The sequence below is a fragment of the Anabrus simplex genome, chromosome 4, assembly GCF_040414725.1.
Source record: "Anabrus simplex isolate iqAnaSimp1 chromosome 4, ASM4041472v1, whole genome shotgun sequence".
Classification (NCBI taxonomy): Eukaryota; Metazoa; Arthropoda; class Insecta; order Orthoptera; family Tettigoniidae; genus Anabrus; species Anabrus simplex.
The window spans coordinates 370,493,034-370,565,122 of NC_090268.1; the positions used below are offsets into that span (position 1 = coordinate 370,493,034).

General features: G+C 42.7%; 3 non-coding genes across 3 annotated transcripts; all 3 read left to right on the forward strand.

The window, feature by feature from the left end:
* The first annotated feature begins 27,613 nt into the window (after positions 1–27,613).
* Positions 27,614–27,686, forward strand: TRNAA-AGC (transfer RNA alanine (anticodon AGC)). Its single transcript has one exon. It is a non-coding gene; the product is annotated as a tRNA-Ala (tRNA).
* A 6,065-nt stretch (positions 27,687–33,751) lies between these two features.
* On the forward strand, positions 33,752–33,824 carry TRNAA-AGC (transfer RNA alanine (anticodon AGC)). The gene has a single exon. It is a non-coding gene; the product is annotated as a tRNA-Ala (tRNA).
* An 18,420-nt stretch (positions 33,825–52,244) lies between these two features.
* Positions 52,245–52,317, forward strand: TRNAA-AGC (transfer RNA alanine (anticodon AGC)). The gene has a single exon. It is a non-coding gene; the product is annotated as a tRNA-Ala (tRNA).
* The last annotated feature ends 19,772 nt before the right edge of the window (positions 52,318–72,089 follow it).

Here is a 72,089-nt window from a genome sequence, read left to right on the forward strand (position 1 = left end):
GCTGCAGCAGTTAACATCTTCCAATAACCCTAACGATATATATCGTATCTTGTTAGCTTTGGACATACCCAACAGGAACAACAAGTTTGCCCTAGTATGGCTAGCAATGGGCTTTCTTCATTATGCGCAGACCAACGAGAAATGCTCTGTACAGGATTTTAGGCAGTTTCTTAAGACAGCGAGACAAAAACTGAAAGTGTATAGTGCTTCTGGAAGTCAGGAGAAATTCAATGAACTTTCTGTTCTTAACTTGTGATGATACAGATTGTGTAAATAATACTTTGTTTCTGTTTGCATTTATTTGTTTCTCTATTTAATAATCTAAATTAACGATGTAATTGTATAGTATCGGTCACCGACGAAAGTGGATCGCCTTCCCGTTCCTCATTAAAGTGATGGATCACGTGTGTTAATTTTTTTTTAACGAGATATCTTAATGGTCGTGATATCTCTCAAGATTTGTTTGGTGTTTTTTTGGTGATTTTGTATTTGATGTTTATCTGTAACAGTATGTCTAATTTACGCAGCACTGTAATTAATTATGTATCCTTTACTTTGCTCTAGAAAATAAAATAATTATTTTTTAAAAAACCTAGCATTTGCCTGGAGGTGAAGCGTGAAACCTTCGAAACCCACTTCGACGATGACTGAGGTGAGAATCGAACGCCCCACTATACAGTGGAACCCCTCAGGCTGAGTGGACCCCGTTCCAGTCCTCGTGCCACTTTTTTTATTTTCGTGGCAGAGCCGGGAATCCAACCTGTGCCTCCGGGGGTGGCAGCCAATCATGCTAAGCACTAAACCACAGAGACGGACATTTATTTATTTATTTATTTATTTATTTATTTATTTATTTATTTATTTATTTATTTATTTATTTATTTATTTATTTATTAAATCTGTTCAATTTCAAGCATACATAGAATTGCATGCGAACAATGCTTACTATCTTTAAAATGTTTTCTTTTAAGCTTGACCTAAGGCAAGTATGGGAAACACCAATTCAGAAATTTCCTAGCAAATCAACCAGTTACCAATGAGATTTCCGAAGGAATTCTGCGTACTAACAACGTGAATTTTCAAATATCAGCTGTTCCAAGATAATTTTTAGATTACCACTGAGTGCTAAACCAATATGGAGTACCTCGCCTTCCTGCATGCCATAAAACATGCTAATCACTGCGTCAAGAGCAATGCGAATTACAATAGGGCTGTATTATGAATTTATAAATGAATGCAGTGGCTGGGTTTGGGACTACAACAACAGCAATCAACACAGATGTACTCTGCCCCATTTTAAATACACTGACTGACAGAGCAAATGCAACACCAAGGTGGAGTGGTTCGAAAGGGATGAAAGTTGGGGAAAAAACAGAGACGGCACGGACGAATAATTGATGTTTATTTCAAACCGATATGCAGGTTGCACTATGTGCACGGCATCGACTCAGTAGGATGTAGGACCACCGCGAGCGGCGATGCACGCAGAACATGTCGAGGTACAGAGTCAATAAGAGTGCGGATGGTGTCCTGAGGGATGGTTCTCCATTCTCTGTCAACCATTTGCCACAGTTGGTCGTCCGTACGAGGCTGGGGCAGAGTTTGCAAACGGCGTCCAATGAGATCCCACACGTGTTCGATTGGTGAGAGATCCAGAGAGTACGCTGGCCACGGAAGCATCTGTACACCTCATAGAGCCTGTTGGGAGATGTGAGCAGTGTGTGGGCGGGCATTATCCTGCTGAAACAGAGCATTGGGCAGCCCCAGAAGGTACGGGAGTGCCACCGGCCGCAGCACATGCTGCACGTAGCGGTGGGCATTTAGCGTGCCTTGAATACGCACTAGAGGTGACGTGGAATCATACGCAATAGCGCCCCAAACCATGATGCCGCGTTGTCTAGCGGTAGGGCGCTCCACAGTTACTGCCGGATTTGACCTTTCTCCACGCTGACGCCACACTCGTCTGCGGTGACTATCACTGACAGAACAGAAGCGTGACTTATCGGAGAACACGACGTTCCGCCATTCCCTCATCCAAGTCGCTCTAGCCCGGCATCATGCCAGGCGTGCAAGTCTATGCTGTGGAGTCAATGGTAGTCTTCTGAGCGGACGCCGGGAGTGCAGGCCTCCTTCAACCAATCGACGGGAAATTGTTCTGGTCGATATTGGAACAGCCAGGGTGTCTTGCACATCCTGAAGAATGGCGGTTGACGTGGCGTGCGGGGCTGCCACCGCTTGGCGGCGGATGCGCCGATCCTCGCGTGCTGACGTCACTCGGGCTGCGCCTGGACCCCTCGCACGTGCCACATGTCCCTGCGCCAACCATCTTCGCCACAGGCGCTGCACCGTGGACACATCCCTATGGGTATCGGCTGCGATTTGACGAAGCGACCAACCTGCCCTTCTCAGCCCGATCACCATACCCCTCGTAAAGTCGTCTGTCTGCTGCAAATGCCTCCGTTGACGGCGGCCTGGCATTCTTAGCTATACACGTGTCCTGTGGCACACGACAACACGTTCTACAATGACTGTCGGCTGAGAAATCACGGTACGAAGTGGGCCATTCGCCAACGCCGTGTCCCATTTATCGTTCGCTACGTGCGCAGCACAGCGGCGCATTTCACATCATGAGCATACCTCAGTGACGTCAGTCTACCCTGTAATTGGCATAAAGTACTGACCACTCCTTCTTGGTGTTGCATTTGCTCTGTCAGTCAGTGTATCAATTGTACCGTCTGTCCCAGAAGTAAGTGGATACCCATAGATGTAACTCACTGGTGGTTGCCAAACAAATCGAGAAATTGTGGGGAATGGTTTTGGAAATACAATACTTACAGTATTTTTCTCAATGTTTTCGATATTTAGTTATACTTGTGGCACTCAATCTGATAGACCATACAACCTGATCTGTCAAATGTTTGTAAGAAGGATGAGGCATTAATACCTTCCGACCATGCAGCATACTTATACTAATAATAATAATAATAATAATAATAATCATAATAATAATAATAATAATAATAATAATAATATCCGCATCTGAGGTGTAGGCTCGGCTTCAATTGCCGGCTCTGCCACGAAATTTGAAAAGTGGTACGAGGGCTGGAAAGGGGTTTACTCAGCCTCGGGAGGTCAACTGAGTAGAGGGGTGTTTGATTCCCACCTCAGCTATTCTCGAAGTGGTTTTCCGTGGTTTCCCACTTCTCTTCCAGGCAGATACCGGGATGATGTCTAACTTAAGGCCACGGCCACTTCCTTCCTTCTTCCTTGTCCATCCCTTTCTATCTTCCCATCCCCCCATAAGGCCCCTGTTCTGCATAGCAGGAGAGGCCGCCTAGGCGAGGTACTGGTCCTCCTCGCCAGTTGTATTATCCAGACCCAAAATATGACGCACCAGGACATCGCCGTTGAGGGGGTAGAGTTGGGATCACTCGCTGAGTCCTAGGAAAAAACCAACCCTGGAGGGTAAGCGAATTAAGAAATAATAATAATAAATTTTATAATAATTACATATCAAATTAACCTCTAGACATATGGACATATTTGTATTATAATAATTGATAATTTGTATATTATTATTATTATTATTATTATTATTATTATTATTATTATTATTATTATTATTATTATTATTATTGCTAGTTGTTTTACGTCGCACCGACACAGATACGTCTTACGGCGACGATGGGACAGGAAAGGGCTAGGAGAGGGAAGGAAGCGGCCGTGGCCTTAATTAAGGTACAGCCCCAGCATTTGCCTGGTATGAAAATGGGAAACCACGGAAAACCATTTTCAGGGCTGCCGACAGTGGGGTTCGAACCTACTATCTCCCGAATACTGGATACTGGCCGCACTTAAGCGACTGCAGCGACTCTGCCACCTTTGAAATAAGACCTAAGAAATAAGAGGCATCTTCAATTCTTGACTCTTTGGACACCTCCAAATCATGTGGTCCGGATGACGTACCCGCAATTGATTTGAAGGAATGTGCACATGTGATAGGTGGACCACTTTGCATCATAATGAATATGTCATTTTCGTCAGGATACTTTCCGCGTGATTGGAAAAAACATTACGACATACCAGAGTTCAAGAAAGGAGACAAAATGATGTTTGATAACTATATGCCTGTTGTGTTATTGTCCCTTATTTTAACAGGTGGTAGAAAAGATCGTGTATACGAGATTGTACAGTTCAGTTTCACAGTACGTATATTAATATGGCTCAGCACGGTTTCGTACAGAAACGCTCTACCTTATCCAATATGGCGGTGTATATCCATTTCCTTTCAGAATCTCTGGATAGGAGGCAACAAGTGGATGTTGTTTACACGGACTTTTCCAAAGCCTTTGGTTCAATTCAATATCATGCTCTGCTCATCAAATTGTCAGCATATGGGATAGGAGGAAGTGCTTTGGAATGGATTAGAAGCTATTAGAAGCCATACCACCCTAATTCCGGTGTCCCCCAGGGATCTTTACTGGGCCCTCTTTTCTTTATCATACTCATAGATGATATAACAACATTTAGACAGCACAGTAATTCCCCTCTCTATGCTGACGATCTAAAGATCTTTAAGGTGATAAATAGTATCCAGGTATCCCTTATGACGACTCACGATGGGATAGAAAAGGGCTAGGAGTGGGAAGAAAGCGGCCAGGACCCTAATTAAGGCGGAGACCCAGCATTTGCTTGGTGTAAAAATAGGGAACTATGGAACACCATCTTCAGGACTGGCGACATTGGGGTTTGAAACCACTATCTCCCGAATACAAGTTGATATCTACGTGACGCAAACCACACAGCCACTTGCTCGGTATATATATTGGTCTATCAGGTACATACACTGTATGTCAAACCGATGTTAAGCACAGAGTAAACATCGTTCCTTGTGATACCCAGCTCTGCCATAATCCGTTTTAACTTCGATGAACAATATGATTTAACTCACATAGGGTTGGTGTCAGAAAGGGATTTCACAGTAAAACAGAAACAAGTCCACAGATGCGACATAGTTCACTTCCATGATATAACAGCGGTGTGTGAAAAGCAATGGAAAAATGAGAAACTGCTCACTTCATTTACCAGTTACTTAATAGGAATGATGATTACCTCTCATGTGAATGTAATATCTACTCAGATGCGAATATTTGAAAATATTCAGAAAGAAGCGGCCTTTGTCTACTACATGTGGGATTCCAAGCGAATAAGTTGGTAATTTTACGTAACTGTTGACACGTACATAAAGGACGGTATCCAGTTTTACGTCGAATCGAACTACGGCCGTTATTCTTGACTTCCTAGACTAGGGCAGCTATTTTACTGACAGATAGCTCTTCAATAGTTAGCTCACGTAGGAATTGACCTCAAATCACCTCTCAGCTCCAGGTAAAAGTCCCTACCTGGTCAAGAATCGTACCCGAGGCCTACTGATAGAGTCAGGTTTACCGCCGCTAACCCTCGGAGCCGGACACGAGAAGTTACTAGATTTACCACAATCAGAAGACTGAACTGGCTCTTAATTCTCTGACACAGAATTACAGACCGAACGTTTGAGCGGCTGACAATCCTGCACGTTCACCATCCGAAGTAATAATCACTGAAGACTAGAAATCTGGCTGCCGCGTATGTGATAAAGAGAGCTGTGATCCCGATCTGGTGGCAATGTGTGCCAGCAAAAGTGTAGTTGCTGCGTCAAATTCTTAGGTTTCTTTCTCCCAGATGGCGCATATGTCCTGTCACTTTCTCATACTCTCGGTTAGAGGTCGTTCCGGCTGTGTTGACCTCAAGAAAGTGTTCGCTTACGTCAGCTACCTCCCGCTCGCTGTATCAGTGCGTGCGCGGGTCAGTGTAGAGCCGCTCTAGTAAGGAGATAAGCCTGGTGGCAGAAATTACCACTGCGGTAAACACAACAATTCTTAAGTTGCAGTTTTTGACACGTGGATGTTTCGTCGAGTTTAATTTAGTGGCGTATGGCCTCCGGAGATGCCTCGTGCAGGTCTTTTTCTAGTAGACGGCCTCCATGTCTGTGAAGATGAGAGCCCTCCCTAGGATGATTTCTAATGTTGAATACGCCACACACACCTAGCCCCCGATCCATTGGAATTAACCAATTAAGGTTAAAATCCCCGACTCGGCCGGGAATCGAACCCGGGACCTTCTGAACCCAAGGGCAGTACGCTGACCATTAGTCGAGTTGGTACGTATATGACAAAAGTAAGTGCAAAGCCATCCCCTTGCAGACCATGAAGGCCCTTGAAGACAGAGAAGAGTGGGCTTCTGCTCAACATCGGCTAGTTTTTGTCTTGCAGCTCTGCATTCGGAGGGCGAAGAGGCGTGTGTCCACCGTCGGCAGTCCTGAGAATGGTTCTCCGTTGTTTTCTGTTCTCATGCACTAAGGTAAAAGACGGGACAGGTCATTTTCTAGGCAACGACCGACAACCCCTCACCTTCTCCGCACGTCAAATCACCCCTTCAAACCTTCAAGGTACGTAATGAAAACGTTTCTAAGAGTACAGTCACCGAGCTCCATAGCCGCAATCGCTTAAGCGCGGCCAGTATCCAGTATTCGAGAAATAGTGGGTTCGAACCCCACTAACGGCAGCCCTGAAGATGGTTTTTCGTGGTCTTCCATTTACACACCACGCAAATTAAGGCCAGGGCTGCTTCCTTCCCACTCCTAGCCTTTTCTATCCCGTCGTCGCCATCAAACCTATCTGTGTCGGTGCGACGTAAAACGAATTGTAAAAAAAAAAGTACAGTGGTAGGCCCTTGGAGGAGTGGGAGGTAAAGTCTTCTACTGTCCGTGACCGCGTCACTAGATGGGATGGAGTGTTTAGGCTGTCATCCATGATCTTTCTTCTGTAAACGTGTGTTAAAATATACATTCATGGTATGTTTCATGTGTCGCAAGTAATCATAAGAAGAGGTGACTACCCAAGGGCTCTCAACTTGACAGCGTCGAGTAGCTGAGTCTCATAGTGATTCTACTTACATGCACTAGAAGTCTCGTGGTGTGAATGAGGTCACAGAATACATCCCGGTATATTCTGCCAGTCGGAAAAGGCAACTAAAAGAGGTAACCGTAAGGAGATCTGGAAATGAAAGCGACCGGGCGAGTTGGCCGTGCGGTTAGAGGCGCGCGGCTGTGAGCTTGCATCCGGGAGATAGTGGGTTAGAATCCCACTGTCGGCAGCCCTGAAGATGGTTTTCCGTGGTTTCCCATTTTCACACGAGGCAAATGCTGGGTCTGTACCTTAATTAAGGCCACGGCCATTTCCTTCCAACTCGTAGGCCTTTCCTATCCCAACGTCGCCATAAGACCTATCTGTGTCGGTGTGACGTACAACCACTAGCAAAAAAAAAAAAAAAGAGAGAGTTGGTAATCACGGGGCAACCAGCAAGGTCTGATATTGCTCCCACTTCTTTATGCCAGGCTAATCACTTCCATCTTTCCTATCCGACCTTAAACAACTTTTGTTCCCCTCCATCAACGACGGTTTTACGTGAGCACGTCTCGGGGAGTATTTATTTTCACCACTTTGTGACATTTCCCTTTCATTTTCCGGTTATTCATCCTTTGAACGGACGAATCTCATCAATTTTCTCCTGTGATTAAAGTTGGGAGGACGATTGTCTTTATTATACTCCCTCTTAAAACAACAATCGCCACCACTATTCTTTTCTTTCCCCTACTTGTTAACTTCCATATTCAAGTAATATAAACTCTACATCTTGCTTTTTCAGTCATCGTACAAGCCCGCCTGCTGGCCATTATTCTTAAAGCTTCAAGGTCAGACACAATGGTTAGCTGGTTCGAGTCCCTTAGGTGGAAAAAATTATCACCATCAGAATATTGGCCGGAAGGGTAGGAGAAGTGGCGATATACAATTTATAATTAGTAGGTTGCATTCCAAAAGCATTGGTTATATTTCAAATCTCTCCCCAGTGTTCGTACGGAGTGAGGACAATGATTTGACACTATTGATAGTGATTCATTCGTCGGATGGGGACGTTGACACACCTTAGTGTCATTCCACAGGAGTGGGCTATGTGCCAACAGCGCATTTCTCACTCGCCGTACCTCATTATCATCATCACATACCGAGCTCGATAGCTGTAGTCGCTTAAGTGCGGCCAGTATCCAGTATTCGGGAGATAGTAGGTTCGAACCCCACTGTCGGCAGCCCTGAAAATGGTTTTCCGTGGTTTCCCATTTTCACACCAGGCAAATGCTGGGGCTGTACCTTAATTAAGGCCACGGCCGCTTCCTTCCCACTCCTAGCCCTTCCCTGTCCCATCGTCGCCATAAGACCTATCTGTGTCGGAGCGACGTAAAGCAAAAAAAAAAAAAAATCATCATCACACATCCAGATGTGCAGATAGTGCATAGGGACCGATGACCTAGATGTTAGGCCCCTTTAAACAACAAGCATCATCAACAAGATCGTTCATGGGCATCACATGGATAGACGTGCACCAGGACTCTTCGGAGGCCACATCCAATCAATCAATCAATCAATCAATCAATCAATCAATCAATCAATCAATCAATCAATCAATCAATCAAGCAATCAATCAATCAATAGGTCAATCAATCAATCAATCAATTCATCGCGTGGGTGAACATTTGAATTAATGCTTCCTTAAAACGAATCATCATTAGCTTCTTATTCGAAATCACGCGTGACTACAGTAGCTTATTTCCAATCGTAGCACATCTTATCCAGTCGTCAATTCAATAGTTGAGCAGTTCTCTTTCAAGACACTGCAATCCCGCAGTTTATCTGTTGCATTCTGAATGTTATGAATGATTAGATACTTTATTTAGAGACGTTATCTTATTCCTTCCTTCAAACTTCAAATCCAATCAATGAACAGTGCTGTTAACATCCTGACGGAAATAGTTGAAAGACTGCCGCGTTTCAAGTAGTAAAAAATGAGACCCAAATGTAAAGAATCAAAACCAGAGCCCGCATAGCAGATGGTGTGTTTCTTGTGTACAACCGTTAGTTCCGAACTTTCGTGCAATGCTGTGTGTTATCGTTGCTACTTAGCGAATTGGAAGACTGAACACTAAAGGTTTCACTAATGAGGCCTTTGAAATGTGGATGTATCACACAGTGCTGAAGATCCCAAGGATCAATCGCGTCACCAACGAGAAGGTTTTCTGTCGGGAATTCAGGCCAAAATCTAACACTCGCAAAACACAGGAAATCAGCATATTTCAGTTACATCTTTCACAATGACAAATAAAGTCTGATACAAATGATCATAGGAGGGTGGAGAAAATTATCCCGGACGCAGATCCTCCGACAGTGGTTCGACGTCACAATTCCAGCACCCTGATACGGGAAACACAAAATAAGAATAATTACTCCATGATGGTTGCTGACGTCCACCTCTATGGTGTAGTGGTTAGTGTGGTTAGGTCCTACCCCGGGAGTCCCGGGTTCGATTCCCGCCTCTGCCACGAAATTTGAAAAGTGGTACCGGGGCTTGAACGGGGCTCACTCATTCTCCGGAGCTCAGCTGAGTAGAGGGGGTTTCGATTCCCATCTCAGCCACCCTCGAAGTGCTTTTCTGTGGTTTCCCACTTCTCCTTCACGCAAATTACGGATGATACCTAACCTAAGGCCACCGTCGCTTCCTTCCCTCTTCTTTGCTATCCCTTCCAATCTTCCCATCCCCAACGAGGCCTCTGTTCAGCATACCAGGTGAGGCCTCCTGAGCGAAGTGCTGGTTCCCCTCCTCAGTTGTATCCCTCGACCCAAAGTCTCACTCTCCAGGACACTGCCCTTGAGACGGCCTCTGAGTTCGAGGGACAAACCAACCCTAGAGGGTAAACGGACTTCCAACTTTATCTTCATTTTATGATCTTTCCTACTTTTCAAAACTCCACTGAATCTTATTCGTCGACCACTCTTATTTTAGGCCAACTCTCCACTGACAGCTCGAAAAATTCTGCTCAATCCAACTGTTCGTCTCCTTTCTAGCCCTAAGTTTACAACATTCTCGAAATACTAATCTTTTGTCAGATATCACACAGAATATATCGTGCTGCTTTCCTTTGAATCTCATCCATTTCACTGTCGAACTCTAATTTCTCTAAGTTTTAGGTGCTATTGCAGTGCACTGTCTGTCCTACATCTGAACATGTAACTGAATATAAGAGAACGTTCCCTTGTAAAACGGGAAACCCCCAGTATCTTTCAACATTGGAGCATGGCGTAGGGACCATGGGTTCCATAGCTTAGTCTCACCGATCTCGATAGCTGCAGTCGCTTAAGTGTGGCCTGTATCCAGTATTCGGGAGATAATGGGTTCGAGCCCCACTGTCGGCAGCCCTAAAGATGGTTTTCCGTGGTTTCCCATTTTCACACCAGGCAAATGTCGGGGCTGTACCTTATTTAAGGCCACGGCCACTTCCTTCCCAGTCCTAGCCCTTTCCTGTCCCACCGTCGCCATAAGACCTATCTGTGTCGATGCGACGTAAAGCCAATAGCAAAAGGTACTGCCTCAACTTACCTTTGCCAGGCTCCTCACTTTCATCATCTTTATCCGACCTCTCTTGGTGAACTTTTCTTCTCTCTTGATCTCGACGGTATTAGGTTTGTGAGCCCTAGGGTGTAATTCATTTTCACATAATTCGTGGCTCTTCTCTCTTTCCGGCACGCCGCATTCCTCCACTTTTCATTAGTGTTAAGAGAAGAGGGTTGCTCAGTTGTGCTTCCTCTTAAAGTAGTGATCACTACCACAACAACAACAACAACAACAACAACAACAACAACAACAACAACAACAACAACAACAACAACAATGAGGTTAAAACTGGAAAACTCCTGTATTCGTGTCCCTTGTGGATGGGCGGAGGTTGAAAACATGCTGCGTCAAGCGAATGACGGAGCAAGTATTTTTAATATTGTTTATTCTTGCATTTCCTTACGAGAGAAGCCACCGTGGTAATAATTTCCAGTTTGCCTGAATACTTTCGTAACGCTTCTATTTAGAGAGACTGTATGTCAGAAGGCTTGCGAATTGCGTACTATTTCAACGCTACCCATACGTCTGTCCAATTATTGCGGTCCAGAGAACATCGAGCTATAATCTGGGAACCGTTGGCTTGTGTGTTGTTTTGTAGTTTATCAGCAGTTTTCACGGAGGAATGGCTAGAATCCAGTTAAACATCGTTTTAGAGGTTCTTTGGCGTTATATTGGCCTCACGTACAGACTTCCATGTATTTGTTTGTAACAGGAGAGCAGAGATACCACACTCTATGCACAGTCAAAATAAAGCCATGGCTGATATTTTAGTGTTCTTGCGTATTTGAGAATAGAAGCAAACCAAACCCCATGGCACAACAGCCCCGAAGGGCCATGGCCTACCAAGCGACCGCCGCTCAGCTCGAAGGACTGGAGATTATGAGCACGACGAATCCTCTCGGTCGTTGTTCTTGGCTTTCGCGACCAGGGTCACCATCTCACCGTCAGATAGCTCCTCGAACCAGCCCCTACACCGGCAAGTATTTGAGAATAAGTAAGCAAAATTTTAAACACAAGATAGACAATAATGTATGATATTTAGCAAACTTAAGAGCCTCCGTGGCTCTGGTGGCAGCTGGGCCGCTTCTCACCGCTGGTTTTCGTGGTTCAAATCTCGGTCGCTCCGTGTGAGATTGTGTTGGACAAAGCGGAGGCGGGACAGGTTTTTTCTCCGGATACTCAGGATTTCCCTGTCGTCTTTCATTCCAGCAACACTCTTCAATATCATTTCATCTGTCAGTCAGTAACCATTGCTCCCAGGAAGTGCAACAGGCTTCGGTCGCCGGCATAATTCCTATCCTCGCCACTAGATGGGGGCCTTCATTCATTCCATTCCTGTCCCGGTTGAAACAAGAAATATGCTGTGGATTTTTTCATTTAGCAGGCGTAACTTGAAACATTAACAGTAAACATTTGTCACTGGAAAAGATGTGTGTTCTGGTGACGGCAAGGTAAAGGCCATCCCATAGACTAGAATTAAATTTCAAAAGAATGTCAGAAGCAAGCAATGGAAGAGCATGGAATACAATGTTATGGCTTCTGTAACATTGGAATGTAACTATTGCATTCCTTCACATCTATTTTGTCATTGCCGTTTCATGTACCCATCATGTTCGGCCGTCCTTAAGATTCACAATGAACACAATTCTTCACCTTAAAACTGCTGCCAGTGTCCCAAATATTCATCAGCTCACTGAATCTTGCCCATTGTCTAGGCGGTCGAGATTGACACATCGAATAACAGAATACTTTCCAGGTTAGGAATGAAAAAGGCATCGGCTGGAATTTCGAAAGAAGGTTGTTGTGACCTTAAGTTAGGTACTATTCCAGCATTTACCTGGAACTGAAGTGAATGGTCGAGGATTTATATTTCACAAATCCCTCCCACTACTCAACTGTCCTCACGACTGAGTGCACCTCATTTGAGCTCTCACACCAGATTTAGGTCTCTGGCAGGGCTCCGAAACAAATCCCAGACCTTTAGGACCGAAGTCGCAGTGGTTGTAATTAGTCTATGCACAACATATAATTGTCCGACTCGTTGGCTGAATGGTCAGCGTACTGGCCTTCGGTTCAGAGGGTTCGATTCCCGGCCGGGTCGGGGATTTTAACCTTAATTGGTTAATTCCAATGGCCGGGGGGCTGGGTGTTTGTGCTGTCCCCAACATCCCTGCAACTCACACACCGCACACAACACTACTTTTTTTCGCTAGTTGTTTTACGTCGCGCCAACACAGATAGGTCTTATGGCGACGATGGGACAGGGAAGGGCTAGGAGTGGGAAGGAAGCGGCCGTGGACTTAATTAAGGTACAGCCCCAGCATTTGCCTGGTGTGAAAATGGGAAACCACGGAAAACCATCTTCAGTGCTGCCGACAGTGGGGTTCGAACCTACTATCTCCCGAATACTGGATACTGACCGCACTTAAGCGACTGCAGCTATCGAGCTCGGTCACAACACTATCCTCCACCACAATAACATGCAGTTACCTACACATGGCAGATGCCGCCCACCCTCATCGGAGGGTCTGCCTTACAAGGGCTGCACCCGGCTACAAATAGCCACACGAAATTATTATAATTATAAACATATAATTATATATCTGATAATAAGTTTGATGTTGAGTAGTTGTGTGTTTCTGTAATGCTTCTTATTGTTACAGTACTTGGGTAGACATATCATCTTAGTTACGGTATATTCAGTCCATTGCAAAGCTTAACTGGGTTGCAGGCCATTATCATTAGAACGTGAAGTCTCTATAGTCTAACACCGTGGTTCGAGACCCGTTGAAGGAAAGAAATTTTACCATCACAATGTTAGCCGGCGGGGTAGGAGAGATGGCGGTATACAATGCCTGATAGCTAAATCGAGTGCCAGAAGCCTGGATTCGATTATAATCCTCTCCGCAGTATTCATGTTGAGTGAGTGAGTGAGTGATATGACGCTGTTGATGCTGATTCGTCCGTCGGATGGTGACGTTAAGCATTGATTTGACCCATTGATGTTGTTCGACAGGAGGAGTCTTAGTGTCGACACCTGGTTTTACCCTCTTACTGCCTCATTATCATCATTTTACATCGAGGCGCGTAAGTCACCGAGGAGCGTCAAATAGGTAGATGTTCACCAGGCAAGCGCAGCACATCCTCAGACACTTCTGGCACTAAAAGCCATGCATGTATGTTGGGTATTCAGCCCGAAGGCTGGTTTGATAATCCAAAACTCCGCCAACTGCTGTCATAGATATCCTAGGCGTCACTGAAGAGGCATACTAGGGAAATGAGGAGTGAGGTAGTTTCCCGTTGCGTTCCTCACCGAGCCAGAAAATGCGACAGTATTACATATCAGTCTGCCACGCCCACTGAAATACATGTACCAACAGACCAATGAGCGATATTTTCGCAACATTCATAACAGGGACTGTCTGCATAAGGAATGGTATTACTAACATTGTTCATGCTTTAGTGACTTTCATATTGTCAAAGCCAAGGATAAGACTGAGACAAGTCAATGAAAGTAAGAAATTTATTCTAGCCATACCAGAAGACATGGTGCACTGCAAACGCTACATATCGCCAGCAAAGGCATATTAAAAGCCAAACGATAAATAAATTAAATAATAATTCAAGTGCTTTAACAGATTTGCACGAAATCCACGAAATCGTCCATCCAAACAAATTCTACACAAGGTTTGTTTAGATGATATAATTTATTCTCTCATTAAGTTAGCCACAAAATTAATAATTTGGTCTGGGTCATTAACTGGCTTCCCTAGATGTTAGAAATCACTTTTGTCTCTTGGAACTCCTGAGGTAGATGTAGAGCGGACAGCAGAGAACAAAAAGGCAACTGAATAACCACAAGTATGGGATAAGATTCATAGTGTTTATTCTGATCAATAGTTTGAAGTTACAATGACAATAGTGCAAAAGTTCTTAAAATCAACAATTCATTAACTCAGTTCCTAAACGTACCGTAAATAGTTTTTAACCCTGCAGTGACCATGTGGTGGGTCTCATACATCCCCACACTTACTAATTTTTGTATGTTAACGTTCAAACATTGACAATATGCAGCTTCCTGAAATAACTTGACTTGAATTTGTCTAGTGTTAACGTGTTCATAGGGCACTGACAATAAATTCCCGCTGGGGGTTTGGTGGATCCCCAGGTGGTAACAGACGCAACACTTCTAACTCGGCACATCATATTAATATTTGGTAAGAAATGGCTCTACGTATTGAAGTTATATTACTTATTGGTTCTGCTTTCACAAGATATAATTTGATGAGACATTTCAGTTATACTCTGTTTGTGAACATCTTTATATCAGCTTACACTTAACACTGCATTTTTGGTAAATAGATTTATATCTGATAACCTATTTCTTGTTAGAGCACGGTGGATGACAGAGAGGTGGCAAGAATACGAACTTGCTTGAAGAATCATTTGAAGAGGAAAAAACCGATGATGTTGATGAGTCTTCCCATTCCGAATCAGATCATAACTCTGAATTACTATATGAGGGAAGTGTATCTGTTACATCGCTTCAACAAAAGAAATGGTTTCTCAATCAAGATGCATTGTTTGCCCAAGAATGACGTACGTGAAAACCAAGACGTATTGTTGTGTATGTTAGAGAAAAATGTGTGTGAAGCACACGGGATCTGTATGTGCTGATTGTTTGAAAAACAGCTCGAGATGGAAAATGACAGCGAATGAATGTGCGGTTTTCTGAATTACATTACGGAGTACTGGTACAGTGAGGTGATAATTGCATTTTTTAAAATATTGTAATACTGTGTAAGTAATATTGATAATAGAATATATTTTCACACATCTATGTTCCATTTTAGAAGTATTAAATAGCAGAAAAGGATGGGGGTCTAGCAACACACCATGTGGTAACTCACGTTCCGTTTCTTGAGGTGGGAGCGTTTAGTCTGCGTTGTGTCCGTACAACAGAGTTACAGATTTAAGTCAGCATTTGTTATTATTATCATTAATTGACACGGTTCATGAGATTTTATATTCAGATTTTCATCATTTAGACTGTAATATAATTAGTTATCACGCATATTATACTATTTAATCACAGGATAAGTGAATTTTGTTTGTTATCCTTCTATACATAAATGAGATTTGTTGATTTTAAATGGTCATGCTGTGACGTAAATGTGGGTAGAAGAGCTGGCGTGATATTTTACCACCGAGGCTGTATTAGGCAAGTAAATTTTCCGCTGACACATCTTAGTAGTCATCGTTTGGACGCGCGGGGGATCTATTAAGGAACATGATTACTTTTGTATAGTACGTGGCCACGTGGTTTTGACAGTGTGTCCGTATTCGCCAGCTACCGTGTGTCGATGAAAATTACAGGCTAGTAAGTTTGACGTGCGTTTGCATGTAAGCTTTGGGAAGGCATTCCTTCTGATTATATTAGACATGTTCGAGAAATTAGTAACTGGTTCGATAGAAGACAGTTCGGTTTTAGGAAAGGTTATTTCACTGAAGCTCAACTTGTAGGATTCCAGCAAGATATAGCAGATATCTTAGATTCAGGAAGTCAAATGGACAGTATTGTGTTTGAACTGCCTAAACCATTTGATAGGGTGGATCATGGGAGACTACTGGTAAAAATGAGTGCAATTGGACTAGACAAAAGAGTGACTGAATGGGTTGCTATATTTCTAGAAAATAGATTTCAGAGAATTAGAGTAGTTGAAGCTTTATCTGACCCTGTAATAATTAAGAGGGGAATTCCTCAAGGCAGTATTATTGGACCTTTATGTTTTCTTATATATAAAAATGATATGAGTAAAGAAGTGGAATAAGAGGTAAGGCTTTTTGCAGATGATGTTATTCTCTATAGAGTAATAAATAAGTTACAAGATTGTGAGCAACTGCATCGCAACCTCGATAATGTTGTGAGATGGACAGCAGGCAATGGTATGTTGATAAACGGGGTTAAAAGTTAGGTTGTGAGTTTCACAAATAGGAAAAGTCCTCTCAGTTTTAATTACTGCGTTGATAGGGTGAAAGTAACATTTCAGGATCATTGTAAGTATCTAGGTGTTAATACAAGGAAAGTTCTTCATTGGGGTAATCACATAAATATGATTGTAAATAAAGGGTACAGATCTATGCACATGGTTATGAGGGTCTTTAGGGGTTGTAGTAAGGATGTAAAGGAGAGGGCATATAAGTCTCTGGTAAGACCCCAACTAGAGTATGGTTCCAGTGTATGGGACCCTTACCAGGATTACCTGATTCAAGAACCTGAAAAAAACCAAAGAAAAGCAGCTCGACTTCTTCTGGGTGATTTCCGACAAAAGAGTAGCGTTACAAAAATGTTGCAAATTTTGGGTTGGGATAATTGGGAGAAAGAAGACGAGCTGCTCGACTAAGTGGTATGTTCCGAGCTGTCAGAGGAGAGATGGCGTGGAATGACATTAGTAGACGAATAAGTTTGAGTGGCGTCTTTAAAAGTAGGGAAGATCACAATATGAAGATAAAGTTGGAATTCAAGAGGACAAATTGGTGCAAATATTCATTTATAGGAAGGGGAGTTAGGGATTGGAATAACTTACCAAGGGAGATGTTCAATAAATTTCCAATTTCTTTGAAATCATTTAGGAAAAGGCTAGGAGAACAACAGATAGGGAATCTGCCAACTGGGCAACTGCCCTAAATGCAGATCAGTAGTGATTGATTGATGAAGAGATGACCAGATAGTATGGAGGTGAGTGGTCATCACGAGTTTATATAAGTCGATGTACGTGTGGTGGTCAGGGCTAAGAGGTGGTATAAGAATCGTCGAAGAGGAGTAAGAGTTGTGGTCTGATCTGGGCAGAGACTTGTACTGGGCTGACAGCGAAGCAGCAACATCTAATTGCGAGGTGGAACTTGAAAATTTAAGTTTATTTCAGTATATTTACCAGAGTTAGTGCCGTGGTCTGCAGAGATATAGGAATATTGAACCCATGACATTTGTGCCCTAAGAATATCAAGTATTAAATTGTCAATTTAATAAGAAGTTCGATTCCTGATAGCATGGAATTGACACGTGACGAGGGGGTGATTACCTTCGGTCTCACGCTCTGGGATACGTGACGTCAGTCGCACGTGTCAACGGCGGAAGAATCTTAAGTCATTTTTGTGAACTATTTCAAAGCGCGTGTATATGGCGTGCCCAAGCCAAGTCGAAAATATAGTGTCTATCAAATGAGGTCATTTATGCCACAAATCGAACACGCATAAATTTTAAATGTCCATGAACACTACAGCCGGAAATGTAGCGAGTATGTAGTCATCTTCAAAACTCTTGTAATTACAGTTTAGTTAAGTTCAGAAAATTTATAGAAATATTCTTGGCGGCAAAGGGAGATGCCCGAAGAGAGGGGGTAGCTGCTATATATAAGAACTGACGCCATGATGAACCTCCTGCATTTTGTGTTACGAAGCTGACGACAGAGGGTTGAGCTGCTCTGTGAAATCAAACAACAAAATAGACTAAGTCCAAACCGTAGATTTTAGCCATTGTGGCTGGGGTCTTGACTCCATGTGGAGATAGTTTCTCTTGAGTGGAAATAGTTGTACCAGATAGGACGGTCAAAGTACCGAATAAAATTTGGAGTGGATGAAGAAAGTAAGTCGTGTGCGGAAATAATTACAGTCTACCGTGTGCGCTCAACAAAAACAAGTGAAGGGTATTTTCTTTTTTATGCTCTATTTCCAGGAAACCTGAAGAAATATAATGACCTGTAAAGCCAGAAATGTAAAAATGGCTAAATAAAAATGCCAGGATCGCTGGTGAGCCCAATGATGACCGATGGCGTAACATAAGGTATGTGACTTACCATCTTACTACCTATTATATCTTGTTTCATGATCTCTAAAATGTGTATTTGAATGGGGTATATACGACGCAGTTGGGTCACCCCTATGTGGTTTTTGTAAATGTTAGAATACGACCAAAAAAGTGTCATTCGTTTTATTTTCCGCTTGGATAAATTTTTGAAGTCTTGCCAGTGCCGTATAACGTTGTAAAAATTTATCAAATAGGGTTTCGAAGTGATATCACGTCCAATGTAGATCGTCATTTCCGTATGTTTATTGTCTATATTTTGTGATGTCAAATTAAGATGTTCATTCGCGGTAAAATATTTCTGTCTGAAATTTTGACGTAAATAATATAAGAAATCCATAGTTACTCATTTTCAATCGAGTGGAAGCGTGCTGTCGGGTGAGAGTATAGAGTGATGAATTTGGTCACGGAGTGAAACGTTTTGTAGGCCCATTTAAACTGTGTCTGACGGACAATAGAAAAGATCTAGTAGAATTTTTCAGTCATTTTTTCGTGAAAATCCAGTTATTAAAATACGATATCATTTTATGCGAAGTTATTCATTATTAATGCGTTGTGCGTTATTAGGCGTCGTGGATTCTAGTAAGGATTTTATTCCAGTTCTTTTGTCGGTGATAGTCGTGAGTTGGGAAACAGAGGTTAGTTTTGTCGTGTGAGTCGAGGTGAGATTTGTGAATCAGGTTAGAGACCTGTCAATGAAGCCGTGACTTGTGGAAGCCCGAGGAAGATTTTATAATATTGAGAATGGAAAGCAATATACAAAGAATCCGCGCTGGTATTAATTTGCGACGTGTATAAATATTGTGGTCATCTTGAAGTATAATCTATGTGCATTTTGTTGGTTAGAATATCGTATTTGTTTAATTATGTCGGCGGAGTTTAAAAGGGAGCATTTTGAGAAGCCAGTCAGGCAGAACGAAACAGATGTATCGTATCACTGACAAGCGGGTTGGGGGTGAAATGCCGTCAGATGGCAGGGGAACACAGCGGGGATATAACGGGACACGCGTGGAATTGAGATTGTATTTCTCGGCCGGTGAGAACGTTAAATGTTGGATTTATTTGAAATTTTCTTCCGGTAATAACCTGAGTATTATTAGATACTGTAAAATTTGTTTAATTGGGGACGTAACGTGTATTTGATACGACGGACTTAGAGTATAATGAACAAGTTTAGCGAAATTCAGGGTTGTCTAAAATATAGAGCGATGGTAATGATGATTGTTTGTCTGTGAGGGGTGCGCAAACTTTATAAAAGTTATGACGAGATATGACATCGTAATTATATGACGAGTTGCTTTTGGTTTGTATGTAGATTATTAGGGTTATCCAAGTGTTAATAATGGCTAGGGTTAGATTAGATTTAAAGTGTGAGGTCATGAAACAGGATATAATCTGGACATGAATGATGTAATCGTTCTTTTCGAGCAATAGGAATCAACAGATAAACATCACAGGATTTAAAATTGTGAGAACACAATTGCGTAGGAATTGGTGAAGAAACCAAAGTCCGCGGAGATAAAATTTGTTGTCCTTCAAGATTTCATTAAATCATTTATGCTTATTTAATTATTAAATTCAGTAAACCGCATTTTGAAATAACTTTAAATCAAGCGAATAACTTGGAGATGCATTCTGGAAATCTTAGTTTGTTTTCTGGGGAATGTGTAAATGTTAACGTAACGATTAAGGGGGCATATCCGAAGGTAATAGATTTTACTGCCACAAAGTATTGTGAGCATTGCTATTGTTGTAATTATTTAACTTTGATTGATTGAGCAGTGAATGTGCTGGAGATAGTAAAGTGGAGACTTTGGTCATCAACCGATGTAACTTAATTGTGTTTAGCCTTCAGCTTAGAAACTTAGATGGTCTTGGATTCATCAACCTCAGTGACTTACATTAGGGCCATATGCCACTGTAGCATCATTTTCCTTGCGGTCATCATCCACAATGACTTTAAAGTAACTTAGAAGTTTAGATGTCGGTCCATGACATAGACGCAGGTCACATCGATTCAATTAAGGGTCCATGTCGTATAACCACTGTGTGGCACACACCGATTGGACTGCCTTAATTATACCCAGAGTCCAGAGTTCGTGTTACGAGGGCTGGAACCATAACGAATCACTATGATGGTACATGTAGTCTCACATGGAAGCCGAATTTTAGGATTCCCAGACTTTCCTTTCTTTAATAAAAAATGAGACAATGGTTTCTAGTAAGAATGCCCATCAGGCAGACACGTCAAAGGCTCACACCAGTGTTCTGATCTTCTATGTAATGGAAATGATTGTGGCGTCCAGTGGACACGATTAATTTCAATGATACCGTTGACAAATCAGAATGCTTCAGAATTTTAGGAATAAATAGGAATCTTTTAAACAGACCTTTCATTCAAGTAGATAGATTAGAATTAATGAACCCTACCTCATCTCAACAAGTGACGAAGCACCCGATACGACCCAAGAGACAGATCTCTTGAACTTTGCTGATAGGTAAGAAAGGTAGGTATCCCTCAATATGGACCATAAGCGTTCAGTAAATATATCGAATTCAACCGATATGTGCGGTTAATTGTCGTCATGGTACTTGAATTATTTATTGAATTCTACTAAGCAAGTCGCGAACTTTGTTCGAGAATTGAATCTAACGTGGATACATCAAACATCGCATAAAAGTGTTGTATTTATTTCAACAGTCTCTATATTAGATATGAGGACATGCGAAACAAGATAGTATGCCTGAACATTTCAGGTCCTTCTGTAGCGTTTTCTAATTTCTAACAATAAATATTGAGTGGACGTAACCGCACTGGAGCTTACTACTCTCGGACAGGGAATGTAGGTCAACTCTATGTTACATAAAAAAGATAAGATAACAGCAGGCGACTTCCGACTTCAACCCGATGGTTTTACCAGGAATTTAAAGTTCAACAGTGGTGTGTGTAGACATCAGGTAATTATAGCATCAAACATGTTGTGCATAAATAACATGAAGGAGAATGTAATCAGCGGTGATATCGTAGTTGAATTGAAGTTCATGCCAATAGCTTTCTTTATTTGGATCAAATTTTCTGTATATGTAAAAAAATCTCACAGGGTACTTTGTATAGCATTACAGTAAAGAACAGCAATTCTAGTTCATTGTGACGTAAACTATAGTCAATAATTCAGTTTTCTCTCAAAAGTAATAATAAGTGATTCTATTTCCAAGTACAATCCTCAATTGTGGAAATGCAACCGTAATCTACAATTGTCCTGATCCATATCCCTGTATATTGCCAGATGTGTAAGTTTATCACCTCACGCCTTGAGATAATTGAGATAAGAGGCATGCTCTCTGAATGCTGTTGCTTATTACAGCAACTGCCGCTTAACAAATTTAAAGTAAATTGTGTGAAGGAAAGTAATAGTAAGGGTAGTGGTAGGAATAGTTACAACCATCGGCACCCGCAGGATCTTTTCCAGGGGTGGGGGCATATTAACAATTTTCTTGAATATAAAAACCAATATAACGTCAGCAACATTAAACTGTTTACAGAAATTTCCGGTTATTACAGATGCTAGATGACTGTCATTAAGTTCAGTTTATGAAATAATCTGATATGATATTAAATATCAACCTTTTTAGAATTCCAGGGGGGGCAAGTGCCCCACATTGCACCCCCCCCCCCTTGCGGGCGCCTATGGTTACAACGGGTCCCTGTGAATAAGCAAAGCGTCACCGCAAACCGCTATCAGCAGTAACTCCAGCTTTGTAGCCTCGTTCCTCGTATAATTAAATCATTGTAAACTGACTTAAATCATCATCGCCTTGCTTTGTCTCTGCTCTTTTCATCGTCCTTGGCAGAGTCCATTACTCTGAACTCCTCGTTCCCAATACCCTCTTCCCATTGTTGCCACCTGTGTGTACCAGCAATCATTCTCGCTGCTTCCATGTCTGTTACATCTAACGTATGAATAAGATATTTTGAGTCCACCCAGCTTTCACTTCCGTATAGCAAAGTCGGTCTGAAAACAGACCGGTGTAAAGATAGTTTCGTCCGGGAGCTGAATTCCTTCTTATAGAATACTGTTGATCGCAACTGCGAGCTCACTGCATTAGCTTTACTGCACCTTGATACAATTTCACTTACAACACTACCATCATGGGAGAACACACATCTAAGTACCGGTACCTGAAATTATCTACCTGTTCCAGCTTTGTATCACCTAACTGACATTCAATTCTCTTGGACTTCTTACCTACTGACACCAATTTAGTCTTAGAAAGGCCAATTTACATACCATACTCATTGCACATATTGTCATGTTCCAAGATATTAGACTGCCGGTTTTTGGCATTATGACCAAGTCGTCAGCATAGGCCAGACTGCTTACTACATTTCCACCTAACTGAATCCCTCCCTGCACGTTATACTTTTCAGAAGATGATTCATGTACACTACGAACAACAAAGGTGGAGGATTGTAGCCTTGCCTAACCCCTCTAAGTACTGTGAACCCAGAACTCATTCTATCTTCGATTATCGCTGCAGCCCAATTGTCAACATAAATGCCTTTACTCTAATTGATTTTAATAATCTACCGTTAATCCCATAGCCCCCAGTATGGCGAACATATTTCCCCTCAGTAACATGTCATATGATTTCTCTAGATCTACGAAACATAAACATAAATGTACATACTGAAAATCTGATCCTGACAGCCCCTCCGTGGTCTCAAATCACACTGGTTTCCATCCAACTTCCTCTCAACCACTGATTGCACACTCCTTTCTCAGATGCCAATGAATATTTTGCCTGGTATACTAATCAATGGGATACCTCGATAGTTGTTGCAATCCTCCCTATTCCCTTGATTATAGATAGGTGCAATTACTGCTTTTGTCCAATCTGAAGGTATCCTACCGACACTTCATGCTAACCTTACTACTCTATGAAGCCATTTCATCCCTGCTTTCCCACTATACTTCACAATGTCATGTCTAATTTCATCTATTCCTGCTGCTTTATGACAATAGAGTTTATTTGCCATCCTTTCCACTTTCTCAAGTGTAATTTCACTAAAACCATTTTCCTGCTCCCCATAAGCTCCGTTGTTCGCGATACCATTAGCAAGATTTCTTTTTACGTTGAGAAAATTTCCAAAATATCACTCCACCTGTCCAGTGATTCCATGGGGGTTTATTATGAGTTCACTTGAATTACCCAAGACACTGTTCATTTCCTTTATCCCTCCCTTCCTAAGATTCTTTATTACTGTCCAGAAATATTTCCGTGCTGCTTGATCTAATCTTTCTAGGTTATTACCAAAATCCCCACGACTACTTTTTAGATTCAACAACTATTTGTTTCGCTCTGTTTATTTCAAATAACTAAAACATTCCCTGTTTGCATCAGCCCTTGTTTGGAGCCATTTCTGTTAAGCCTTCTTTTTACGTTTACAAACTCCTCTCACTTCATCATTCCACCAAGATGTTCCCGGGGATAACCTTGATGTTTCTACTACAGGATTCCTGTGTGCCAGCTATTCTCTTTCTACATGCTAAATCTGCTTACTGTCCACTGTTTTGAACAGGAAGAATTGCAACAACTATCGAGGTATCCCATTGATTAGTATACCAGGCAGATTATTCACTGGCATCTTGGAAGGAAGTGAGCGATCAATGATTGAGAGGAAGTTGGATGAAAACTAGTGTGATTCCAGACCACGTAGGGGCTGTCAGGATCCTATTTTCAGTATTTACAGTTATGCTTATGTTTCGTAGATCAAGAGAAAGCATGTGACAGGGTACTGAGAAGAGAGATGTTCGCCATACTGAGGGACTATGGGATTAAAGGTAGAGAACAAGGAGGGCCATGACTCAAAATATGTCCGAGATGCCCACTCCCATTCCGTAGCAATTGGTATTCCAACTCTCAGGACCACTTACTACCAGGCAACTCAGCCGTTGACATATCCATTTACTTCTGTCTAATCTTCTTGTGCTGGAGAATTTTACCCTTATTCATTTGCAGACAGACTTGACTTTATCTATCCTAGACCTAGGGATACTTAGTTCGCTACATATCAGCTAGTGGCCCGTATCATCGAAAAATCCCCGGTAACCCGTATATTCCTAACAGGTTTCCTGAATTCGAAGTCGGTTTAGTCTACTATGGACTTGGTACCTCTATCTTCCAATGTCCATGTGTAGCGGTGAATAGACTAATGCTTGAAGAATGTATTTTAACTGCTAAACCCATACTAACACAGTAGTCCAGAAAACACTTCCCATTCTTATTAGCTCCCATATCTTCCCCGCATTTACCAACCATCCTTTATTATCCTTCAATTCTGTTTCCAACTCTCCCACTGAAATCGCCCATTAGCACTATCCTATCCTTGCTGTTGGCATGACTACGATGCCACTCAATGCTTCATAAAACTTATCAATTACATCCTCATCTGCATCCTCACATGGTGAATACACTGAGATAATTCTAGTTTTAATTACTCCAACTGCCAAATCCACCCACATCATTCGCTCATTTACGTGCCTTACATTGCGTGCAATAGTATTCCTGATGAAAACTGTACCCCAACCTCTGCCCTGCCCTCCTCCTGTCTCTTCTTCTTTATCTCTCCTTACCCGAGTATCAGTCACTCCTATCACACCCAGATGCATCCTCTTTGCTGACTCAGCCAGTTCTACTTTCTTTCTTCTATAAGCTCCATTAATTTTGATAGCTCCATGTCGAATTCCATTTCGTTCGCTAAGTTGTCTCCAAGGAAACACTCGCCTGTCAAATGGGAGTGGGACTCCGTTACTCCCATAGGTCCGAGACTTACTTAAAATGTTCTCAGCTCGGTCGCACTCCCCTGGGACAATGATTAATGACTGACAGATGGAATGACACTGAAGAGTGTTGCTAGAATATAATATAATTTCGTGTGGCTATTTCTAGCCGAGTGCAGCCCTTGTAAGGCAGACCCTCCGATGAGGGTGGGCGGCACCTGCCATGCGTAGGTAACTGCGTGTTATTGAGGTGGAGGATAGTGTTATGTGTGGTGTGTGAGTTGCAGGAATGTTGGGGACAGCACAAACACCCAGCCCTCGGGCCATTGGAATTAACCAATGAAGGTTGAAATCCCCGACCCGACCGGGAATCGAACCCGGGACCCTCTGAACCGAAGGCCAGTACGCTGACCATTCAGCCAATGAGTCGGACGTTGCTAGAATGAAAGAGGATAGGAAAAACAGGAGTACCCGGAGGAAATCCTGTCCCGCATTCACTTTTTCTAGCGCAAATCTCAAATGGAGTGATCGGGATTTGAATCACGGATACCATCGGTGAGAGGCCGGCGTGCTTGCGCATGATCAACGGAGGCATGCAAACATTAATTTACGAAATGAGAAAATTATAAATCTAAAATTTGGATATTTTGGCATTTCAGTAGTTTTCATTTTTAATCTCTTTAGCGCTTCTAGCACTCGGCACTTCAACATTAGACACATCACAATCACCACCAGAATTTTCTGAATGGCTGTCACTTTTCTCGGATCCGCCACTGTTGCTATTAAAAAAAATAGAAACCAAACCCCAGCGCACTTAACTCCCTTGAAAAGGCCTTGGCCTGCCCAGCGACCGCTGCTCAGCCCGAAGGGCTGCAGATTACGAGAGGTCGTGAGGTCAGAACGACGCATCCTCATGGCCGTTATTCTGGGCTTTCGAGACCGGGGCCGCCATCTCACCGTCAGATAGCTCCTCAATTCTAATCACGTAGGCTGAGTGGACCTCGAAACAGCTCTCAGGTCGAGAGAAAAATCCCTGACGTGGTCAGGAATCGAACCCGAGGCCTCCGGCCGAGAGGCGGGCACGCTACCCCAACACCATGTAGCCAGTAGTTGCTATCACCACTGACACTAAAACAATAATTCTTCAAAATCTGAAGTTTCTGACACGCTTTCATTATTACTTACCGAGCGAGTTGGCCGTGCGGTTAGGGGCGCGCAGCTGTGAGGTTGCTTGAGGGAGGTGACGGGTTCGAACCTCACTGTCGGCAGCCCTGAAGATGGTTTCCCGTGGTTTCCCATTTTCACACCAGGCCACGGCTGCTTCCTTCCTACTCCTAGCCCTTTCCTGTCCCATCGTCGTTATAAGACCTAACTGATCATTATCACTTCTTTTCAGAATATCCCATATATCACCGCTAGCCGACAACTGCCATCTACGCGCCATGCTACTGATCCACTCACCTTGTATAGGGACAGACACAACAGCAGTAACATTTGAAGACTGATTATAATGCTAAGTATTCTAGATAATCAAACGCAATTACCATTGCGAGAAAGAGCGACCTCTCCCCTTTCCGACGATAAATGACGTGATACTTTCATCTCTTGATGAACGTCTCAAATACGCGCCTCCACTCGTGCTCGGCTCCACGCCTGCGAGCCGTCAAGCAACTTTACGTCTCGCTAACAGTCGCACGGCTGGGAGTCGTCATTATATGCCAATGAGTTAATCAGTTTACCCTCCAGAGTTGGTTCTTCCCTCGGACTCTGCGGGGGATCCCACCTCTACCGTCGCAAGGGCAGTGTCCTGGAGCGTGAGACATTTGGCCGGGGGATGAAAACTGGGAAGGAGGACCAGTACCTCGTCCAGGCGAATTCACCTGCTATGCTGAACAGGGGCCTTGTGGGAGATGGGAAGACTGGAAGGGATAGACAAGGAAGAGGGAAGGAAGTGTCCGTGGCCTTACGTTAGCTACCATCCCGGCATCCACGATAATCCACTTCTAGGATGGTTGAGGAGTGTATCGAACACCCCACGCCTCCCATCTACTCAGTTGACCTCCGGGTCTGACTGGACCCCGTTCCAGTTCTCGTAATAATTTTCAAATTTCGTAGCAGAATCAAGAATTGCTCCCTGGCCTTCCGCGATGAGAGTTAATCACACTAACCACTACACCATAGAGGCGGACATTGACATTATTATTCACCCTCAAGTGCCCGGGACTGTGGATCCTGAAAGCAGAAAACGCAAACGGCTAGTTCGCTCATGAGAGGTCTTACTGTGAACAACTCCAGTTAAAACGGACCGCACGGAACTTGTCTGGTGAAAGTGTGGTGAATAACAGTAGGGGACACTCCATCTGGATGTAGTCCATTAAACTAAAATATTTTAGAATACGCACACAATTACAGCTCAGGACGTACTGGGAGCGTAGCTCAGATGGTAGAGCGCTCGCTTAGCATGTGAGAGGTACCGGGATCGATACCCGGCGCCTCCAGAACTTTTATTTCGATTTTAAAATCACAATTGGTGCAATATTCCAAGCAATACATGTTACTAGAGAGCTGCTTGGATTGGACCAGAAAAAAATTCAGTGACACGAGGAGCTGTAGTCAATTACATATCGTATGTATAAAGGCGCCCCCCTCTGTGGTGTAGTGGTTAGCGTGATTAGCTGCCACCCCCGGAGGTCCGGGTTCGATTCCCGGCTCTGCCACGAAATTTGAAAAGTGGTACGAGGGCTGGAACGGGGTCCACTCAGCCTCGGGAGGTCAACTGAGTAGAGGTGGGTTCGATTCCCACCTCAGTCATCCTGGAAGTGGTTTTCCGTGGTTTCCCACTTCTCCTCCAGGCAAATGCCGGGATGGTACCTAACTTAAGGCCACGGCCGCTTCCTTCCCTCTTTTTTGTCTATCCCTTCCAATCTTCCCCATCCCCCGCAAGGCACCTGTTCAGCATAGCAGGTGAGGCCGCTTGGGCGAGGTACGGGTCATTCTCCCCAGTTGTATCCCCCGACCAAGAGTCTGAAGCTCCAGGATACTGCCCTTGAGGCAGTAGAGGTGGTATCCCTCGCTGAGTCCGAGGGAAAAACCGAACCTGGAGGGTAAACAGATGATGATGATGCATAAAGGCTATATTAATTTTCCCGTAAAATCGTCTGAATAAGAATGCTTTGCAACTATTTATTTGTCTCCTTTCTCTCTAACCGCAAACAAAAACTGGTTATAAAGAACAAAACTTCTGAATGGAGTAATTCAAGGCTCTTTACTTGTATCATTAGCTTCTTTTTTTTTTCTTAACCGGGCGAGTTGGCCGTGCGCGTAGAGGCGCGCGGCTGTGAGCTTGCATCCGGGAGATAGTAGGTTCGAATCCCACTATCGGCAGCCCTTAAAATGGTTTTCCGTGGTTTCCCATTTTCACACCAGGCAAAGGCTGTTCCCAAATTAAGGCCACGGCCGCTTCCTTTCCACTCCTAGCCCTTTCCTGGCCCATCGTCGCCATAAGACCTATCTGTGTCGGTGCGACGTAAAGCCCCTAGCAAAAAAGGCTTCTGTTTTGTACGCAATTAACACTGTCCTTGAGGCGATAGAGTTGGGATCCCTCTCTGAGTCCGATGAAAAAAACTACTTGCAGGTTAAACGGATTAAAAAGAGAAAAGACATAAATGAAATGCCATGTTAATTGAAATATTTCAATTTCCATTCATATGCTGATGAATTTCAAATATTATATCACGTAGAACTGATAGATATTCGCTTAGCAACTGACAAAATACATCATAATAAGCTTGAGGTCCGCTTCTGTGGTGTAGTGGTTAGTGTGATTAGCTGCTACTCCCGGAGGACTGGGTTCGATTCCCGGCTCTGTCACGATATTTGAAAAGTGGAACAAGGGCTGAAACGGGGTCCACTCAGCCTCGGGAGGTCAACTGAGTAGATGTGTGTTCAATTCCAACCTCAACCATCCTGGAAGTGGTTTTCATTGGTTTCCCACTTCTCGTCCAGGCATATGCCGGGATGGTAGCTAACTTAAGGCCACGGCCGCTTCCTTCCCTCTTCCTTGTCTCTCCCTTCAAATCTTCCCATCCCCCGCAAGGCCCCTGTTCAGCATAGCAGGTGAGGCCGCCTCGGCGAGGTACTTGTCGTTCTCCCCAGTTGTATCCTCCGACCCAATGTCTCACGCAGCAGGACACTGCCCTTGAAGTGGAAGAGGTGGGATCACTCGCTGAGTCCGAGGGAAAAACCAACCCTGAGGGGTAAGCAGATTAGGAAGAAGAAGAAGAAGAAGAAGAAGTAGTAGTAGTAGTAGTTTGAGAAAATCTCTATGCTGCATTAATATATCCCTCCAAGAAATAAGCCATTATATTTGGACAATCGAAGGTAATAAACATGGCTGAACCTTTAGATATCCCTTCAGCCATTATATCTGGTACCAAACATCCGGTCCGCCTCTGTGGTGTAGTGGTTAGTGTGATTAGCTGCCACCCCCAGAGGCCCGGGTTCGATTCCCTGTTCTGCCAAGAAATTCGAAAAGTGGTACGAGGTCCACTCAGCCTCAGGAGGTCAATTAAATAGAGGGGGTTCGATTCCCTCCTCAGCCATCCTAGAAGTGGTTTTCAGTTGTTTCCCACTTCTCCTCCAGGCAAATGCCAGGATGATACCCTTGTACCTAACTTGAGGCCACGGCCGCTTCCTTCCCTCTTCCTTGTCTATTCCTTCCAATCTTCCCATCCCCCCGCAAGGCCCCTGTTCAGCATAGCAGGTGAGGCTGCCTGGGCGAGGTGCTGGTCATCCTCCTCAGTTTTATCCCGACCCAGAGTCTGAATCTCCAGGACACTGCCCTTGAGGCAGTAGAGGTGGGATCCCTCGCTGAGTTCGAGGGAAAATCCGACCCTGGAGGCTAAACAGATTACGAACGAACCAAACATCCGATTATGAATTCGGTAAATAATCTAGGTGTCATTACAAAAGAATCAAAATAGCGATGAACATGTCACTCGCATCTGCACCGGAGCATATGCTTTACTTCGTCCTCTGAAATAACATCGAAACATATAACAATTTAGTACTACAATCAGGCTTATAAAAGCATTCCTTCTTCCAATATCTTATTACTGTGATGCTGTAATAATTGATGCAATATCTTCCTTTCTTCGTTCGTTTACCGTTCAGGGTTGGTTTCTCCCTCGGACTCAGCGAGGGATCTCACTTTTACCGCCCCAAGAGCAGTGTCCTTAAGCGTGAGATATTCAGTCGGGGAGAATGACCAGTGCCTAACCCAGGCGGTCTCACATGCTGTTCTTAACAGGGGCCCTTTGGGGCTGGGGGAGGGGGGGGGCTGAAATATGGAAGGGATAGGCAAGGAAGAGGATAGGAAGCAGCCGTGGCCTAAAGTTAATTAACATCCTGGCATTTGCCTGGAGAAGAAGTGAGAAACCACTTCGAGGATGGCTGAGGTGGGATTGGAAACGCCCTCTACTCCCGAGGCTGAGTGGCCCGATCCCAGCCCTCGTACCACATTTAAAATTTTGTGGCAGACCTGGGAATCGAACCCAGGCCTCCATGGGTGGCAGCTAATCACACTAACCACTTCACCACATAGGCGGCATTGATGCAACTAGCGAACAAATTAAAAAGATTCAACGGATCATGAATTCCTACTTCAGATTGATATTTTCCTTACGTTCTGGCACACCTTATATTTGGACTGTGAGTGTTTATTGACGTAAACATGATTTGCGAGGTGAAGGTAGATTTCACCATTGTTTTCCAAAAACACAATACTAAGAATACGGTCAAATATTTCGTGAAATAATTACGTAAAATCTGTTGTAAATTGTTGATCTGTTCTCCTCTTAATTTTTTTGTGAAATAGTAGATTCTGTATACTCGGTTTTACTCGAAGGCATTAATTATGTCAAATAACGAATTAGGATAGGGGGCAAGAATGCAAATTAATTTAAACAAATGTATGCCTTTGCTGGCAGGACGTAGTGTTTACAGTGCACCATGTCTTCTGGTGTAGGTTAGAGCAATTTTGTTACTGTCATTGATCTGCCTCTGTATTATCCTTGGTTTTGACAGTATGAAATTGACTGAGGTATGAGCGATGTTAGTAGTGACATTAGAGTCCGACTCGTTGGCTGAATGGTCAGCGTACTGGCCTTCGGTTCAGAGGGTCCCGGGTTCGATTCCCGGCCGGGTCGGGGATTTTAACCTTAATTGGTTAATTCCAATGGTCCGGGGGCTGGGTGTTTGTGCTGTCCCCAACATCCCTGCAACTCACACACCACACATAACACTATTCTCCACCACAATAACACACAGTTACCTACAAATGGCAGATGCCGCCCACCCTCACCGGAGGGTCTGCCTTACAAGGGCTGCACTCGGCTAGAAATAGCCACACGAAATTAAATTAGTGACATTAGTTATGCAGACAGTCCCTGCTATGAATGGTGTGAAAATATTTCTCATAGGGTTGGTTAATGCATGCATTTCAGTGGGCTTGACAGACTGATATGTAATAGCAACTTCTGGCTCGGTGAGGAAAGCAACGGGAAGCTACCTCACTCCTCATTTCCCTAGTACGCCTCTTCCGTGGTGCCTTGTCCATCTACAACAGCTGATGGCAGAGCTGTAGAGGATACAGCCGGCATCAGGGCTGAGGATTGAACAGACACACACAGGTAGAAATTACTGAAAACACACATACCTAAAATACACAAGGAGTTAGGCTCCGTTTAGACTTGTGTACATTAATTTATCTCTATTGCTTTATACATGCTTATCAAAGCAAGGATTAAGGGGCTAGGAAACTTGTCAGCCTTGGTTTGTTTTCAGGAGAGGCAAGACTTCAGTTAGGTTTTGTGTGTGTGTGTGTGTGTGAACTAATGACAATCGGTTTATTAGTTTCTCTTGTGTCAAATTGGTAATCCCAGTTATCTCTGTACTGAATTTGGAATTAATGTTATTTGCTTTACGTACCACTAACTACTTTTTAAGGTCTTCGGAGACGCCGAGGTGCCGGAATTTAGTCCCGCAGGAGTTCTTTTACGTGGCAGTAAATCTACCGACACGGGGCTGTCGTATTTGAGCACCTTCAAATACCGCCGGACTGAGCCAGGATCGAACCTGCCAAGTTGGGTTTAGAAGGCCAGCGCCTTAACCGTCTGAGCCATTCAGCCCGGCGAATTTGGAATTGACACCATTCTGAATTATTCATCCAATATCACTGTTGCTTCAGCCGACTATTTTGGAAAATGCCCAACAATTCGTGATATTTTACTATAAATGCAAGGTACTTCATAGGGCGGGTTGGTGGGTCTCCGCATTGGACACTTCTACTTCACCTGAGGTAAGATTTATAACATTCAGTTTCCGAACTAGTGCATTCCTAAATAAGGAGCTGTCCTGAAGATTTACCCCAACTTGCCCGCACGCTGATTTTACTAAAAGGTTTTGTAGATATTTTGCCTGGCTACTTAGATGAGGTGGATGAATCACTGGCCTTCTGATCGCAAATTGGCAGAATCGATCCTGGCTCAGTCCGGTGATATTTGAAGGTTGCTCCAACACCTCAGGCTCGTGTCGGTAGATTTATTGGCATGTAAAAGAACTCTTACGGCAGTACATTCCTACACCTAGGCGTGTCTGAAAACCGTAGAAGTATTTAGTGAGACGTACAAATCCATAAAATTATTTATTCTTCTTAGATATTTTAGGGTACGGCCTGCTATAACCCCATGCATCTATGCAACTCTTCCTTCCCGACCATAGAGTGGGCAGGAGGATGCTTAGAACAGTACTCCCGTACATTCTTTAACCTACTATTGCGAACTTCTTCTTCTTTCTTAATGTGTTTAACCTCCAGGGTTGGTTTTTCCCTCGACTTAGCGCGGGATCACACCTCTACCTCCTCAAGGGCAGTATCCTGGAGAGTGAGACTTTGGGTCGGTGATACTGCTGGGGAGGAGGACCAGTACCTCGCCCAGAAGGTCTCACCTGGTATGCTGAACAGGGGCCTTGTGGGGAATAGGAAGATTGGAATGGATAGACAAGGAAGAGGGAAGGAAGCAGCCGTGGCCGTAAGTTAGGTACCATCCCGGCATTTGACTGGAGGGAAAGTGGGAATCCACGGAAATCCTCTTCGAGGATGGATGAGGAGTCTATCGGATCCCGCTCTATTCAGTTGACCGCCCGAGTCTGACTGGACCCCGTTTCAGTTCTCGTACTACTTTTCAAATTTCGTAGCAGAATCAAGAATTGCACCCTGGCCTTCCGGGATGAGAGTTAATCACACTAACCACTACACCATAGAGGTGGACATTGACATTATTATTCACCCTCAAGTGCCCGGGACTGTGGATCCTGTAAGCAGAAAACAAAAACGGCTAGTTCGCTCATGAGAGGTCTTACTGTGAACAACTCCAGTTAAAACGGACCGCACGGAACTTGTTTGGTGAAAGTGTGGTGAATAACAGTAGGGGACACTCCATCTGGATGTAGTCCATTAAACTAAAATATTTTACAATACGCACACAATTACAACTCAGGACGTACTGGGGGCGTAGCTCAGATGGTAGAGCGCTCGCTTAGCATGTGAGAGGTACCGGGATCGATACCCGGCGCCTCCAGAACTTTTATTTCTGATTTTAAGTCAGAATTTGTGCAATATGCCAAGCAATAAATGTTACTGAGGAGCTGCTTGAATTGAACTAGAAAGAATTCAATGACGCGTGGAGTTATAATTAATTACATATCCTATATTTAAAGGTAATATTAATTTTACAGTGAAATCGGCTGTAGCCTATAAGATTGATTTGCAACTCTCTATTTATCTCTTTCCTCTCCATCATCATCATCATCTGTTTACCCTCCAGGTTCGGTTTTTCCCTCGGACTCAGCGAGGGATCCCACCTCTACCGCCTCAAGGGCAGTGTCCTGGAGCTTCAGACTCTTGGTCGGGGGATACAACTGGGGAGAATGACCAGTACCTCGCCCAGGCGGCCTCACCTGCTATGCTGAACAGGGGCCTTGTGGAGGGATGGAAAGATTGGAAAGGATAGGCAAGGAAGAGGGAAGGAAGTGGCCGTGGCCTTAAGTTAGGTACCATCCCGGCATTCGCCTGGAGGAGAAGTGGGAAACCACGGAAAACCACTTCCAGGATGGCTGAGGTGGGAATCCAACCCACCTCTACTCAGTTGACCTCCCGGGGCTGAGTGGACCCCGTTCCAGCCCTCGTACCACTTTTCAAATTTCGTGGCAGAGCCGGGAATCGAACCCGGGCCTCCGGGGGTGGCAGCTAATCACGCTAACCACTACACCACAGAGGCGGACTCTTTCCTCTCCAAACACAGACAAAAATTAGTTATAAGGAATAAGTCTTCTGAATGGAGTACCACAAGGCTCTTCACTTGGAGAATTAGCTTTTATTTCGTACGCAAATAACACTGTCCTTGAGGCAGGAGAGGAGGGATCCCTCGCCGAGTCCAAGGAAAGAAAAAACCTGGAGGGTAAACGGATTAAGAAGAGAATGAAATGTCATATCAATTGAAATTCCATTTATATGCTGTTGAATTTCGAATATTCTATCGCATAGAACTACCGCTTATCAAGTGACGTAATACATCATAATAAGCTTGGGAAAAACTCTATGCTGCATTAATAAATACCTCCAAGATAAAAGCCATTATATTTGGACCTTTAAATACCCCTTTAGCCATTGTTCTTCTTCTTCTCCTCCTACCTTTTTCCCACTCCTGTGGGGTCGTAGGTGCGAACTGCGTCGCACTTGTGGATTTGGCCCTTCCTGACGCCAACTCTATATGGAGGAATGTAATCACTATTGCGTGTTTCTGTGGCGGTTGGTAGTGTTGTATGTTGTCTGAATATGAAGAGGAAAGTGTTGGGACGGACACAAACACCCAGTCCCCAAGCCAGAAGAATTAATAAGAGGCGATTAAAATCCCCGACCCGGCCGGGAATCAAACTCGGGGCCCTCTGAATAGAAGACCAGTACGCTGACCATTCTGCCAACGAGTCGAACATCCCTTTAGCCATTCTATCTGATACCAAACATCCGTATAAAATTTCGGTAAATAATCTAGGTGTCCTCCACTGTGGTGTATTGGTTAGTGTGATTAGCTGCCACCCCCGAAGGCCCGGGTTCGATTCCAGGCTCTGCCACGAAATTTGAAAAGTTGTACGAGGGCTGGAATTGGGTACACTCAGCCTCGGGAGGTCAAATGAGTATAGGTGGGTTCGACTCCCACCTCATCCATCCTGGAAGTGGTTTTTCGTGGTTTCCCACTTCTCCTCCAGGAAAATGCCGGGATGGTGCCTAACTTCATGCCACGGCCCCTTCCTTCCCTCTTCCTTGTCCATCCCTTCCAATCTTCCCATCCCCCCGCACGGCCCCTGTTCAGCATAGCAGGTGAGGCTACCTGGGCGAAGTACTGGTCATCCTCCTCAATTTTATCCAGACCCAGAGTTTGAACCTCCAGGACACTGCCCTTGAGGCAGTAGAGGTGGGATCCCTCGCTGAGTTCGAGGGAAAAACCGACCCTGCAGAGTAAACAGATAAATAAGAAGAAGAAGAAGGAGATATAAATTGCAATAAACATGTCACTCGTATCTGCATCAGAGCATTTACTTTACTTCAACCTCTGAAATAACATCGAAACATATAACAATTTAACACAAAAATCAGGCATATAAAAGATTATTTCATCCAATATGCTGTAATAATTGACGCAGTTTCTTTCTTTTTTAGTTCGTTTACCGTTCAGGGTTGGTTTCTCCCTCGGACTCGGCGAGGGAAGCAACCTGTACCTCCTGAAGCGCAGTGTCCTGGAGCGTGAGACATTTAGTCGGGCAGAATGACCAGTACCTCACCAAGGCGGTCACACCTGCTATTCTGAACAGGGGCCTTGTGGGGTGGGGGGGTGTGTGTGTGTGTGAAGTATGGAAGGGATAGGCAAGGAAGCAGCCTCGTACAACTTTTCAAATTTTGTGCAGACCTGGGAATCGAACCCAGGCCTCCGTGGGTGGCAGCTAATCACTTTAACCACTTCACCATAGAGGCGACATTGATGCAACTAACGAGCAAATTAGGAAAGTTACAACGTACCATGAATTCAAACTGATATTTTTCTTGCGTTGTGGCACACCTTATTATTGGACTGCGAGCGACTGCAACAACTATTGAAGTAAACACAATGTGCGAGGTGAAAATAGATTTTCACCATTGTTTTCCTTACGCCATAAGGATTTAGGCTCCGTTCAGTCTTGTGTATATTAATTTATCACTATTGCTTTATACATGCATATCGAAGTGAGAATTAAGTGCTTAGGAAACTTGTAAGCTTTGAGCTCATCAAGTCGTTAGGCCGTTTTCAATCCTGAAATTTCCAGCGTTTCGCCCCAGTGTAGCAGTGGGCTCGTCAGATTTTTGCTTTATGATGATGCTTGTTATTTTAAGGGGTCTAACATCGCAGGTCATCGGCCCAATCAGGTTTTTGTCAGCTTTGATTTCTTTTCAGGAGAGGTAAGACTTCATTGAGGTGCGCGTGTGTGAGTGAACTTAATCACAATCGCTTTAGAAGTTTCTATTGTTTCAAATTGGTAATGTCAGTTATCTCTGTACTGACTTTGGAAGGGACATCATACTGAATTGTTCATCCAATAGCACTATTGCTTCAGCCGCCTATTTTGGGAAATGTCCATCAGTTTGTGATATATTACTACAAGTATAAATGCAAGGTACTTCGCAGGGCGGTTTGGTGGGTCTCCACAATGAACACTTCTACTTCTCCTGAGGTAAGATTTATAACATTCAGTTTCCGAACTAGTGCATTTTTTTTCACTAAAGAGTTGTCCTGAAGTTTTACCCCAACTTGCCGCACGCTGATTTTACTACAATATTTTGTAGATATTTTTCCGGGATTCATGGCTCAGACGATTGAATCGGTGGCTTTCTGACCCCAACTTGGCAGGCTTGATTTTGGCTCAGTCCGGTGGTATTTGAAGGTGCTCAAATACGCCAGGCTCCTATCGGTAGATTTACTGGCACGTATAAGAACTCCTACGGGAGTACGTTCCCACACCTCGGAGTCTCCAAAAACCGTAAACGTATTTAGTGAGGAGTAGAAATCCATAACATTATTTACTATACACAGATATTTTAGGGTACGACCTGCTATAACCCCATCCATCTATGCAACTCTTCCTACACGAGCGTAGAGTGGGCAGGAGGATGGTTAGGATAGTATTTCCGTGCATTCTAACCTACACCTGCGAACTTCTGGCCGTAATTATCGCACACTATAAGAAAAAAGTAGCTGTAGACCCTGAATACCACGAAATCCGAGTGACGTGCGAACTTGCGAGGTCTCTCTCTACGAGATTTCCCAGTGATATTTGACCACACGGATCCTGTCAGGTGAAAGTACGGAATGCACGATACAGGCTACTCCATCTGGGTGTGTTCGAACCTAAAAATTTCAATTATATGCCTAATCAACTTTGGTTTGCGTTGCCCTAGGGGCGTAGCTCAGATGGTAGAGCGCTCGCTTAGCATGTGAGAAGTACCGGGATCGATGCCCGGCGCCTTCAGAAGCCTTTATTCCGTTTCTTAGAACACAACTCGTGCAATATGGCAAGCAATATACATTACAAGGGAGATATTTGGATTGGACAAAAAATACTCAATGAAACGTGTTAAAATAATCGATCAACGTATCCTAAATTTAAGTGTAAGATTTTTCCGAAAATAATAAGCACGAGAATGATTTGCAGCCCTTCATCGCTTACCTCCCTAACCGTAGACAACGAGTAGTTATAAAGAACAAGACTTCTGAATGGGCAATGAAACAAATAGGAGTATCACGTCAAGCACCAGTAAGATTACCTTATAGCCAGTCCCAAGTGTCCCCCGAAATGTTTTAAACATGACACTGTTGGGTAGCGGTTATGGGTCAAAGAGCCTAGTCAAACATTCATACTATTTTTATTATACTACTCGCTTGCTTTCAATTTTGTTATTTGACGGCTCATGGTTAACTCTTTTTCTCTTCTGACCTTGACGATTTTCATTTTTTTCATTTTCTCACCCTTCGTGGTAATTCAGAAAACTGAAATTTTTCCTTTTTCTCGTATAATTAGAGTTAATAGGGAATTATTAATTCGTTTTACTTTCCTTTAAGTGAACAACCAGCACCACTATCGCTACCAGTCCCAAGTCTGGACACAATTGGGATGGAAAAGTCGCAGTACAATGTTCACTAATATCATAGGAAATGTTATGGTCTCCAGTATCATGATTACTGATCACCCATTCACTTTCATCAGAAAGAAATTGAGTGCTAGAGTCTTCAGCCGAAAAGCTGGTTGGATCTCGAACAAATCAACCATCAGCTGTTATGGACAGTCTAATCGTCACTGAAGAGACGCTCAAGGGAGGTAAGGAGAGATGTAGTTTCCAGCCGTTATTCTCAGTATTCCGGAAAGTGTCTACTCTATTCTGTAGTAGTTAGTACAATCAGCTGACACCCCTGAGGGCCTGGGTTTGATTCCCGGCTCTGCCACTAAATATAAAAAGTGGCATGAGGGCTGGAACGGTGTTCACTCAGCCTCGGGAAGTCAAGTGAGTAAAGTGGGGATCAATCCCCAACTCAGCAATCCTCAAAGTGGTTTCCCCACTTCTCATCCATGCATAAGAAAACATGGTAACTAATTTTAGGCCACAGCTGCTTCCTTTTCTCTTGCTCATCTCTATCCGTTTCAACCTTCCCACCCTATTTTACACTTCACTTGCGATGGTAGAGGTGAAATCCCTCGCTGAGTCCGAGGGAAAGCCAACCCTGGACGGTAAACAAATTAAAAATGAAAGTTCCGGAAGGTAATGTTGCATAATACTCTGCCAACCTCATTGTCAGGAACCAACTACATTTAATATAGGCGCTCTGAATCATAATATACCGTAACAAACAGCTTAAAAGTGTAGGCACTTCTTTCAAAAGAGTTATAATCCATTATTTATTTATGTATTTATTTATTTATTTTTATTATTGCGCTTTTGTGGCCGCACTGGACCACTGCAGTTAAATTCTGTCCGGTATTCTATGATATTTTATGGTTTTTCTTTCTGTTCTTCCAGTATTTCTTCATTCTATCTGAACTTCGTTGTCGTTCTTCTTCTGAAAATACCCTTTTAGTTGTTCCTCTCTTATCAATTTTTGGTAGGAATCTAATTTTACTATTCTCCCATTTATTTACTTTGTTTGATTTGTTCTTTAAGTCTTCCAGTGTTATATCTAATTCTTTCATATCTTCTTTTATTTCTTTATCCAGACAGGTTGTTTTTCGTTTGTTTCCAAAGCTTCTCCAAAATTCTGCGTATAAACATGTCTTGAGGTGTCCTCAACAGATGACCGAAGAATGATACTCTCTCCTTTCTTATGAAATCCGTTATAGGTTATATTTTCTGATTTATTTATGTACCCGTGCTTCGCTACGGGATTCTCAGAAAGACTGACTTGGTGGTTTTGCTAACTGAATTCAACATAGGTCATTACAAAAACGTCAGTAGGAATGTAGCGATTGAAAGCAACGTTATCATATAAAATACTCGATCAAATGAAAAACCGCACACTTTCTCACTTTCAACGAACAGTACTACGGTGCCGATCTAAGAGTCCAAAGTTCCAGAGCTGGAATAAACAAGTCGCAGACTGCCGTGAACACTCTTCTGTCATTATTTCGTTAAATATGCACACTACTCATTCCAATCAGTGCCTCAGAGTAGGGATTGAATAGCTCGAATACTATGATGAACCAGTGTGTTACGTACCAGATATATCAGAAAATGTATGAACCAGAGGAATGGCATGCTAAAGAAGAAAGTTATCTTACTTCCCAGCTACTTCAGCCAATATATAGGCAGGCTGTTACAGTCGGTACGACCAGGCGAGTTGCCCGTGTGGTTAGGGGCGCGCAGCTGTGAGCTTGCATCAGGGAAATAGTGGATTCGAACCCCACAGCCGGGAACCCTAAATATGGTATTCCGTGGTTTCCCATTTTCACACCAGTCACACCAGGCTGTACCTTAAAGCCAAGGCCGCTTCCTTCACACCACTGTTCATTTCCTATCCCATCGCCGCAATAAGACCTACCTGTGTCGGTGCGACGTCAAGCAAATTAAAAAAACCTTGGTACGCTGCAGTAATCCTATCTATCGGGGATGAGAGGAAACAGAAGACAAAAAGTACATCACAACAAACAATATTCAATGTAATGTTATTGTTGATAACGTTTATGAGCTTTCTATATTGCAGGCCTTCACATTAGTTTTCTTTCGACTCTGTGATATTAGGGTGTCTTACAAAATTATTGATATCATAGACCGTAGTTCCTTATTCTCAGACTTTACATACCGATTTTCACTAAATTCTGTTTACCCATTTTCTCGTGACTCGGCGCTGATATGGACCTAGTAACAAAAATCTAAATTCATGAATATCTCTGATTATATGAGGTACAGTAACAATGTATAAGACATAAGTGATCGGAAGTTGAATAACTTCTTACATAACTACTACGAACTTACGACATAACTAAAGTTATGTTATGTTAGTTATGTAGTATTTATCGTTACGACCACTAATAACATAGATAACTTATTTATTGAGAATTACATTTCAGGCCTTCCCTTAAACTACCATTTCACTCAACGTGAATAAAATAATTTGTAGCCTAGATTGCAGTCGTTCATCACCCGACATTACATGCCGATTTTCATTAAATTCTCTTCAGTCCTTTTCTATAGATGCGTGTACAGACAGACAGACAGACAGACAGACAGACAGACAGACAGACAGACAGACAGACAGACAGACAGACAGACAGACAGACAGACAGACAGACAGACAGACAGACAGACAGACAGACAGACAGACAGACAGACAGACAGACAGACAGACAGACAGACAGACAGACAGACAGACAGACAGACAGACAGACAGACAGACAGACAGACAGACAGACAGACAGACAGAAATTACGGAAAAGTAAAAAATGCATTTTCTTGTTACTGTGGACATGACCGATACAGAAATACCGTTATTTTCTAATTCTGAGCAATGTACAGACAAAACTCTTATTTTATATATATAGATTACATTTCAGTCCTTCCCCTAAACTACCATTTCACTCAGTGCGAATAACATTATTGATAGCCTAGATTATAGCGACCTATTCCCCGACTTCTCATACCAATTTTCGTGAAGATACGACCACTAATAAATTAAATATTTGACAAATAAATTTTAGGCCTTCCCCTAAACTACCATTTTTCTCAGCGTGTATAGCCTATATTGTAGCGACTTATTTCCCATCCTTGTTTAGCGATTTTCGTTAAGACACGACCGCTAATAACATAAATATTTGAGAATTAAATTTCAGGCCTTCCCCTAAACTACCATTTCACTCAGCGTGATTAAAATAATTTGTAGCCTAGATTGTAGCGGTTCATCACCCGACTTTACATTCCGATTTCCATTAAATTCTCTTGAGCCGTTTTCTCGTGATGCGTGTACATACATACATACAGACAGACAGACAGACAGACAGAAATTACGGAAAAGTAAAAAATGCATTTTCTTGTTACTGTGGACATGACCGATACAGAAATACCATTATTTTCAAATTCTGAGCAATGTACAGACAAAACTCTTATTTTATATATATATAGATACTTGACTTTTTTTTACGATTTAAAATGGTACAGTTTCTGGATATATCCGGCCGCAGCATGGAGCCACACATTAATAATTCACAGATAAATAACATAGGTACAATACACTAACACACATTTAGATCAGGACCTGGTTTCACTATTACACTGTTCATCACTGGAGCATGATGCTGCGAAGTCGTCTTACGAAGAAGAAAATTCATACCTAGTATCTTACATTGTTACAAGTATTCAGGTAGATTGAGTGTGCTTAAAAAACTTCGCAAAATCATAGGAATGATATCAGTGCATCATAAAAATATTAAAATTATGATTAAGGAGTAGTTTCCATTGGAATCGTATATTGATTGCCATTTTAGTTTACATGGATATTTTGTTGCTATTGTTGCCAGCATATTGCAAGTGTTTGGGAATAAAATATTCACGGCTCCAAATATTAATATCGCAATCCAAGTCTGGCCGAAATGAGGTGCGATCATCACCAAAACCATTACTTCAGTATTCTTTACCTGAATAAAAATCGCATATCCCGCTCCCAAAACCTAGCAGCATTTATAGATCTTGTTACGGAGTTTCCGTGGAGCAGAAAGAGGTGAAAGAAGGTGATGGGTGGAATGGGTCTATCTACGATATCAAAGATTAACTTAAAACTTTATATAAAGGTTATATTTCTTTTCAAAAACAAACTTAACAACTTTTCACTTAGTGAAATAACAAGGTTACAGGTATTCCAAGAATTGGAAAACCCAGGAATACGGAATTTAACAGATTTGGGCTTCAAGCCCCTAATTTGAAACTTTACAATATTGCCAATTAGCGTTTACATAGACACCGCACCTTGCTCCAACCGATAAAAAAATTTCAGCCTTCCAGAGGCACCCCTCAATGTTAGAGAAATTTCAGAAAAGAGCTTACATGCTCTCCAAAATTAACCAAGGAGACTGCGCTCCCAATTTCTTAGAGCCTACTCAAGGCGACATTTCACAGAATCTTACAATTTCCGGCCTCTCGAGGCCCAACCTACGATTTGCAATTTTTACACAGGGGTATCTATTACCCAAACTACTGGGCCTCGTGGAAAGAAGACTAGGTTAAATTACTGGCCCGAACACAAATGGAATGGAGGCGTACATTTGCCCTCCTATAAAATTAAAAATCCTAATTGGGCTCTCGGCCCGATGACGCGAAGGCTAATCCCAAGCTACTGAGGTGACTAGAATGGAAGTTAATTTAACTCTTTACAGAAAGAAGAAATAGCTACAAAATCATAGTCACCTCAAATAAAATCGAAAGGAACTCGAGAGGGTAACGCACTCTCTATCCCCGATTTACAATATGAGACTTATGAAATTTTACATTAGCCGAAAGAAAGTTGACATTTTAGAAAACAGGTTGTTACATGGTTAGAAATTTGAACCTTCCCCTCGTGTAAGTCTGCGGAGGTAGCAACAGAAAAATAAGACTGGTGGTCATCACCTTGGCTGTTGAACTGCCTGGCGAAGAATGAGGCGCCCCGCCTCCTGTCTTAACACACACACTCAGTAAGACGACGATCAATAAAACAAGGTAGCTTGAATGGTCGCAACTTATATATCCGAGGGGATTGCTCGAGAGGGTTCTGGACTAAGTCTGGACACGCTTTCTCATTTCTATTGGCACATTCAAGAGGTACAAGATATGAGTGATAGGTTGAAAAAAAAAATACAGAAAATTCCTGATTGGCCAGATTCAAAAACTGGCGGAATGAGAAAGAAGTGTTGCAAACCTTGAAATAACAAAATAAATGAAAGTTAATTTAGTTGAGAAAACATAATAACACAAAACTCCTGTAAATCATTAATTCTTTTACTTTGCACCAGGGTGAATTATCTCGGTTTTTTGTAATGACATCTATGGAGAAAAGTTTAAACTTCTTGACGAAAACCAAAACAAAACAAAACAAATAAGTCCAGTCAGTTTAGGCAACTTCAAAATACACATTACTCAATAATTCACTGGTGACATCTTCTGGTCAGTGTACCAAGTTCATGAGGTAGGTAGCTGTTTCACGTTTTGTTAGAGAGATAGCATTCCTTAAGGCGCTTCTTTTAAATGAGCGGAGTTGAGGTGTACCTCCCGGTACAGATCTCAACGACGTATTCTGGGAGAATAATAGGACAAACAAAATTGTGACTGAAGTTGCGATGTTTGTAAAGGGGAAACTTAACGATGTAAATACTTGGAGCAGTCGATTCAATGAGAAATGCCGTCCTCCTAGTACTGTAAATATAGACGGCATGTGGTCTGTTATGCTGATGGCAATATCCGTTTTACCAATTCAATTCAAAAGTAGTTTGAACCTTGAGTTTCAAAGCAGGAATCGGGAAATAAATTTTCAATAGGTGTAAGATGTTAGAAGAAGTTTACACTATAGGTCGTCTCTACTGGTCTATTATTAGTATTATTATCAGTACCAATACCAGCTTTCATCTGTGTGTTAAAAGTGGTAACAAAAGAGCCAGTGTTATTCTACGCACATGCAGTCTATAAGTTCCAGTTTCAGATTAATATCAATAGAATTTAGATAGCGCAGTTGAAAACCCAGCACTCGGCCGCTTGTGAAATACATAAATAAAGAAATAATGTTATTGCTTTAACGTTCAATTAACTACTTTTACGATTTTCGGAAACGGCAAGGCGCCAGTATTTTGTCCCACAGGAGATCAGCTCAGGCAGCCAGCTCTTCATTTCCTGAGGAGTTAGTCAGACGCTTTTAAAAAATATCTACCATTTCAACTCGTGAGCAATTACTGGGATGAGGTATATCTCAGAAATTTAAATCGGTTCCATTCTAATACGAAGCCACCTGCGTACAGACCATGGAGGAATGAAATGTAATGGATATCTCTATGGCCGTTCCCTCGTCATATTCTTCTCCTTGGTACTTTTCTAGTGAATTTGGGTCGGCACGTGTGTACATTTAACCCAGTTTCATGACCGAAGCCCCCTGGCGTCAATCTTGTTTGGAGGAATATGTTCACCATTAGGTATTTCTGCGGTGTGTTGTACGTAGTTGAAGAATTGTGTAGTAAGACGAACACAAACAACCAGTTCCATCTTGACCTGTAGGTAATAGAATCTGCGACCCTCTGAAGCATAGGACCATTCAGGAAAAGCATCAGACAACCGTTCTTTTCCACTACGATGTTACAATTGAGAACAGTCCGCCTTTATGGTATAGTGTTTAGTGTGATTAGCTGCCATATCCGGAAGCTCAGGTTCGATTCCCTGCTCTTCCACGAAATTTGAGAAGTGGTACGATGGCTGGAACGGGGTCCACTCAGCCTCAGGAGGTTAACAGAGTAGAGCCATCCTCGAATTGGTTTTCCGTGGTTTCCCCACTTCTCCTCTAGGCAAACGCCAGGGTGGTACCTAACATAAGGCGACGACCGCTTCCTTCCCTCTTCTTCGCGAATCAATTCCGATCTTCCCATCCCCGACAATCCCCCTGTTCCGCATAGCAAGTGAAACCGGCTGAGCCAGTTATTGGTTTTCTGCCACAGTTGTATCCACCCGACCCAAAGTCTTACGCTGCAAGGCACTGCCCTTGAGGCGATAGAGGTGGGATGTCTCGCTGAGTCCGAGGGAAAAACAATCCTGGAGGGTAAACAGATTAGGAGAGAAAGACAAACACGATCTTCTCACAGATTCACTCTCGCAAAGCTCTTCAGTATTATTAGGTCGAGTCCCGGAATACTATTCCTTCCTTTCTTTCTTTCTTTCTTTCTTTCTTTCTTTCTTTCTTTCTTTCTTTCTTTCTTGCATAATAGGTTTAACTTCCAGGGTTAGGTTTTCATTCGGACTAACCCAAGGATTCCACCTCTGCCGCCTCAAGGTTATTGTCCTGGAGCGTGAAACATTTGTTCAGGGATACAACTGGGATGGATGACCAGGAACTCACCCAGGTGGCGTCATTTCCTATGCTGATCAGGGGCCTTGTGGGTGACGGGAAGATTCGAAGGAATATGCAAGGAAGGGGGAAGGAAGTTGCCTTGGCCTTTAGTACCTACCAACCCAGCATTTCACTGGGGGAGAAGTGGTAAACCACGGAAAACAACTTTACAATTTACGTGGCAGAGCCGGGAATCGAATCCGAGCCTCCCGGGGTGGCAGCTTATCAGACTAACCACTACGCCACAGAGGCGGACACGTTCAATACACTAGTATTATAATAACACTACTCTTAAGTGCACGGAGTTATAGATCATGAAAGCACAAGACCCAAGCGGGTACGGCACACATGTGAGGTCCCATTGTGAACTACTTCACTGCACCGCACAGTATGCGTCTGGTGAAAGTATGGTGAATACATCAGGGGTTACTCCATCTGGATGTGGTCCACTCAACTATATCACTGTACAATACGCACACTATTAAACACTTGAGCGTACTGGGGGCGTAGCTCAGATGGTAGAGCGCTCGCTTAGCATGTGAGAGGTACCGGCATCGATACCCGGCGCCTCCAGATATTTGTTTCGTTTTGAAATCAGCACTTATGCAATATGGCAATTAATACACCTTCCAATGAAGTCCGCCTCTGTGGTGTAGTGGTTACTGTGATTAGCTGCCACCCCCGAAGACCCGTGATCGATTCCCGGCTCCATCACGAAATGTGAAAAGTGGTACGAAGTCTATAAAGGGCTGGAACGGTGTCCGCTCAGTATCTGGAGGTCAACTGAGTAAAGGGGTTCGATTTCCACCTCAGCCATCCTACTTCTCTTCCAGGCAAAATGCTTCCTTGTCTACCCATTCAGATCTTCACATCCCTCTCCCCCCCACCAGGCCCCTATTCAGTATAGGAGCTGAAGCCGCCTGGACGAAGTCATCCTCCACTTCCCTAGTTGTAAATCCGACCCAAAATTCTCACTCTCCAGGACACTACTCTCGAGGCGGTAGAGTTGGGATCCTTCACTGAGTCTGGGGAACAACCTACGCTGGAGGGTAAGAGAATTAAAAAAGAAACTTCCGGAAGGTAATGTTACATAATACTCTGCCAACCTCATTGTCCGGAACCAACTACATTTAATATACGCGCTGTGAATCATAATATACCGTAACTTAAAATTATGGACACTTCTTTCAGAAGAGTTATAATCTCTTATGCATTTATTATTCATTTTCTATTATTGCGCTTTTTCGGCCTCATTGGACCACTTAAGTCAAATTCTGTCCGGTCTTCTATTATGTTTTATGGTTTTTCCTTTCTGTTCTTCCTGTATTTCTTCATTTTATCTGATCTTTGTTGTCGTTCTTCTTCTGAAATTACCCTTTTTGTTTCTCTTTTCAATTTGGTAGGAATATAATTTTACTGTCCGGCTCCATGGCTAAATGGTTAGCGTGCTGGCCTTTGGTCACAGGGGTCCCGCGTTCGATTCCCGGCAGGTTCGGGAACTTTAACCTTAATTGTTTAATTTCGCTGGCACGGGGGCTGGGTTTATGTGTCGTCTTCATCATCATTTCATTCTCATCACGACGCGCAGGTCGCCTACGGGGGTCAATTCGAAAGACCTGCGCCTGGCGAGCCGAATATGTCCTCGGACACTTCTGACAATAAAAGCCAAACGCCATTTCATTTCTAATTTTACTATTATTCAATTTATTTCTTCTTCTTAATCTGCTTAACCTCCAGGGTCGGTTTGTCCCTCGGGCTCAGCGAATGAATCCACCTCTACCGCCTCAAGGGCAGTGTCCTGGAGCTTCGGACATTGGGTCGTGGGATACAACTGGGGAGGATGACCAGTACCTCGCCCAGGCGGTCTCACCTGCTAAGCTGAACAGGGGCCCTGCGGAGAGACGGGAAGATTGGAAGGGATAGGCAAGGAAGAGGGGAGGAAGTGGCTGTAGCCTAATTTAGGTACCATCAAGGCATTTGCCTGGATGAGAAGTGCGAAACAACCGAAAACAACTCCTAAGGTGGCTGATATTGCAATCGAACCCACCTCTACTCAGTTTACCTCCCGAGGCTGAATGGACCCCGTTCCAGACATCGTACCACTTTACAAATTTCGTGGCAGAGCCGGGAATCGAACCTGCGCCTCCGTGGCTGGCAGCTAAGCACACTAACCACAACACCACAGAGGCGGACTTCAATTTATTTACTTGGTTTAATTTATTATCAAGTCCTCCAGTGTTATGTCTAATTCTTTCATATCTTCTTTTCTTTCTTTTATCCAGACAGGTTGTTTTTTTGTTTCCAAAGTTTCTCCAAAATTCTGCGTATTAACATGTCTTGAGGTGACCTCAACAGATGATAGAAGAATGATATTCTCTCCTTTATTATGAAATCCGTTGTAGGTTCTATTTCCTGATTTATTTATTAAGTTTAGATTTATTTTTACGGTTTAAAATGATACAGTTTCTGGATACATTAGGCCGCAGCATAGAGCCACACATCGTACACAGTGCATAGATAAATAACATAGGTACAATACACTAATACACATTTAGATCAGGACTTAGTTCATTTTTACACTGCTCATCACTGGAGCATGATAATGCGAATTCGTCTTACAAGGAAGAAAACTCATGCCTAGTATCTGACATTTTTACAAGTATTCAGGTAGATTGACTGTGCTTAAGAAACTTCGCATAATCTTAGGAATGATATCAGTGCATCATGAAAATATTGAAATTATGGTTACAGAGCGAGTTTCAATTGGAATTGTATTTTGAATGCAATTTTTGTGTACATGGATATTATTTTTGCTATTGTTGCCGGCAGATTGCAAGTGTTTGGGTAGAAAATATTGACGGCTCCAAATATTTATATCGTAATCCAAGTCTAGCCGAAATGAGATGCGATCATCATTACTTCAGTATTCTTCACCTGTATAAACGAAAGCTGCAGGATCATTACAGGATGCTTGAAACCTACACCCATTGAGAAGGTCCAGCTTTTAGCTGGTATTGCTCCCGGTGGGATTCGTAGGGAGGTAGCAGCTAACAAAGAAAGGCTCCAGTCATTTTCTTCAGAAGCACATCCTCTCTATGGATACCACCCAGCCACACAGAGGTTAAAATCTAGAAAAAGTTTTCTCCGCACAGCAGTTAACTTTGAGAGGAAAGCAAAGAATGCTAGAGTCACAATGTGGAAAGAAAAAATCCACCACCTTTCCAACTGGATAGAGCCGAAGGAAAGTCTTCCATGTGGACACCAGGAGAAGTGGACAGTATGGAAAGCCCTTAACAGACTCCGTACGGAAGTCGGCAGAACAAAAGTAAATTTGCGGAAGTAGGGCTTCTCAAGTGATTCATCACTTTGTGATTGCGGAGAGCAGCAGACGATCCAACATCTATGTCAGTGTGTTTTATGTCCTTCAATGTGCACTATGAAAGACTTGAATGCAGCCTCCCCCAACGCTATTGACATCGCCCAATACTGGGCAAGCATCATCTAGCTCTCGAATATTGTTGCTCTATCTGTGATTGTATAATAGACTTGTATATGTGTATAGTAGGAATGTAGATATCTTGTTGCTTTTTGTTAAATATCTGTAAGTAAAGTCGATACTTCTGACATGAATAAAGAAAGAACCTGTATAAAAATCGCATATCCTGCTCCCAAAATTTAGCAGCATTAATAGATCTCAACGACGTATTCTAGGAGAAGAATATGACAAACAAAATTGTAACTGAACTGTTTGTACACGGGAAACGTAACGATGTAAATATTTGGAGCAGTCGATTAAATGAGAAATGCTGTCGTCCTAGTACCGTGAATATAGATGTCATGTGGTCTGTTATGCTGATGGCAATATCCATTTTACCATCTCAGTTCAAAATTAGTTTGAACCTTGAGTTTCCAAGCACTACTTGTGATGTAAGTTTTCAATAGGTAGGCTATAAGATGATAGAAGAAGTTTACACTAGAGGTCGTTTCTACTGGTCTATTATTAGTATTATTATCAATACCAATACCAGCTTTCATCTGTGTGTTAAAAGTGGTGACAAAAGAGCCAGTGTTATTCTGCGCACATATGGGCCCTAAGTCTCAGTTTCAGAATAATATCAATGGAATTTAGATAGCGCAGATGAAAACCCAACACTCGGCAGCTTGTGAAACATATAAATAAAGAAATAATGTTATTGCTTTAAAGTTTCATTAACTACGATTTTTGGAGACCCGAAGGTGCCGGTATTTTGTATCTCAGGCAGGCAGCTATTTACTTCCTCAGTTACTCAGTCAGGCACTTGTAAACAAAATATCTACCATTTCAACTCGTGGACAATTACTGGGATGAGGTATTTCTCAGAAATTTAAATCGGTTCCATCCTAATGTGAAGCCACCTACGTACAGACCATGAGGTCCCATGGAGGATTAAATGTAACGGTGATAGGACGGTTATCTCTATGGCCGTTCCCTACGTTTTTTCCTTGGTACTTTTCCAGCGAATTTTAGTCGGCACGTGTGTACATTTACCCCAGTTTTATGACCAAAGCCTCCTGGCGTCAATCCTGTCTGGAGGAATATGTTCACGGTTGCGTATTTCTGTAGTGTGTTGTAGGTAGTTGAAGAGTTGTGTAGGGAGACGAACACAAACATCCATTCCCATCTTGACCTGTAGGTAATAGAATCTGCGGCCCTCTGAGGCATGGACAGTACACAAACCATTCAGGAAAAGCATCCGACAACCGTTCTTTTCTAATACGATGTTGCAATTGTGATCAATCCGCCTCTGTGTTGTTGTGGTTTGCATGATTAGCTGCCATGCCCGGAAGCTCGGGTTCGATTCCCTGCTCTTCCGCGGAATTTGAGAAGTGGTACGATGGCTGGAACGGAATCCACTCAGTCTTAGGAGGTTAACAGAGTAGAGTGGGGAGGTTCGATTCCCACCTCAGCCATCCTTGAAGTGTTTTTTTGTGGTTTCCCACTTCTCCTCCCGACAAACGCCGGGATGGTACCTAATATAAAGTGACGGCTGCTTCCTCCCCTCTCCTTCGTATATCCCTTCCGGTCTTCCCATCCACCCACAAGCGCCCTGTTCTGCATAACAGGTGAAATCGGCTGGGCGAGTTACTGGTCGACCGCCTCTGTGGTGTAGTGGTTAGCGTGATTAGCTGCTACCCCCGGAGGCCCGGGTTCGATTCCCGGCTCTGCCACGAAATTTGAAAAGTGGTACGAGGGCTGGAACGGGGTCCACTCAGCCTCGGGAGGTCAACTGAGTAGAGGTGGGTTCGATTCTCACCTCAGCCATCCTGGAAGTGGTTCTCCGTGGTTTACCACTTCTCCTCCAGGCGAATGCCGGGATGGTACCTAACTTAAGGCCACGGCCGTTTCCTTCCCTCTTCCTTGCCTATCCCTTCCAATCTTCCCATCCCCCCTGTTCAGCATAGCAGCTGAGACCACCTGGGCGAGGTACTGGTCATTCTCCCCAGTTGTATCACGCCGATCCAAAGTCTTACGCTGCAAGGCACTGCCCTTGAGGCGATAGAGGTGGGATGTCTCGCTGAGTCCGAGGGAAAAACAATCCTGGAGGGTAAACGGATTAGCAGAGAAAGACAGAAATCGAGGACAAATACAAACACGATCTTCTCACAGATTCACTCTCGCAAAGCTCTTCAGTATTATTAGGTCGAGTCCCGGGAAACTATTCCTTTCTTTCTTTCTTTCTTTCTTTCTTTCTTTCTTTCTTGCATAATAGGTTTAACTTCCAGGGTTAGGTTTTCATTCGGACTAACCGAAGGATTCCACCTCTGCCGTCTCAAGGTTATTGTCCTGGAGCGTGAGACATTTGTTCAGGGATACAACTGGGAAGGATGACCAGTAACTCACCCAGGTGGCGTCATTTCCTATGCTGATCAGGGGCCTTGTGGGTGATGGGAAGATTGGAAGGAATATGCAAGGGAGGGGGAAGGAAGTTGCCTTGGCCTTTAGAACCTACCACCCCAGCATTTGACTGGAGGAGAAGTGGTAAACCACGGAAAACAACTTTACAATTTACGTGGCAGAGCCGGGAATCGAATCCGAGCCTCCCGGGGTGGCAGCTTATCAGACTAACCACTACGCCACAGAGGCGGACACGTTCAATACACTAGTATTATAATAACACTACTCTTAAGTGCACGGAGTTATAGATCATGAAAGCACAAGACCCAAGCGGGTACGGCACACATGTGAGGTCCCATTGTGAACTACTTCACTGCACCGCACAGTATGCGTCTGGTGAAAGTATGGTGAATACATCAGGGGTTACTCCATCTGGATGTGGTCCACTCAACTATATCACTGTACAATACGCACACTATTAAACACTTGAGCGTACTGGGGGCGTAGCTCAGATGGTAGAGCGCTCGCTTAGCATGTGAGAGGTACCGGGATCGATACCCGGCGCCTCCAGAATTTTTGTTTCGTTTCAAAATCAGAACTTGTGTAATATGGCAATTAATACACCTTCCAATGAAGTCCGCCTCTGTGGTGTAGTGGTTACTGTGATTAGCTGCCACCCCCGGAGACCCGGGATCGATGCCCGGCTCCACCACGAAATATGAAAAGTGTTACGAATTCTATAAAGGGCTGAACGGGGTCCATTCAGTCTCCGGAGGTCAACTGAGTAAAGGGGTCCGATTCCCACCTCAGCCATCCTACTTCTCTTCCAGGCAAAATGCTTCCTTCGTTCTTCCTTGTCTACCCATTCAGATCTTCACATCCCCCTACCAGGCCCCTATTCAGCATAGGAGCTGAGGCCGCCTAGGCGAGGTAATGGTCCTCTTCCCAGTTGTAAACCTGACCCAAAATTCTCACTCTCCCGAACAATACTCTTGAAGCGGTAGAAGTGGGATCCCTCGCTGAGTCTGGGGGAAAACCTTCCCTCAAGGGTAAACGGATTAAGGAAGGAATAATTCATTGACACTTGGAGGAAGAATCAATAAGCATATCGTATATTTAAAGGAATGAATAATTTTGCGATAAAATTATCCGAATCAGATTGTTTTGTAACTCTTTATCTCTTACCTTTCTAACCGCAGACAAATAGTTGTAAGGAATGAGACTTCTGAATGGGCAATAAAACGAACAAGTGTATCTTAAGGCCACGTAAATGAAATGTGACCTAAATTGAAATATTGAAATATCCATTTAATTCTGATGAATTTCAAATATACCGTCACAGGAAACGGGAAGATATTCGCTTAGCAACTGACAGTATGAATGTTGAATTATAAAGGACGTATTGATGTTTGAGAAGACTGTGCTAATACAACCCTCCAAGAAAAAAAACCATAATATTTGGACAAACGAAATTAATGAACTACTGAAACACGTTAGATATCCCTTGAGCCATTTTATCTGGTACCAAACTTCCATATAAATGTTCGGTAAATAATCTAGCTTTTTTTTATGCTAGTTGTTTTACGTCGCACCGACACAGATAGGTCTTATGGCGACGATGGGACAGGGAAGGGCTAGGAGTGGGAGGGAAGCGGCCGTGGCCTTAATTAAGGTACAGCCCCAGCATTTGCCTGATGTGAAAATGGGAAACCACGGAAAACCATTTTCAGGGCTGCCGACATTGGGATTCGAACCTACTATCTCCCGAATACTGGATACCGGCTGCACTTAAGCGACTGCAGCTATCGAGCTCGGTAATCTAGCTATCTTTATAAATGAGAATCTACAATGCAATGAACATGTCACTTGTATCTGTATAGGGGAATATGCTCCACCTTCATCCTCTGAAACACCAACAAAACATATAGCAATTTAATATGATTGTCCGGCTCATAAAAGCATTATTTCTTCCAATATTCTATTACTGTGGTGCTGTAATAACTAATACAACTAACGAACAAATTAACGGACCATGAATTCTTGCACCATATTTATAGCATCCTTGTGTTATGACACACATGTAACACCTTAATACTGTATTGTGAGAGACTAAGTCTTCGATGAAGTTGAGAGATGGACAGCAGGCCACATAGTCATGGCAAACTGAGTGAAAAGTCATAGCGCGAGTTTCATGAAGAGGAAAATTCTCCCATTTTAATTATAGTAAACATTAGGTCCCGCCAGCAATGTCTTTATTATCGTTATTATTAATAGTCTCCTAAACTATATAGCCTACTTTTAAGTTAACATAACAGCTCAGGCTTCCACAACTTGCGTCATTATGTGTTCCAGGCTTGTAGGTTGCAGTCCAGTTGGGTTCCTAACTCCAGAGTTAATAAATATTGCCCCCATTATTCCCTAGCTAAGCCCAGCCAGTGAGCGAGAGATCCCGAGGTGGACCGTTCGTTCATGGCATTTCTAGAAGCATTTAATGGTAAAGGGGTTGATGACCAGGAAAAATAAAATTTTTAAAACAACACTCTGACATTTATTGACATAAGAATTTTATAACAAAAAAATATCCTTGATGGTTTTTGATTTACAATGAACTTTCATAATATTTTTCTTCCGTAGTATTTGAGAATCGCACACATTTCTCGACCTCCAGCCTTACTGTTCTGGAATGAAAATCAAAGAAAAATTAGGCCTTTATTGCCTTTAAAATTAAAATATTTAGCTGAAAGAGTTCAAAGATTTTAACAAAAGTTTTACCAAATCATTAGACAGCTGTCTCGCTTATGGTTCCACAATAAAAGTTACTAGAGGTTCCATGAATTTACAGTAGTCTCAACACGTGGCTTAAGCTGAATTTTGATAAATCTCAACATTTAAAGTGTATAATATTCGTCAATTACACCAGTAGAAGCTTTAGTAAAAATCAAAATTAATTTCAAATTTTCATAATTAATTAATTATTATTACTATTATTAGCAATAATCTCTAGCCTTATTTGTGTAACATGTTCGTTTATCATCACACGATCGTGTTTCTAATTAGTGTATCTCACTCCATTATCCACACGGCAATTATAATTCTCACTTTAAATAATTATTCTTCAATTAATTACTATGACTCATTATTATTAGAATTCAAGTTAATTATGCCATTTGTGAACATTTAATTCTGACATTTGCATAGCATTCATACTTTCAAATTAATTTAAAATATTTCTTAATTTAAATATAAATGTGTTGGCAATTTTCTTATCCACGTGTGAGATAATTAAATAATAATTTAAAAATCGCTTGCCTTTGCGAAACTAACGAGATGATCTTTCCTTTAAATCATATTAATCAACAAAATAAAATCCTATTCTAGTCTTCCTCGACATAAAATCATTACATTTTCCTCAAAATAACTTCTTAAGGTGGCACACAACGATGAACATAATCTGTGTCGCCATAGACGCACGACCAGATCGAATCAAATGGAATAATCAACAGACATGGAAAATACTCATACTTACACACACACATCACATTCATACAAGGAAACACGTACTTTTATATACATTATTTACAGCGAATCCTGCCCTCATACGTTTATTCTTTAATTTTAAGCATGGTCACGTCAACATTCAGTAAAAGTTAAATTCATGTACGGAAAATATTCTTTCATCAATAGTGACTATGCCTTTCCTGGCAGGACGTAGTGTTTACAGTGCACTATGTCTTCTGGAATGGGCTAGAGCAATTTTGTTACTTTCATAGATCTGTCTCTGTCTTATCCTTGGCTTTGACAATATGAAAGTGACTGAGGTATGAGCGATGCTAGTAATGCCATTCCTTATGCAGCCAGTTCCTACTATGAATGGTGTGAAAACGTTGCTCATAGGGTCGGTTGGTGCATGCATTTCAGTGGGCTTGGCAGACTGATGTGTAATAGCAACTTCTGGCTCGGTGAGGAAAGCAACGGGAAACTACCTCACTCCTCATTTCCCTAGTACGCCTCTTCAGTAATGCCTAGGCCATCTATGACAGCTGATGGCAGAGCTGTTGAGGATCCAACCAGCCTTAGGGCTGAAGACTGAACATACAAAAACAATAGTGATTAGTGATCGAAATTAGGGATATCACTTGGGTTGAAATATTCTTCTCACAACGATGGAGATTCATCTAAATTTCGGAGATATAATTGAAGATTCCAATAAAATCCATAATCACCACCATCATGTGGGTTACAAGTCGCAACTATCGCGTTTGTTAACCTCAATCGCATTATTATTATTCCCTATCCGTGAAATACACACACAACACGTGCTCCATTTACGATAAGTTCCACTGTGCTCCCAAAGACACAAGAACAAGTCAATCATCACAAATAAATCTCCAATTACTCAATTACATAATTAACATCCCGCAGGATTTGCCGTATTCCAGGCACTCCATGAACAGAGCACATCAAATCTCACATATAAGGAAAAGTTATAGCTCACTACCGTTTAATTCCAATTTTACCCGATCTTTAGTTGATTTTATTATTATTCAAGTGATTATTAAATCTTTCAATCCTCCTGGAATATCGTAAAATTAGATGGCTCGATCCTAAAGAATGCAAGTGATCTCAAAATGACACTAGGTTCGACCCCAACTCACAAATTGTACACGTAAATTCAAGTCCGATTAATTTCACTATCACAAGCAAATAAATAAAGTTTATCGCGTGGTCAGGGATTTTTAGATATCTCTAACTCATATGCATGGAACTCACTCAAAGACAGACTACACATCTACTCTAATAGGTTCCAAAATTTCAGTCACACACGTGCAACTCGTCTACCATGACACCTCAAGAAATGGAAAAATGAAATGCTTCTATCTACAACAAAACTAATAGATCTACGATTTAAAGAAGAAACACCTCTAGTTTTACAAAGATGAGAAAGAAAGAAATTTTTAAATGGTACTCAAGTTTAGATGAGGTTGGATCCCAGGTTGTAGTCAATCATTCCAGCATTTCCCCGGTCAGTCACCTCCTCTTGACCGGATACGCCTCACATTTTAGAAACTCATGGAGTTAGCTCGCTCCTAAATCATGAGTAATTAACTGAAGTCTGAGAGTATTAAGCTAAATGTTAGAACTTCCCCACACGATCAAGACAGATAATACCTGACTCCGCACTCGCCGTAAGTACATTTCTTTTCACGACGTTACTACTGCGAAGACTCCTGCCAAATAAGGGTAGCTAGCACACGCGCTGGTCACTTTTATTAATTCGCCTCCACGGACGATGTTGTATGCTCGTTCAGGGCCATCTCTCGCTTTGACAAATGCATGGCCAATATCGGAATGATGCTACCTTTTCATTGGTTCCAAACATCGCGTGCCCGACGCTTACTTCAAACTCATGTCGTATGACCTCCTAGCCTCTCGCCGGGCTTCCGAAATGTGGCCCGTCGGTCAACGCCGTTGTCTTTTACTATTTCCTTGTTCTAAAACAAGCACGTGCAGGTTGGCTACGTCACGTAGAAACCCCTCTTTCTTAATACAGCTTGAGAACAAATAGACTATCGCCTCGAAGGTTCCTGTTGAAATTATGAAACCCATGCCTCAGTCCTTGCAAATTACTCTCAATAAATGAATGATCAATTAAATGAGCACTTCAACAAGGGCTCATAATGACCATCTGCATATTTTTAGGTTTGGTGTCTGTTTGTCTATAACTTGAAAACTGCTGGATATGTATCTACCGAACTTCATATTTAGAGTCCTTGGGTAGGTTTTAGAGCCAATATGTTTTCTAAATCCCTGAATTGACTGGGGCTTTATACGAAACTGAAACCGAGATTTGCACTCCAACAAAATGTACACAACCAAACTTAATGGAAAACTTCATGCCTTAATAGAAATCTATTTCTGAACCTTTTTCTAATATGCATAATTTCGATACCAGGATTAATAAGGCAGATGTCGTTAACGGACAGTCTTTTGGTACTCAAAAACGGGTGCGTGTAAAGCGTATTTCTTATAACTTGGAAACTACTGGAGATATGTCAACCAAACTTCATATTTAGCATCCACCTGCCCAAAGGTATATTTTAAGGTCCACAGAGTTTTAAATTCCCGGAATGGACTGGGAGTTTATAGGGAACCGAAACAGTTATTTTACTCTTCCGCAATATATATAGACCATCCTGACAGGAAATCGATCAACCTTGATGGAAATCCATGTCTAAAATTTCTTTTTCTCGTGTGCATTTATCCGATAGGAGGATTAATAAGGGATATTTCACGAACGGTTGGTTTTGCAGGCTGTCCAGCGGAGATAGCCCCAAAGGTGTTGTACGTAGAGCAGATTCCTTATCTATATAAATAAAATCGTAACGACCGTGTGTCTGTACATTGACTATTGTGGCAAAATTTTCGTACAGTTATCCGTTTCAAGTTTAATAATGATCATCTGCATATTTGTTAATTTTAGTTTCCTGAAAGTCCTCATTTTAACCCCCCCCCCCAAACTGAGATCGTGGCAATATCTGCCAGACGAGCTAGAAAATTGAAATTTTGCAAAATTGCATGTCTTGGCCTGTATTCGACGGAAAGCTTCCAAAATCTTGAAATATTTCACTTTTTACCCCAGAAAAATATCGGAACATTGAGACAATTTTAATGTCGGTGCAGACCTTCGTTTCGAGGTATTTCGCGGCTAAACGGTAAGTCGTATCACAAAACGGATGGCACAATCTCAGTTTAATTTGGAGTTATCTATAGCTGTGGGCCTATGATGTTTCGTCGTATATCTATTCCTTATATGTTAGATTTGTCTCTATTTCTCGATTATATCTGCATTTTGCTCCTTGTACACGTATAATTCGTAGCTCGAATCACTTATACGAAAGGTGGAATCATCTAATTCAATACGAACATTGGCCTACCCATTATCCACACGTGAGCCAAATTCTATGTTTGTAGCTGTCATGTTAGTACCCAAAAATAATGCACTCTTAGACACCTTACCCAAATTTCACCCTATTCAAAATTCTAACTTTTACCCATAAATAGATGGGAGAGGAGAAAATATCTTAAGACCAGCCATTTAGACCACTAAATGAGGCGTCTTATGGTACAATCAATTAGTCGATATGATATACGGTTTAACAGAAGTTAATCTGTAAATGAAGGTTTGTAAAATTGTAAACATGCATATACTTCGTATGTCGATCTATATACACTGACTGATAGAGCAAATGCAACACCAAGAAGGAGTGGTTCGAAAGGGATGAAAGTTGGGGAAAAAACAGAGACGGCACTGACGAATAATTGATGTTTATTTCAAACCGATATGCAGGATATACAATGCGCACGGCATCGACTCAGTAGGATGTAGGACCACCGCGAGCGGCGATGCACGCAGAAACACGTCGAGGTACAGAGTCAATAAGAGTGCGGATGGTGTCCTGAGGGATGGTTCTCCATTCTCTGTCAACCATTTGCCACAGTTGGTCGTCCGTACGAGGCTGGGGCAAAGTTTGCAAACGGCGTCCAATGAGATCCCACACGTGTTCGATTGGTGAGAGATCCGGAGAGTACGCTGGCCACGGAAGCATCTGTACACCTCGTAGAGCCTGTTGGGAGATGCGAGCAGTGTGTGGGCGGGCATTATCCTGCTGAAACAGAGCATTGGGCAGCCCCTGAAGGTACGAGAGTGCCACCGGCCGCAGCACATGTTGCACGTAGCGGTGGGCATTTAACGTGCCTTGAATACGCACTAGAGGTGACGTGGAATCATACGCAATAGCGCCCCAAACCATGATGCCGCGTTGTCTAGCGGTAGGGCGCTCCACAGTTACTGCCGGATTTGACCTTTCTCCACGCCGACGCCACACTCGTCTGCGGTGACTATCACTGACAGAACAGAAGCGTGACTCATCGGAGAACACGACGTTCCGCCATTCCCTCATCCAAGTCGCTCTAGCCCGGCACCATGCCAGGCGTGCACGTCTATGCTGTGGAGTCAATGGTAGTCTTCTGAGCGGACGCCGGGAGTGCAGGCCTTCTTCAACCAATCGACGGGAAATTGTTCTGGTCGATATTGGAACAGCCAGGGTGTCTTGCACATGCTGAAGAATGGCGGTTGACGTAGCGTGCGGGGCTGCCACCGCTTGGCGGCGGATGCCCCGATCCTCGCGTGCTGACGTCACTCGGGCTGCGCCTGGACCCCTCGCACGTGCCACATGTCCCTGCGCCAATCATCTTCGCCACAGGCGCTGCACCGTGGACACATCCCTATGGGTATCGGCTGCGATTTGACGAAGCGACCAACCTGCCCTTCTCAGCCCGATCACCATACCCCTCGTAAAGTCGTCTGTCTGCTGGAAATGCCTCCGTTGACGGCGGCCTGGCATTCTTAGCTATACACGTGTCCTGTGGCACACGACAACACGTTCTACAATGACTGTCGGCTGAGAAATCACGGTACGAAGTGGGCCATTCGCTAACGCCGTGTCCCATTTATCGTTCGCTACGTGCGCAGCACAGCGGCGCATTTCACATCATGAGCATACCTCAGTGACGTCAGTCTACCCTGCAATTGGCATAAAGTTCTGACCACTCCTTCTTGGTGTTGTATTTGCTCTGTCAGTCAGTGTATATTCATTGCAGTCGATTTGTAGCGTTGTAGAAAGGGTGTATTTGCCATGACAATTAATATTTTACATCGATAGTGACTCTCAGCTAGAGGGCGTCTGCTATTGTAATCATTACTTTCCACATCGACTTTGACTGGCAGTAGGAATGGGTTCCTTCTCCAACTCCTTTGTAACTATCATTAGTAAGGAGAGACTACCATTGTAATTAATAATTCCCTTCTCGATTTGACCGGCAAAAGTCAGAGGAGTATGCAGTTTTGTTCAAAACTACCCTAACCGATTGTGTTTGGAAGTAAGTAAGTGTTCCCGCAATTATAAACAAATATACTCATCTAAAATGTGACTGGCATTAGGCATAGTAGCCTTGTTATTTTAATGGAAACTCACCAACTCGGTGTGACTGTCATTAAGAAAAGGGGCCTGTCACTATAATGATAACAGCACAACTCAATTTTGACTGGTAGTAGGGAAGGTGCCTGCTTTTATAATAAAACTTCTCAACTGTAATCTGTCTAAAATTACGAAAGGCCACCTGCCATTGGAACGAAAACTCCCCAAATCGATTGTGACCGTGCAGCAGGTAACTGGGCCTCCCATTATATTGAAAACTTACCTACTCGATTGTGAATGGCAATAGGCAAGTGAGCCAGCCGTTATCATCACAACTCCACAACTCGCACTTTACATTGGAAACAACGTATGGGAACATCCCCCTGCTGTTTTTGGATAACGCTAAGGGACATTCAATTTAAAAGAAAAAAATATTCAATTCATGTACAGTAATTTACTTCGATATCCGTATACATTGTAGAATACCGTAGCGAAGCAAGGGTACATTTTCTGGTTACAATATAAAAGGATGAAATTAAAATGGAATGCAGCTCTAGGCATTAAATTTAAAGTACACTTGGCCGGACATTTGAATTCTTCGTACAGGCAATTTATCCCTCACTGGTTCACATTACCTTGAACACTTTAAGTGTTGTTGTGACTTGTTTCTTGGAACTGGCATTAGCTGTACAGTAGTTATCTCAGACCTGATTTGCTGACCTATCCTTTTATCGGTGATTCACTTTCAGCAAAGAAAGACCTCTCATTAGCATGGCGTATATATTACAGCACACTGGTCAAACAATCAGTTTCGGACGTTGCCAACCGTACTGTTAGTCTCCATATCGAAGACGCTACCTTCACCTCGTCACGGAAACGACGCAAGTCTACTTGACTGAACATATACGGAACACACTCCAGTCATCTACTACGTCTAATCACTGAAGACTTTCCATCCATCTGACTCAGCAAGAGATCCCACCTCTACCACCTCAAGGCCACTGTCCTGGAGCTTCAGACCCTGGGTCGGGGATACAACTTGGGACGATGACCAGTACCTCGCCCAGGCAGCCTCACCTGTTATCACATGGTTCACTCCTAAGGCTTGGGTAAATCAGACCGTGACCTCATTCAAGCCAAGATTAAAAGTATTGCACCTTGTGGGCAGCGTGCAGCTTAAGACCGTATGGCTGTTTCTTACGAAAAGACTTCCCTGAGAGCACTTTCTGCTTCAAAATGAATGCAGTGATGTATGGGACTCCGCACTAAATGTGGCTGTATTTCACCACCTAGTGCAACTCCTTAAACACACGTTCACATGTAGCAGCAAATTTCACCGTATACTAATTCCCTTAGTTCTAAGACACATACATATGGTATATAATAGGTGAAGTGAAATGGAGCGGGCGATAAATAATTCATAGAGAAATCAGACGATAAAATTGGAAATACAAATAATAATAATAATAATAATAATAATAATAATAATAATAATAATAATAATAATAATAATAATAATAATAATAATAATATATGCTGAAGAATATTTGTAACGGGATTTATAAGGAATCTATAAGTTCTGAAAATCTACAATTTCACTTGTCTTCTTCTTATTTTTTTCTTCTTCTTCTTCATCTTTTTACCCTCCAGGGTCGGTTTTTATCTCGGACTCAGCAAGGGATCCCACCTCTACCACCTCAAGGCCACTGTCTTGGAGCTTCAGACCCTGGGTCGGGAATACAACTTGGGACGATGACCAGTACCTCGCCCAGGCAGCCTCACCTGCTATGCCGAACATGGGCCTTGCGGGGGGTGGGAAGATTGGAAGGGATAGACAAAGAAGAGGGAAGGAAGCGGCCGTGTCCTTAAGTTAGGTACCGACCCGGCATTTGCCTGGAGGAGAAGTGGGAAACCACAGGCACCCACTTCCAGGATGGCTGAGGTGGGAATCGAACCCACCTCTACTCAGTTGAATCCCGAGGCTAAGTGGAGCCCATTCCAGCCCATTTATCAAATTTCGTGGCAGAGCCGGGAATCGAACCCGGGCCACAGGGGTAGAAGCTAATCACACTAACCACTACACCACAGAGGCGGATATTATATATTATCTTATAAAGAGAAGAGTTTTACTCCATTTATTAATCTTCACGGTTTAAATCGGTACATTTTCTGGGTATATTCAGTCGCAAGATGGAGCCACCAATCATACATTAATAATTTACAGATAAATTACATAGATACAGTACACTTATACACATTTAGATTAGGGCCTGGTTCATTTTTACACTATCGTCTTTCGCTCATCTCTGGACCCTGATGCTACGAAGATGTCTTATGGAGAAGAAAACTCGTACCTAGGATCTTACATTATTTCAAGTATTCAAGTAGAATGAGTGTGCCTAAAGAACTATACGGAATCTTAGGAATGATATCAGTGCATCATAAAAGTATAGAAATTATAGTTACAGAGGGAGTTTCCATTGGAATTTTTTTTTTGTCAGTTGTTTGTACATGGATATTTTTGTTCCTGTTTTTGTCTGCACATTCCAAATGTTTGGACAGAAAATATCGATGAGAAATGCTGTCTTCCTAGCCCTGTAAATTTAGATGGCATGTCGTCTGTTGTGCTGATGGCAATATCAGTTTTAGCATATCCATTCTAAAACAGTTTATACCGTCAGTTTCCAAATAGCTAGAAGGGGATATAGTAAGTTTACACTTGAGGGCTTTTCCAGTAGTTGATATACGCTATTTGGTGTATTATTAGTATTATTATACATTCCAGTACCAGATTTCCTCCGTGTGTTAAAGAGTGGTAACAATAGAGCCAGTGTAATTCTACGCAGGTGTAAGTTCCAGTTGTAACGGTTAAATCCCGTTACAAATATTTATCTGTATTATTATTACTGTTAATAATAATAATATTACTATATTATTTCTATTATCATTAGTACTGTGTCTGCATCATTCTTATTAGTATTATTGTAATTATTATTATTATTTGATTCAATTCTATAATCTGATTTCGCTACGTATTAATTAATTATCGCTTGCTTCATTGTATTTAATTTATTGTGCATATATATATATGCGTGTTAGCATTAAAATAATGTAGAGTGAGACTTACTGCCTAATATCATACATGGACATATTATTTGTGAAACTACTTTTAAAAACATTGCAACATATGGTGCAATACTGTTACAGTAACTGTCGAGTCATCGCTCTGTCGCCGTATGCATTTAGCGATGAGATAATATTTAGGGAGTTCCTAATTTTCCTGAGGCTATTTCGACACAATATGTAACATTTGTAGCTGGGTGGGAGTGACATCATGTTTGTTTTAAACTCTGTCGTTGGTGTAATACCATGTGTCAACTTGTGTCTATATATACGGCTGGATCCTATAGCAGGGAATCAGTTGGTTGGAAGGAGTTGGAAGGAGTTGGAAGGAGAGGTTGACCATGAAGTGTTGTAGTCAGATGGATGGAGCCTTGGTCGATGGATAGTCAATTGGAGTCAATTGGAAAGAGACGGATGGTGAACAGTGAGATAGTCAGTCGTATGGTCAGTCCGTCAGTTGAACATAGAGCAGTGATATGTATACGTAATCGTAAATGACCAAATGAATTATATTTTCGGAGTGTGTTTCGTGTATCTGTTCGGTCGATTTCTTGTGTCAGTTCAGTGACAGCCGAATACTGAGTCGTCGTAATTCAGAGTAATAATTATCAGTGAATTACTAGTAAAGTTGATTGTGAAGTGTGAATATAATTTAAGGCCATGCTATATCTCGTTTGCGAAACTAAAAGGGTACATCACCAAATTAGATTTCAGATACCTACAGCTGATACCAACTCAAAACAATACGTCGTAATAACACTCAAAGTGTTGAAGGTACTGTTAAGTGAACCGGTGAGGTATAAATTTCTTGTACAACTTTTAACTGTCCGGTCAAGAGGATTTCAAATTTAATGCCTAGAGTTTCTTTCAGTTGTAATTTCAGTATTTTATATTATCGCAACAAGTCTTGCCATTTCAATTATAAATTTAAAGAATATGTTTTGTTTAGTATCAAATACAATGAATTGTTTTATTTCAGTAATATCTGATAACCTCAAACTTTGATGCGGGAACCAAACTTCGATGTCCTTGTCCCAGAACCTGTATGTTATGCTGTCAAAGTAAGCTTATTACCTCACACCCTTGAGATTCAAGTTTCTCATTCTATTATCGTTACATTTATTTGTAGCTGGCGCCCATAAACAATTGTATGTGTAAGTAATTAGGTAAGTACTAAGTGTGAGTACATAGTTCGACGATTGAAAATTTTATTTTAATTATATTTTAATTCAGTTTCATTTTTAAATCAGTGAATAAACCACACAGTTTCAGATTGTCCGTGGATTTTATAGATAGCACAGTTGAAATCCTATCACTCAGTCGCTGGTTAAATAAATAAATAAATAAATAAATAAATAAATAAATAAATAAATAGTCGACATCACTTGTGTAGTGGTTGGTGCGATTAGCTGCCACCGCCGGAGGACCGGATTCGATTCCCAGCTCCACCACGAAATTTGAAAACGAGTACGAGGGATGGAACGGCGTCCTCACCACCTCGGTAGGTCAACTGGGTAGAGGGTGGCTTGATTCCCTCCTCAGCATCCTCGAAGTGGTTTTCCGTGCTTTCCCGATTATGCTCCAGACAAATGCCGGGGTCCTACCTAATTTAAGACCACGGTGGCTTCCTACTCTCTTCGTTGCCCATCCATTCCAATCTCCCCCCCCCCCCACAAGGCCACTGTTCAGCACAGCAGGTGAGGCCACCCAAGTGAGGTACTGGTCGTACTCTCCAGTTGTATCCCCGACTCAAAGTCTCACGGTCCAGAACACTGCGTTTGAGGCGTTAAAGGTAGGATCCCTCGCTGAGTCGAAGGAAAAAACCAACACCGGAGAGTAAACTGATTAATTAATTAATAGATACATAACGTTATTGCTTTAACATGCCATTAACTACTTTTACGGTTTGCAGAGACGCCAGAGAAGTGCCGGAATTTTGTACGGCTACAGTTCAGCTCAGGAAGCCTGCTTCCTGAGTTACTCAGTCCGGACTTGTGAAATAATTGCATTCATTACTTACCATTACAACTAGTAAACAATTACTGGGATGTGGTGTTTCTCAGAAACTTCAATCGGTTCCATCCTAAAGCGAAGCCACCTGGTACAGACCGTGAAGGCTTATGGAGGAATGATAGGTAGAGGCTATTGAATTCTTATCTCTGTGGCAGCCACCCTCCCCCACCTCATATTCTATTCCTGGTATATTTCCAACGAATTTGGGTCGGATCATGTGTAGATTTTCCCCAATTTTACGACCGGATGCCCCCGGACGTCAAACCTGTCTACACTTGTGTATTCACTATTCTGGATTTATGTAGTGTGTTGTATGTGGTTGAAGAGTTGTTTATTAAGACGAACCCAAATACTCAGTTCTACCTTGACCTGCTTGACATCGAATCCGTGACCCTCTGAACGGAAGGACAGTATACTTATCATTCAGGAAAGGTTACCAGATATCCGTTCCCCCCTATTATGACGTCTATATTGGGAACAAATTACAAACATGACGTTCACACATGTTGTCAGTAAAGATTCACTCTCGCTTGAAGCAAGGATCAGATTCCGCTCCTCACGAACCACTTCAGTATTATTAGTTCGAATCCCTGTATATCGACCCCGGGCCTCCGGGTGTGGCAGCTAATCACTCTAACCTCTACACCACAGAGGTGGAGGAAATTCAGAAACACTATCGTTCACAATACACATTTGAAAGGTTGTTAAATATTATTATTATTATTATTATTATTATTATTATTATTATTATTATTATTATTATTATTATTACCACCAGGGTTTCGTGGATCACAGAGAGAGGTGAAAGAAGGTGTGGACTTGAATGGGTCTAACTACGACATCAAAAATTTATTTAAAACCTTAAATAAAGGTTATGTCCGCCTCTGTGGTGTAGTGGTTAGCGTAATTAGCTGTCACCCCCGGAGGCCCGGGTTCGATTCCAGGCTCTGCCACGAAATTTGAAAAGTGGTACGAGGGCTGGAACGGGGTCCACTCAGCCTCGGGAGGTCAACAGAGTAGAGGTGGGTTCGATTCCCACCTCAGTCATCCTGGAAGTGGTTTTCCGTGGTTTCCCACTTCTCCTCCAGGCGAATGCCGGGATGGTACCTAACTTAAGGCCACGGCCGCTTCCTTCCCTCTTCCTTGCCTATCCCTTCCACTCTTCCCATCCCTCCACAAGGCTACTGTTCAGCATAGCAGGTGAGGCCGCCTGGGCGAGGTACTGGTCATACTCCCCAGTTGTATCCCCCGACCAAGAGTCTGAAGGTCCAGGACACTGCCCTTGAGGCGGTAGAGGTGGGATTCCTCGCTAAGTCCGAGGGAAAAACCGAACCTGGAGGGTAAACATGATGATGATGATGATGATGATGATGATGAAATAAAGGTTATATTTCTTTTCAAATTTCACTCTTGAAAAGCTTCTTCACTAGGAGAAGAAAAGAAGAGGTCAGGTGGAATAACAGTTTTGATACAAGAATTAGAAAACCCCAGAATAGGGAATTTAACAGTTTTAGGCTTCGAGCTCCAAATTTATAATTTTATAATGACGCCGATGAAGCGTTTAATTAGACACAAATTTCCAGAGCACTTTGTTCCAACCGTTACAAATTTACGGCCTTCCAGAGGCATCACTACTATCACACAAAAACTTGATAGAGTTTGCAAGCTCTCCGAATTCAGCAAAGGAGACTGGCTCCCGATTTCTTACAGCCTACTCAAGGCAACATTACACAAAATCTTACAATCTCTGGCCTCTGTAGGCACAATTTACAATTTGCAATACATTTACACAGGGGTATCTAGTGCCCATACTATTGGGCCTTCGTGAAAAGGAAGAACAGGTTAATATTACTGGCCCAAACTCAAAATGCACGGAGGGGTACACTTGCGCTCCTTGACAACCAAGTATAAAACACTAATTGAGCTTGCGGCCCGATGACACAGGGGCTAATCCCAAGTCACTGAGATGACTGCAATGAGAGGGTAATTTAATGCATTACAGGAAAAAGAAACAGTTACAAAATCGTTGTCACCTCGAGATAAATTGAAGGGGAACTCGAGAGCGAATCGTACTCTCTATCCCCGATTTACAGTTTAAAACTTTGTGAAATTTTACATGAAAAGGAAGGAGTTTACATTTTAGAAATCAAACGGTTGCATAGTTAAAGTTTAGAAACTTCCCCTCGAATAAGTTTGCGGAGACAACTACAAAGATAGAAAACTGGTGGCCATTACCTGGGCTGATGTACTACCTGCCGAAGGATGAGGCTCCCCGCCTCCTGTCTTAACACACACACACTCAGTAATTCAACGATCAGTAGGACAAGGTAGCTTGAAAAAGCCGCAGCTTCTATACACGAGGGGATGTTTCTAGAAGGCTCTGGACTAAATCCGGACATACCCTCTCATTTTATTGGATAGTTTAAAAGTTACAAGAAGCCTATTATTGGCTGAAAAATAATTACAGAAAATTTCCCATTGGCCAGAGTCAAAGTTGGCGGGACGAGAAGGAATAGTTACAAGCCTTGAAATATCACAATAAATAAATGTTAATTTAGTTGAGAAAACACAAGAACACAAAACTTCTTTAAATCATTAGTTCTTCCACCGTGCACCAGAGTGCATGACCATAGTTTTTGTAAGGGCATGTATGGAAAAAATTTCGAACTTCTTGCTGCCCAACAAAACAAAATAAATAAATCCAGTCAGTTTAGGAAACATTAAAATAACACAATACTCTGAATAATGAATTTGAAGAGATGTTAAGTTCGTTCGTAATCTGTTTACCCTCCAGGGTCGGTTTTTCCCTCGGACTCAGCGAGGGATCCCACTTCTACCGCCTCAAGAGCAGTGTCCTGGAGATTCAGATTTTGGGTCGGGGATACAACTGGGGAGAATGACCAGTACCTCGCCCAGGCGTCCTCACCTGCTATGCTGAACGGGGGCCTTGTGGAGGGATGGGAAGATTGGATGGGACAGGCAAGGAAGAGGGAAGGAAGCTGCCGTGGCCTTAAGTTAGGTACCATCCCGGCATTTGCCTGGAGGAGAAGTGGGAAACCACGGAAAACCACTTCCAGGATGGATGAGGTGGGAATCGAACTCACCTCCACTCAGTTGACCTCCCGAGGCTAAGTGGACCCCGTTCTAGCCCTCGTACCACTTTTCAGATTTCGTGGCAGAGCCGGGAATCGAACCTGGACCTCCGGGGTGGCAGCTAATCACGCTAACCACTACACCACAGAGGCGGACGAAGAAGAGATGTTAAGTACAGAACAAAAATGGCCAGCCGGACACCAGTGGGATCCGAACCCACAACTTCCCGATTTCGCGTCGGTTGCTCTACCAATTGAGCTATGGTGGCCTAGGCCATCTTTGTTCTGTTCGAAAGAATCTGAGCTACAGGTCTGGCACTGCTGCTAGCACACTCTAGAGTGCGTTTAAGTCTCCCGTTGTGGGGCATGTCAATGAATATTGAATTTTCACGACCGCATTGTAATCGAAACAGACTTTCAACGTATTAGGTCGTGTTACGTACATGTAGAGCATCATCATCATCATCATCATCATCATCATCATCATCAACATCTGTTTACCCTCCAGGTTCGGTTTTTCCCTCGGACTTAGCGAGGGATCCCACCTCTACCGCCACATGTAGAGCAACCGAAGCGAAATCTGGAGGGTGTCGGTTCGGATTCCACTGGTGTCCGGCTGGCCATTTTTATTCTGTACTTAACATCTCTTCAACACGTACTACATGTACGTAACACGACCTAATACGTTGAAAGTCTGTTTCGAACACTATACTCTGTTATTTATGAGTGACATTTTCCGATTAATGTCCCAACTTCATGCACTACCTGTTTCAAGATTTGTATGAGAGATAGCGTTCCTTATGGCGCTTCTTTTGAATGTGCGGAGTTGAGGTGTACCTCCCGGTACAATTATTATTATTATTATTATTATTATTATTATTATTATTATTATTATTATTATTATTATTATTATTATTATTATTATTATTATTTTATTATTATTATTGTTGTTGTTGTTGTTGTTGTTGTTGTTGTTGTTGTTACGTGGTTACCCGTGGACCAGCAGAGGTTAAAGAAGGTGCCGGGATGAATGGGTCTAACTACAAAGTCAAAGTTAATTTAAAATTTTATCAAAGGGTTATATTTTTCGAAAAATAACAAAACTTTAACAACTTTTCACTTAGTGAAATAACTATGATATAGCAAATTAGAAACAAGACTTAGAAAGATCCAAGATTTTCGAACTTGAACACTCTTGGGCTACAAGCCCTTAGTTTTACAATTTTTGGGTTCCCAGCTCGATTTTAAAAAGAATATACATTTATCCAAAGGGCAGAAATCCCCTAATACCTGGAGCATTTGCTCCCAAAATTGCAATATCAGGCCTCCCCGAGGCAATTTTACAACACTTGAAAAAGAGCTCACGCGCTCTCAGTTCTCAAGCCTATTCCAGGCAACACAATATGAAAATCTAATAATCACTGGCCTTACAAGGCACTATTTACAAGTAGCTATCTTATTACACAGAGGTATCTAGTGAAAAAGAACAGGTTCAATAAACGGCCCGAGTACAACTGGAATGGAGTCAAAGATTGAGTCCCCCCCCCAAAAAAAAATGTAAAAACCTATAGGGCACCTGGCCAACGAAACAGGGGCTAATCCCAAACTACTGAGGTAGCGCGAATGGAGATAACTTCAATACATTGCAGAAACACATGCGGTACCTCAAACCAAGATGAAGGGGAACTCGAGAGAGTATATCACTCTCTATCCCCGGTTTACAGTTAAAGATTTATGAAATTTTATATGAGTCGACAGGAGATTTACATTTTAGAGAAGTTAGTTACATATTTAAGGTTTCGGACCTTTCCCTCAGGTTAAACTGCGGGGCAGAGAAATAAAGATGTTAATTGGCCATTACCTTACTGAAGAACTGCTGCCTGATGAAAGAGGCGCCTCCCGCACCCTGCTTGACACACACACACTTAGTTAGATGACGATGGAAAATTGCCAAGACACGGGAAAATCTGCAGTTTATAAACCCTCGGGGAAAGTTCGAGACCTTTCACGAATAAAACAGCCACACCCTCACAATTTTATTGGTAGATGAAAAGTTTACATTCAATATCGAAGAAGAAATACGGAATTGGTTGAAGATAAATTACGGAAATTCTTGATTGGCTAAATACAAAACTGGTGGAAAGAAAAGGTAAATATTGCTAACCCAAAGATTAATGAACAAAATTTAATAAGAAAAACTTATGAATACAAAATTTCTTCAAAAAGGTCCTTTCACTTCGCACCAGGGTGCATGATCATAGTTTTCTAGCAGTGACATCTATGAGAGAATGTCCCACTTCTTGATAAATGGAAAACAAAAACGAGTTGAAATTCACACAGTACTGGAAACTTCACAATAACAACATTTTAGTGGTACCATCTTCAGAGAAAATTTATAAGTTGGTCCAGTTTCAGGTTCACTGCTTCTCCTATAGAGGCGTTCTTTAACGCGCAAGATTTAAATGTGCGGCGTAGAGGTGTACCTCCCGGTACAATTATTATTATTATTATTATTATTATTATTATTATTATTATTATTATTATTATTATTATTATTATTTATTTCTTAATCTGCTTACCCTCCAGGGTTGGTTTCTCCCTCGGACTCAGCGAGGGATCCCACCTCTACCCCCTAACCTGGAGCGTGAGACATTGGGTCGGGGATACAACAGGGGAGGATGACCAGTACCTCGCCCAGGCGACCTCACCTGCCATGCTGAACAGGGGCCTTGAGGGGGGACGGGGAGATTGAAAGGGATAGGCAAGGAAGAGGGAAGGAAGCTGCCGTGGCCTTAAGTTAGGTGCCATCCCGGCATTTGCCTGGAGGAGAAGTGGGAGACCACAGAAAACCACTTCCAGGATAGCTGAGGAGGGAATCGAATCCACCTCTATCAGTTGACCTCCTGAGGCTGAGTGGACCCCGTTCCAGCCCTCGTACCAATTTTCAAATTTCGTGGCAGAGGTGGGAATCGAACTCGGGCCTCCGGGGCTGGCAGCTAATCACTAACCACTGCACCACAGAAGCGGACCATTATTGTTATTATGATTATTATTATATACCCTTAAGTGCACGGAACTACAGATCCTCAGAGCAAGAAAACCAAACGGCTAGTGCGTTCATATGAGGTCTTCTTGT